Below are 67283 nucleotides of genomic sequence, written 5' to 3'. Positions count from 1 at the left end.
TATGGGTCGAATTTGGTTAAGAATTGATTGAGTTACGAAGCTTTGAAAATTGCCCAAAGAGTTTTTAACGGAATGACCAAAATCATGGATGGTGGACAATCTCAGGGACCATTTCTATTGATTTTCAATCTCAGGACCATTTTGTATAATAACCCTAAATGGGAAGAATGTATTGAAATTCCCTGTTCTTAACTTAACAGTTGGAGAATGTTTTGGTCCGGACACTCACACCACATCAGTAATCGACCTTCCTTCTTTACAAATGACATGCCCCCTTATATTTAATCTCACGCAACTCCATGCTTTTGCATGCATCTAGTTAAAGTTGTTGCTTAATGCAAACGTTTACACACAAGAATAACTATGAATATTTGACACCATAATAAGGGCAAATAGGAAATGCCTGAGTTTGTTAATACTTAGCAAGGAGCAACTTGTTGTGCCCTATCGGGAGAACTGATATGGGAGGCAGGCCTTGGAGAAAACAATTTGAAACTATTAATATGCTTTGGAATAACAAAGGTTTAGTATTTTAATTACTTGGGAATTTGTTAAGTTATTTTGGGAGTCGTAAAGGTGTTATAGAAACTTGAGGTTTATTAATTTGTAAACCCTTATAAATATTGTACTAGAAAACCTTGAATGGCAGACTTGATTAGTTAAAAAATATATTTACTTTGTGCAATCAAAGTGAGTTGTTTCTCCTTCTAAAATCAAGCGTTTGGCTTGGTCATGTGAGTAAATCCATGATTAGCAATGTCGAGCGAGTTCTGTTGCCCTGGTTGAGTGATTCCCAGATTATCTCTCTCTATCCTTTGGTTCATCCTGCGTCAAGTGGCATCAGAGCAAGTTTTCCGCTGCATATGAAGATCATGGGTGAGAATCATTATCCGTTTGAATATCAAAAGGTTGAAGGGTTTAGCTTGGTCGATTGGAATTCCCCGTCGGTTTATGACACGTATGTTGATGACGATGAAGTCAATGATAACTTTGTCGATTGAAGTTCTTCATCCATTTTTTACAAGCAAAATGATCAATACAAGTATATGATTAAGGTGGCTAATCAAGAGTGTGGTATGTAGCTTAGGGCCAGTTCTTTTCCCAACTGGGATTTTACCCTAATTGTTGTTGAATACCATAGGGATGCATGTATGAGTTCATTGATTAAACAACATTGTGGGAAGCTTTACAAAGAGGTAAAGTCTATCCTTGACATTCATACTATTTGTGATTACATTTGGGAAACATTTTGTTCTTACAACATTAGCAGAAAACAATTGGATCAAAGACCTTTCTTTCATGATACCAATTATTTCTACTCTTTTCAAAGCAACCAATACCAAGAAGTGATTTGGAAGCTTTATGTGCATTATTCAAAGGTGATTATCGCTAGCAAGAAAGGGTTAATCCGTGCATGTTATATGATATTGTGGAAAATGAAAAATTCTTTAGAGTGTTTTGCTTCTTGGAACTTTTCAAGGGCTTTGGATTCATGGATGTTAAATTGGATGAAGGGGGAAAAGTTGGTTTGTCTTCCAAAAGATAGAGGAAAAATAAAATTCAATTTAAACTTGACGAGTTTTTTCTGAGAAGAAGAGAATGATGCGGGAGACAGGCTTCGAAGAAAACAATTTAAAATTATTAGTATGCTTAACAAATGTTTTGTATTACTTGGGAATTTGTTAAGTTATTTTGGGAGTTGTAAGGGTGTTATAGAAACTTGAGGTTTATTAATTTGTAAATCCTTATAGATATTGTATTAGAAAACCTTAAATGGCAAACTTGAATAGTTAAAAAGTATATTTGCTTTGTACAATCAAAGTGAGTTGTTTCTCCTTCTAAAATCAAGCATTTGACTTGGTCATGTGAGCAAATCCATGATTAGCAACGTCGAGCAAGTTCTGTTGCCCCTGATTGAGTGATTCCTAGGTTATCTCACCCGGTCCTTTGGTTCATCCTGCGTCAAGAATGGTTGGCATGTTTTGTAGAATTCAAAACTTGCACCTCTTCGGAGGTAGAGTTGTGTTTTTTTCGGTTTTAAACTTTGATACTCTGCATCTAAGTCTTAAGGAACTTCAAAAACATGTTATAGATGTTTGAATTCAACTCAGATTGAAGAGACATGTTTCATATGAAGTGGTCCCTCATAAACCAAGTGATACATGGTTTTGAATGTTTTCTATATCAGTTCAAAAAAGACACTTAATCCTCTATATGGGGACTTCTTTTGTAGGAAATAATCACTTGAATTTGTTTTGTACATTCTCCATTTATTTCCAAAAGCCAAAATAACTCTAGAAACCAAATTCTGCAATTTTAGTTTCTAGAAACCAAATTCTGCAATTTTAGTTTCTAGAAACCTCGAGTACCTTGTCTATCTCTTCTTGTGTTTGGTTCAACTTTAGTGCATAACATTGTTGAACAATGGAGTAAATTCGGGCTTTATTTTATCTACAAGGCATATTTGCGGTTCTCATTTTTAGAGAATTTAGATTTTGAAAAGAGTTTCCCTTTGGAGAGCAAAGTACGATAAAAGTTGTAAGCTGTGTTCGGGAAAGGGGAAGTTATTGTTGTGTTTAGTGAAGGAACTGCCTAAGCATACTTTTTCGGATCAGTGTACCACATCGTGGGTATAAGATTGAAAATACATTGCATAGATGTCGGGGCATTGAGAAGGAAGGATGCTTTCAGATAAGAATAAATATTATCTTTCACCTTTTTCATAGCCAATACCAACATAAGTGCTTTTAGGATTACCAATTTACCGAATTGTCATTAAAGACATTATTAGCTCCTTATCAATTAAAACGTTGTTAGCCCCAATCTAAAGAGAAAATAGAAAGAAAAAAAATCCTCAGCTGCGACCCCAGCCATTGATCGGGGGGCAATAATCTATCTAGATTTCTTCCCTTTTTCCCTTATGTGTTTTTATTTTTTTATTTTATTTTTTATTTTTTTATGTTGTTGTTGGCTCTCTTTCATTGTAGCGAGAATAATTTTCATAGTTGTGGTTGCTTTCTCGCTTTATCAATGAGAAATTTTATGGCATCTATTGTTTAGAGCTAATGTTTAAGTTTTGTTTTTCTTTTGGTTTGTGCCACGACAAAGGAGAGGAGGAAGCTCAACGTTTGTTGAAGGTGACTCATAGTAGTGTATTTTTTTTTGGCTGACAGTGGCAAAAATATCAGTATGGTGTGGTCTTTTCCTCATGAAGCCATTACGGTGGTTCTACGACTTGCAAGGTTGTTATTTTTTTGTTGGTTAGATGTGAGTCTTAGTGGTTGTTGAGGAATTGTACTGTACTCATTATGAAATTGTAAATGTGATGTTTTTTTTGGCATGTGTGACATCTTGATTACCTCCGGCATATATGTTCTATGTAGGTTTTTGATGATTGCTCAATAAATTCTTATTAGTTTAAACAAAACTTAAACATTGTTAAGTAACCCCACAAATATGAAAAATTTTATTTGGCGATTTCTCCCAGGAACTTGTAAGGAGCTGTCAATTTTCTCCTTGAACTTTAATTTTAACCAATTACCTCCTAAATTTTTATAACTAGCCAATTTTCCTTGGTGTTAGATTAGAAAATTTTCATCCAAATTTTCATTCATCTTGGTCATGTGCACGACACATGTAAAACTGTGAGAGAAAATAGGAAATTTTATCCCTAATAAAGACAACATATTGTTTTTTTTTTTCTTCTTCTCTTCCTCTATCTCACTCTCTAAACTTTTTGTTTAGATTTTATTCCTAATGTGGACAATTGTGAATCTTCTTCATGATCTTGCTGACCTTGTGACTTAATTTACATGACCGTCTTGATTCACCTATTTCAGGTCATGATCCAAATTCAATCGACCAATTATAAACATTCAAGGACGTAACTGGCTAAAATCAAAGTTCAGTAAGAAATTAACTAATTATAAAAGATTAGGGAATAATTGGTTAAAATTAAAATTTAAGAGAAAAATTACCTACTGATAAAAGTTCAAGAGTAATCAACTAAAATTAAAGTTCTAGTAGCTCCATACAAATTTAGAAGAAAATTACAAAAATTAGCAAATATCTCAATGTGTATAATATGCAATCATGGAGATCAAATTTCTGTTTTTTGTGTGGAAGAAGAAAAACGTGGTTGACTAGTGAGGCAGCAGTGGGCCCCCGCTACCAATACGTGTTTAAGAACTTAATACTTTTCAAGGACGGATGGTTGATGGCTCTCATGGCAACTTGGCAATACATATAGAGTAAATACATTTTAAAATTTGATCCTAAGGCTTCGATGAGCTTCTATATTTCTACCTTTGTTTTTTTATTGTTTAGTGACGAACTAACATTTTAAAAATTTGGACAATTAGTTACAGTAATATATTTCAACATTATTTAAAAAAAAAAAATAAGTGCTTATTATGGTGTCATTATACAATTATGTTGTTATCATATCATTCTTGTATCAGTGATACATTATCAATATATCATCGTTACAAAAAATCAAATGCCAAAATATGTAAATCGTAGCTAACTTTCCTTAATTTTTTCACGTTACACTTTGAAATTTTAATTGTATAAATTTATATTTTCTGTCTGCTTGAAGTTTGAAAGTGTAATGCTCAATGTAAATGCGACTCACATTAACCATACAAGAGCACAACACTCACAATTTTATCAAGGGATGTGCTATCCATATCACCTAATTTTATCAAGGGATGTGCTATCAACCGTTGGATAGAACGAATTGAAGAAAATCAAAACCTAGAAGTAATAATGAGTGTGTGGATAACATTAACCTTTTATCAATTCATTTGAAAAAAAAAGGGGGCTAAAATTAAAAATAAAAAAATCTAATAATGGTAAAAATTAAATTAAAATACTCGCAACACTAAGTGTTATGTAATAATAAAGAGGCGTACTATCCATACACCTCATTTTACTTCTTACATACCCCTTCATAATTGATGTCTGTTAATCTTCTTCAATTCATCCGATTCAACGATCAAAAATTAAAAAGATATGTAAAAAGTGAAATGGAATGTGTGAATATCACATCACATCAATAAAATCACACCCATGTTAACCCTTGTTTAACTTTAAATTCGATAATATATAATATTTGTTGTTTCTTTGCATCCAGAGTTTTGATGCTTTTGAGTCAACGGAGCTGCAGCTGCCTTGCTGAGTTGAAAGCTCCACAAGGATTAAAGCAAAGACCCGGAAAGGAAAGAAGGTTCTCTTCCTCCCATTTTCTGTTTCACTCCTGTAAAAATTGACCTTTTGCAGAAATTAAGTCTTCAAAGAAGAGGTCTTTTTGTTGTCAGGCCCTTCAAAGAAAGGGTCAAGACTTGGGACTTGGGAGAGGAGTCTTCATTCTCCCTACAAACTCAAAGACAAAATTTTTCAGGTTACAACTTTCCAAATTGATTACCCAGGAGAAAAAAAGAAGAGAAAAAGTAGAAAGGAAATTCCTTTTAGTCCTACTTTTGAAATTTATTTTTTCTATTTCTGAAAGGGTTCTGTGGTGGACTGATTGCTAATTTTCCCGGGAAAATTGGGTGCATTTTCCTAGAAAATTGTGGTGAGATGAGAAGAGTGATGGTGCTGTGAGTTTTGGTGGGCTGGGCATGAACTCTTTGTTAGGTATGTCTCCTGAACTTTCTCTTATTCATTTAGCGAAGACTTTTGTGTTGGCCATGAACTGGGTTTTTGGATTCTGGGTTATTTACCTGTTTGATGTTTAATGGGGTCCTAATGAATTGCAATTTGAGCCCAAAATTGTGGAAAGGAGCTGGAAAATGAAGCATTATTGATGATTTCAGATCTTTGGAAAATGAAGCAAAATTGATGATTTCAGATCCTTGTTTTAGGACTAGAATCTTCTTTGTTTCAACTTTCAAGTGCATGATATTGGTTGCTTTGGGTTTTCATGAAGCAGGTTTTTTTATTACAAGCAATATTATTACTCTAAAATACACTAAGGGAAGGCGAAGGGGGAGGGTTTGAAGCCGGAGTGCAGCGGGTTGAAGAGGAAGGCCCTATTATTGTCAGTGTATTCCCCTTCACCTGTAAGTAATAGGTTGTAGGTTTAATTCTCGTCAAAGGTGATTTGAATCACATTATTGCTAACCCATTATGAGACTTAGTCCGCTCCCCACCCCATGCTGTAGATAATATTGTTTGTTAAAAAAAAAAAGCTCTCTGACCGGAAAATGGAAGTATATTTTTTTCTCTGCGTAGAGGAGAAAGCAGGAAAGAATAATTAGTTTTAGTGAACTTACAAAAGTTTCATTTTTTGTTAATGAAAGAAGGGAACTTTTGACACAGTTATGGGATTACAAATTTATGGATGAGCTTTCGGTCATTTAATTTGTGATAAACAAACCAAAACCACCTTCCTTTCCGTTGCGGAGGAAAATGAAGGGTTTACTTACTGCATGTTGTTTTGATTTCTGGAAAATGGGTAATGGAAGACTAGTGAGTAGATTCATGACATTCGAATTAAAGAATAAAAGACTTAATTCTCAGCAACCAAATGGAGAATTTATAACCAGTTTATAATTGTGTGATTTTCATTTCTGCCCGGTGCTCTGAATGAGAAGTTGGTCCATGTATATAGGGTAAATACATTCCAAATATAATCAATTTACTAGCATGACCAAAACAGAAAATACTGTGATATTTCAGATTGAAGCTGAAAGCAGGCATATAGAGATCAGAAGCTTGAGGTTGTTGTCCTGCAACAGGGCAACTGCTGTTTTTATCAGTTGAGCAGTCAAATGGTAAATGAGGATCTCACTTCCTAGTGTTGGTGAGAATCAAAATGTTGGCAGCAGACTTAGTTTCCAGTGTTGCGTCTGCTCCGGCTTCAGAAATAATTTCTCAAACAGTAGAGGCCATTTTCGAAATTGCAGCTGCTGCTGGGGATGTCCTTGTTAAGAAGGATACATTTAAAGAGGTTTCAACTTATGTGGAAAGGATAGTCCCCATCTTAAGGGAGTTGAACAAGAAATCTATTCTTCATTCTGAGAGCTTAAACAATGTTATGGTGATTCTTAACCGAGAAATCAGAGCCGCAAAGCAACTGACCCTTGAGTGCGGGAAGAGAAACAAAGTGTATCTCTTAATCCATTGCCGAACAATAGTTAAGCGCCTAGAAGATACTATGAAAGAGATCAGTCGGGCTTTAGGTCTTCTTCCCCTGACTTCTCTAGATCTTTCATCTGGCATAGTTGAAGAAATTGAAAAGCTTTGTGATAATATGCAGCGAGCTGAGTTCAGGGCAGCAATAGCAGAAGAAGAGATTTTGAACAAGATCGAGTCTGGAATCCAGGAGAGAAACGTTGATCGTTCTTATGCAAATAATTTGCTGGTTCTTATAGCAGAGGCAATCGGAATCTCAACTGAGAGGTCAGTGTTAAAGAAGGAATTAGAAGACTTCAGGAGTGAGATAGAAAATGCTCGGCTGAGGAAAGACCAGGCTGAAGCTATACAAATGGAGCAAATAATTGCTTTATTAGAAAGAGCTGATGCAACTTCATCTTCTAAGGAGAAAGAAATGAAATATATGATGAAGCGGAAATCTTTGGGGTTTCAACTATTGGAACCGCTTCAGTCATTTTATTGTCCAATCACCAGGGACGTTATGGTGGACCCTGTGGAAACTTCTTCTGGACAGACATTTGAGAGAAGTGCTATAGAAAAGTGGTTTGCTGATGGGAACAAATTGTGCCCCCTGACCATGACTTCTTTGGACACGTCAATTTTGCGGCCCAATAAAACTCTTCGGCAATCCATAGAAGAATGGAAGGACAGAAATTCGATTATTACGATTGGTTCCTTGAAATCAAAACTCCAATCTGAAGAAGAAGAAGAAGTGCTTCATTGCCTGGGTGATTTACTAGATCTCTGTAAACAAAGAGAATTGCATAAGGAATGGGTCATACTAGAGAACTACATACCGATTCTCATTCAACTTCTTGGTGTTAAAAATCCCGAGATAAGGAACAATGCTCTTGTCATCCTTTGCATTTTGGTGAAGGATAGTGATGATGCGAAGGTAATACTTTGTTTACTGTTGTGATATCCTTTGCTTTTTGGTGAAGGATAGTGATGATTCTCATTCAACTTCTCTGCTGTGATATTCTTTGGATGAACAATAATGCACTTCATTTTCTTATTCATTTGATTTTCTTGTGTTATATTTTCTTAAATCCTTCCTGTATGGCTAAAACCTTATAATTAATATTGCAGGAAAGAATCGCCAAAGTTGATAATGGTATTGAATCTATTGTTCGTTCACTTGGGCGCCGTGTTGAGGAAAGGAAGTTAGCAGTTGCATTACTTTTGGAGTTATCAAAAAATAATTTGATAAGAGAATGTATTGGGAAGGTTCAAGGTTGCATACTCTTATTAGTTACCATGTCCAACAGTGACGATAATTGGGCTGCCAGAGATGCACGAGAGCTACTGGAGAATCTGTCATTCTCTAATGAGAATGTTGTACAGATGGCGAAGGCAAACTATTTTAAACATTTGCTGCAGCGTCTCACTACAGGTTCTCTTATATTCTTTCGTCTTGATTTCTCATAAATGCCTCATACAGGATCTTTTGTTTTGTTTTCTGGTTGTATGCTCATACAGATTGTAAAACAGTAAAATACCAAAATAGATAATTTTTAAGCTAAAGTTGCAACCTTTTGTAAAATAAACCTACAAGTGTGGGGTTCAATTTTCAATTTTTTATTTTTTGCAACCTTTAGTAATATATGTAACGGTTCCTTCTGATTTTTTATATTGTTTGTAGTCAAAAGTTTATCAATCTTAAATTTTAAGGAAAACTAACGAAAAGTCCAAAAAAACTTTAGTTTTAATGAAAAAGGACAAATAAAGGTGTAATGAATTGTACCAGGAAAAGGTAAAAATGTGGTTTTTCGTTAAAAGTGAACAGTACCGGGAGTGTTTCGTTAAAACTCCCTAAATTTTATCGGTACAATTTATTCTTCAGCGATTTAAATTTTCAGCGTATCGAATTGAATTCCATTAGTTTATATTTGTGCATACTTGGATATGATTACGATAAGATATAGTTTATGAAAGCTTAAACTATTGTATAGGTATGCAATGATTTTCAATTTATGTGTTTGCTACATTTATGTGTCTTAAGGGTTCATCGTATGAGTAAATAACGTTATTTTTGCTATAAAGTTTGTCGTTTCTTCATTCAGGACCGGAAGATGTAAAAATGATTATGGCATCAAATTTGGCGGAGATGGAATTGACCGACCACAATAAAGAATCTTTGGTTCAAGGAGGAGTAATGGGTCCGCTTCTTTACATGGTCGCACATGGTGACATTCCAATTAAAATGGTGGCTGTTAGAGCTCTTAGAAACCTCTCAAGCTTGCCTAAAAATGGTCTACAGATGATTCGAGAAGGTGCTGAACGCCCATTACTTGACCTTCTTTTCAATCTTAGTTCGTCATTGTCAAGTTTGCGTGAATACATAGCAGCCACAATTATGCAACTCTCCATTTCAATGGCGTCTCAAGAATCCAACCAGACACCCATTTCATTTTTGGAATCAGATGAAGATATTATCAAGCTTTTCTCTTTGATTAGCGTGATGGGGCCCAATGTACAGCAAAGCATCATTCGGACCTTCCACGCCTTATGTCAATCCCCCTCCACTACAAGTATCAAGACCAAGTTGATAAAGGTGTGCATCTTATTTTACAAGAGGTTTTAATAAAATTGGTTTCCTGCATACACAGATCTACCGGTAGAATATTAACGGGATTTAGAAGTTCAAATAGAAATGTGGCTAGTCTCATAAGAACTTGGGAGGTAGGCGAAGGTTCAAAGGGATATCAACTGAAATTATGAAGTCTAAGCTTCAACTGACAGGCCCTTTTCTTTTCTTCTAAGAAACTGCAATGGGATTTATCATGTTTTGCAATTAGTAGTCATCATCATTTGACTTTCCTCCATCACCCTCCTGAAAACGTTAACAACTGGGGTAGCGTATGCGCAATTTGGACTAATGATGCACATCCAAATTCCCATACAATAATATAGATATAAAGAAACAGAAGTTAATTGAAGCTTTGTTAAGAGAAGGTTTTGTTTTTAGAATTTATCGATATATTTTTAGTCATCGCCTCCTTTATGGCTATACCATGTTTTTCTGGTTATTGAAATGTGAAGTTAGGAAATGTTTAGTCAGATGTATCCTTTCTTGAATTTCAGAGTTTTAATTCCAAGTTTCGTTTCCACAATTTATCTCATAACCAGACATAATAATCTTTACCAGATGCTAACTTGATTTACACAGCTTCTGCTTGACAAGCGTTATATAAGCTTTTCACTGATGTGGTTACTTTTACAGTCCTCAGCTGTACAGGTATTGGTTCAGTTGTGCGAGCATGATGACCTAAACCTACGAGCAAGTGCTGTAAAGCTGTTCTCTTGCTTAGTAGAAGGCAGCAGTGAAGTCACCACCATCCTGGAGCATGTGAATCAGAAGTGCATTGAGACTATAATCAAGATCATCAAAACTTCTGATGATGAAGAGGAGGTCGCTTATTCAATGGGCATTATCTCTAACCTTCCCGAAAACACCGAGATCACACAGTGGCTTATGGATGCTGGGGCACTACCTGTCATACTCAGTTTTCTCAAGAATAGCAAGGAGAATGGTCCCCATAGAAATCAGTTGACAGAGAATGCTGTTGGAGCCATTTGTCGGTTCACTGCTCCAACAAACTTGGAATGGCAAAAGAGTGCAGCTGAAGCTGGTATTATACCGTTGTTCGTACATTTGCTGGAGTCTGGAACTTCATTGACAAAGGAACGTGCAGCCATATCTCTTTCTCGATTTTCAAAGAGTTCACCACGTTTGAGCCGGTCTTTACCTAACCGCAAAGGATTCTGCTGCTTCTCGGCCCCACCAGAAACGGGATGCCCTGTTCATGGAGGAATCTGTGGCATTGTTTCATCATTTTGCCTTGTGGAGGCTGGTGCAGTGGGGCCACTGGTTAGGATTCTTGGGGAACCTGATCCCGGAGCTTGTGAGGCTTCTTTAGATGCACTATTAACTTTAATCGAAGGTGAGAGACTGCAGATGGGTAGTAAGGTGCTTACAGATGCAAATGCCATCCCACCTATAATAAAATTTCTTGTTCACCCAAACCCTAGTTTGCAAGAGAAGGCCTTATATGCTCTAGAAAGAATGTTCCGGTTGCTGGAGTTTAAACAGAAGTTTGGAGGCTCAGCTCAGATGCCTTTAGTCGACTTAACTCAGCGTGGAAGTGGTAGTGTGAAATCTATGGCAGCCAGAATACTTGCTCACCTGAACGTGCTTCACGATCAGTCTTCTTATTTCTGAAGGAGCTTCGTGGTTTCAGCTACGTGTCATTGATTTGAAGATCAAGCATAAACTCACCCTTACGCTTCAACTTCACAATGACTACTAAAAACACGGGGCTGGCCATGCATAGCTAGACATGGGGGTCCCTTCATATTAGAGTGCAGAGCATGGCTCTCTGGTCAGTATGTCATTATCTAACTTTCAGTGACGTGTGATCAGAGGGATGCAATTTAATTTGTCTTGACGTGGGGTTGCGGTCTCAAGATGCGAAATGACAATTAAAATTCAGCTGCTCTTGCATAGAAACTAAGCTGTTGGAGCAGTAGGAAGTTCGTTTCTGTCATACGTAAGGTGCTGCCGGAAGTTGGTTTCCGCTTATGTATTTGAAGCTTGATTTGTATGTTGGCGTAAGGAGAAGAGAGATCATTGCAAGGCACCACCGGTAGCCTGGTAAGGGAAGCTGAGGTCATTTTTTTGGACAAAAAATTGAATTCTTTTTTCTACCATAGGATGTGGATTCTTTCTTGTGTATACATAGAAAATGTTAAAAAAATTCGCAGTAAAATTTTCGAGTAAATTGTGCCCTTTGAATCCATTTAAATTCTTGTTTCATTTCTGTTTTCGTTTTTTTCGAATTTGATCTCTAATTTCTAATTTGATTAATGAATAAATGGTGATTAATGCCTTTAGTTTGACATAAAACAAACTTTAGGTACACAAATATAATCATCAGAGAATTCTAATCAACAGTGAATTGACTCGTTCTATCATGCTGTCTTCTCCTTCTTTGCTCTCCATCTCCTCCTCCTTCCTGCTAATTTAAGAACCTCGTCGATAAGTATCACTGGCGCGGAGATCAAAATTACGAGAAGCCACTCATTCAGGCTCAACGGAACAACACCGAAGACGTCTGCCAGAAACGGGATGTAGAGAATGAGGCAGTGAAGCCCAAATGAGACCGACATGGCAACCAGAAGCCAAGGGTTCCTCCAAGGTGGCATTTTCACCAAGCTGATGTCTTCAGAGAGAGCATTGAGGGAATTGAACATCTCTATGGCCACCAGTACAGAGAGGGACAGAGTCATTGCCTTCACTTTCCCAACAGAGAAATAGTCACAGGGGTCGGAAAAAGTGATTGTCCGACCCCCACTAACCGTGAATGGAGCCGCTGTGAAGTTTGACCATGAGGGGCAGTCGCCCCAGTTGCGAAGTTGAGACACTTCAACGAGTGTGTGTCCGTCACTCACAAGAGTGATGCCCATGAAGGAAGCCTGAGTATACCACAAGACAAAGATGCCAACGGTTGCGATGCCTACGTAGGAACCAATTACCTGCATTTTTTGAACAGGTTAGCACTTAAGCATATGAGTGGCATGTTGAAGTTCGAATTTGAAGTAAGACAGATTACCATTCCGTTCATACTTACCAAGTAACGGAAGAGAACCCAAGAACTCATAAGAGGATCATTGCTTTTCCGAGGTGGTTTCTTCATAATATGAATGTCAGCTGGGTTAAAACCGAGAGCTGTTGCTGGCGGTCCATCGGTAACCAGATTTACCCACAGAAGCTGCACAGGTATCATACATTCTGGTATTCCCAACGCAGCGGTCAAGAATATGGATATAACTTCTCCGACGTTTGAAGATATCATGTACCTGCAAATTGACATATTGATAAAGTGCTTACTCAAAGGAAGAAAACGGTAAACGTGGGAGGAAGGATTTTGAACAAGGAGATGTACCTGATGAAAGCTTTCATATTAGTGTAAATGGCCCGGCCTTCTGCAACAGCGGAAACAATAGTACTGAAATTATCATCTGCCAAAACCATATCCGAAGCTTCTTTCGCCACCTGAGTCATAAAACATGAAAGCTTAGGCCTTTAAGTTAGCAAGAGGTATAAGCGGCAGTTGGTTAAGAGAGAGTGTCTCTGTTACCTCAGTCCCCGTAATTCCCATGGCGATTCCAATGTCAGCGAGTTTGAGTGCTGGTGCATCGTTCACTCCATCTCCGGTCATTGCAACAATCTCCCCCATCTCTTTCAGCATCCTTACTATTTCTTGCTTATGCCTAGGCTCGGCACGAGAGAAAACCTTCCCTCCTGGTTTCGATAAAACTTCCATTTGTTGTGATTTCGGAAGAACCATGAAATCTTTTCCTGTAAAGCTTCTCCCTTTCAGATCCTCGTCTTTAGAGAACAATCTGATTTCTTGACAGATTGCCTCAGCCGTGGACTTATTATCTCCAGTTATCACCATAACTTTAATTCCAGCTTCTCTACAATCTTCGATCGCTTTGCCAACTTCATCGCGAGGAGGGTCCTGTACAAACACAGTTACAAATGGAAATCTTCGAAAATTTCAACTTTAGAAATCAATCAGCGAAAGGTTTGTGCGGTATACGTACTCTTAACCCAACAATGCCTACAAAAATTAAGTCACTTTCGATGGAGGAGTAGCAGGCCGGATCAAACAACTTCTTGTGAGCAGGATGACTTGCGGAAGAATAATCTGAGAACTCTCCCAACTCCTCCTTGTATGCAAATCCCAAGCACCGCAATCCCTTCGAGCTCATCTCTTGGAGTCTCGAAAGCAATAGCTGTTTACAGGTTTCGTCGATTGGAACGAGGGATCCATCAGCAAGTTGCACATGGAAAGTGCGCTCCAGTAAGCTCTCAACGGCACCCTGCCAATCGCACCAGATACATCAAGCATGAAAACATACTGCAACAGCAAATTCAAACCAAGTTGCAGACAGCAATGACATGTACCTTGACAAGAAGTCGATTACGCCCAGTTGGCTCCCGGACAATAACACTCATAGACTTTCGGACACGATCAAATTCTAGCGTGGCAACCCTTTTTGATCTTTTTGTCCACCACTCGCAACACCCTGTAGAAAAATTGATAGTTAAAAACCTAATCCATTGACAGCAGCTAAGATCATAGGAAGAACATAAGAATATACGGCTTTTTGCTAACCTAATTTCGCTGCCGTGCTGTCGATTAAGTAGCTTGCAGCGAGCTGCATGTCACGAATTTTGCTCCTCGCTTTGGCGTCTGGAACTCCCATCTTTTCGACCAAAACCTTGAGAGCTGCCTCAGTAGGCAAACCTGTAGACCTGAAGAGCTGGCCATCAAAATAAATGCCAGCATCATTGCAAACAGCACATATTTCTGCCATGGCCTGCATGTTAACATCCATGTTAAAGCAACTCCAATCAACAATTCCGCCATCCTTGGGATCATAAGTTGTGCCTTCAACACGAATTGTTCGAGAAGCAGTGGTTTTTCCACCCAAAGTGAAGAACTCTGTCACAGACATCTGGTTTGTTGTCAAAGTCCCCGTTTTGTCCGAACAAATCACAGTTGTGCATCCTAAGGTTTCTACGCTCGGAAGCTTCCTCACAATCGCATTCTTTTGTGCCATTTTCCTTGTCCCAAGAGCTAAGCAAGTTGTGATAACAGCAGGAAGACCTTCTGGGATTGCAGCCACAGCAAGTGCAACAGCTATCTTGAAATAGTACGTGCATCTCTCGAACGAAAACCTAACATTCGTTGGCCATCCATCGACGAGATCCCAAGATAGGAAGTTTTTGTAGTTCATAACCCAAACAATGAGGCAAACAAACCCAATTGCAGTCGTGAACCGGCTTCCAAATTCATCCAGCTTCTTCTTCAAAGGGGTGTCATCTTCTTCCAAAGAAGCCTCATGTATTTGCTTCTGGATTTTCCCAATCTCAGTGTTCATGCCAGTGCTAATCACAACACAAAGACAGCTTCCATTGACGACTGTTGTGCCCGAAAAAACCATATTCTCTTTAGCCTGCAAGTCACAGTCATCCATGGATATCGGATCAGTATTTTTCAACACCGGCATGGCCTCTCCAGTCAATGAACTCTGCTCAACTCTCAAAGTCGAAGTCTTTAAAACCACCACTCTCATATCAGCAGGGACTTTGTCTCCAACGCGCAACTCAACAATGTCACCCGGAACAAGTTCCCTTGCAGGTAAATCCGGCACCAAATACCCGTCTCTCAAAACCTTAGCGGACTCACTCTGCATCTGCTTAAGCGCTTCGAGCGCTTTTTCAGCATTACTCTCTTGCCAAACTCCAACAATGGCATTGAGGACTAGAATCAAAACTATCACAAACGGTTCCACATAGGCTTCAAACCCGGAGTCCCCTGACTCACCTCCACCCATGAAAGCCAAAACAAAAGATATGAAGGCTGCAACCAGAAGTATTTTCACTAATGTGTCGTCGAACTGCTCGAGTACAAGCCGCCATAACGGCTTCCCCTTCTCTTTGGCAAGCTCATTCCAGCCATGCCTTTCGCGCCGCTTCTCAACCTCGTAAGTGCTCAGACCCTTATCTAGCTTCACATGTAACTCCTTCAAGCACTGCTCAATTGACCATGACCATGCCGGGAACGGCTTTTCTTCCATTGATGCTTCAATTTCGGAGCTCGAATTTCACCTCCAGACGAAAAATCTTGGTTAAAAGTCTCCTAAACCCATGTCAGACACCTGCAGAGCAATTCTAAAACATGTAAGAAATTTTTACCAGAAAAAGAAAAACGGTAAATTTCAACAGGCCATCAATTCAAAATTCAAACATATATGATGTCATGAATCAGATTTTGAAAAATGAGAAGAAAAAGTTACCAAGAAAATTGAACTTTGAGTAGAAATTGAGAACTTGGACACTCTTTTTCTCTGCTACAAGCCCAATTATGTCTTTCTATTTTACTAATTCTTCAAATGAAGGGTAGAAATGACTCAAAGTAGCAGTTTAGAGAGAGAGAAGCTTAGAGAGAGAGAGAGAGAGAGAGAGAGATAAAAACAAAAAGATAACCAAAAAACACAAGAAAAAAGCAGTTACAAACTTATAAACCACAAAACATCTGCCAATTATCTCCAAAACCCACAACACAAAACAACAAAAAGATGAATTATTTGAACTCTGGAGCGTACTCGAATTTAGAAAAACTGCAACAGAGTTAAAAGCTATAGCTACGTTAGTTAAGAGCATTCACCCTGCGCCCGAGGTCCCGAGTTCAATTTTGCTTGTATAGAATGAAAAAAAAAACCAACAAAAAGAAGTAAAATTTGAACTGAATGGAGCATAATTGAAGTAAAAAAGAACTGACCCTTTAAAGAAGAACATGTAGAAGACATGGAAACACCAAAAGCTGTCGGCTGCTTCTGCCTTCTGCCTTCTGCCTTCTGGCTTCTGACTTGGGCACAAAGCAATGCAAGGCCCCAAGTGCACAACAGAAAACTAAATTAAACTTGTCAAACAAACCAAGGGAGATTAATGGTCTTTTGAATTTTGGGATAAGTGGACTGGTCTGGTCTCTCTCTGCCTTTTTGGAAAGAATTTTGGAATCTTTTGCTTTCGCTCAAGTTGGCCTTTGGTCAGTTTAACTGTTAAGTTTTCTGAAATTTCGGAACAGGAGAGGTAGTGCTCCCGAATATGAACAGTTTTTTACGATTATACCCTTGTGGGTTGGGACTATTTACGCCTGGGACCCACTTAGTTTGACTTTTTTGCCCTCATATTTTATTGGTGACTTGTGACTTGTGGCTAACTTTGTTTGCCGTACGCGTACAGCCGTAGAAGAATATGTCCTTACATTTGTTTTTGCTTTTGTGTTTTCTAAAGGAAGAAAAAAAAAAAAAAAAAAAAAGAAAACAAGAAACAAACAAAGTTCAACTGTTAATTCAGAGCAGGATAGTTTTGTTTTTAGTTAATCTCTTAACTAATCTTGATGAACGGTGTCCCTTTTTATGGGATTATGTTTTATTTCGTGTTTGCAATTTTTGTGATCCAATCGTTTACGAGGCAATTGAAACTCTTAACAACTGAAACTATTTATTGTCAAGATAGTTCATAAAGTTAAGTTGAAGGTAGAATGTTAAAAAAACTATCTCCAATTGAATCTGTCATCATCTTTGTTAGGCTAGTCATATGCAATACCGTTTCTCCAACTGGATCTGTCTATCGATTTTCAGTATCAATAACCAATGTGAAAAATTATGCTAATCTCAGTGACCATTTTGACCAAAAACACTAACTTCTAATACGTACAAAACATGTACGGTTTTATAGTTAGAGGTGGTAGAAACATATGATATTCAAATGTTGTTCAAGTTTCATTGGTGCCCACAAATTAAAAAGAAAAAAAGGGACAAGTTGTAAAAAAAGAAGAGAATTTCGAAGGTGTCTGGTGTGTTATGGGGACAGGGGTGCTAGGCTGGTAAAGAGTTAAAGAAGACCATGCGATGTACAAATCAATGATCGCATTTGCTTTGCTTGTTCTGCAACTGCCTTTTATATTTAATCATATCGTTTCCAATTGTTTAATGTTTGTGTTGTGGAAAGCAAAGGAAAGTAAACCCGTTGATTCAAACAAAAGTTCTTCCTGGAAACTTCTTCCTTTCACCTGCTTCATCCACTACCTCTGCTAGTCAATTTATCATCATAATTATTTTTATTTTATTTTAATTTGGTTTTAAGCAAGATTAAGACATTTTGCCTTGAGTTTACTGAGTAGTAAACATAAGGAAGTGTGTTGCCCAAGCAAGCTAATATACATGAACTTGTTTTGTTAGTCCTTTGTTGGTAGGTGCATGCATGCATTGGTGTGGCCGCTTCCACAATCACAATTAATATTGTTTTGTTTCTCTTTTGGGGTGCTTAGGGTTAGCACATCTGTCTTTTATGGTGAGGTTTTGTTAATTGTTGGAATCGCCAAAGTATCCTTCGAAGTTTCAGTACCTATCTATCAGTCATTCTGGTAACCATTTCAATTATTTTTTTAGAGCTGAGTTGATTTGAAGGTTTAAAATAATTAAGGAAATTGTGCTCAATTGTTTCTTGTTAAAAAGAACAACTAAGTACAAGAGTTGTCAGATGGGTATATATTCTCTCGTGATCATTAATTTCTTGATCTGGAGATGATTCGCACCGAACGCAAAAGATTTTAAACTCCAATACGGCCACCACAAGATGAGACTAGAACCAAGAGTCTTGAAGTAAATATGTCACAAATACAACTTAGACCATCGTCAACCCTTGGCTTGAAACCAAACATCTTTAGCCCGGAAAATTTAGGTTTTAACTTATAAACAATTTTTTTGTTTCAACCCTTTTGGCATAACATTTTAGCCTCATATTATTAAAGAATGAATTTAGGCTTTTTTTTTAAATTAACATTTAAAAGAAAATTATGTAGATTATCCTAAATTAATTTTATGAACATTTTAACCTAAAAATATTTAAATTCAGATAAATATTGAAAAATTACTAAATCGATACATAAAACTCATGAAACACTAATATGAAAATCATGATAGAGATATATAAACACAAAATACATGATACACACAAGACACACAGAATACATATGGAGCATATACAAAACACATGATCGAGTTTCGTGTGGATGTTTGAACAAATACATAGGTATTTATAAAGTTTTAAGGTGAATTTTGAGTTAAATAATTTTTTTTAATTATTTTAGCCATTGGATTTAAATTTGGGCCGTTAGACCTTTTTTTTTTTTTACCCTTAGATTTGATTATATTCGATCTCAGCCGTTGGATTCAATAAATATATAAATATAAAACAAAAAATAAAAAATAAATGGAGGCCGTTGGATCAACCAACAACCAATTGATATCAGTAGTTGGTTGAAAAACTAGCCGTTGGAATCTAATGCAAGTGACCGACATGCCCATGTGGGTGGGGCCATGCCGGTCTATCTGTTTGCGCGTCACTCGCGTGCGCGTGTCGCAACCCCTCGTCTGACGTTCAAGCGCTAAGTTTCACTCTCGTTAGTGGGGCCCACACCATTTTCTGGTCTAAATACTGGCCAGAATCTGGCATTTTTTTAAGTTTTAGGTTCTAACTTCAAATTAGAACTAGGGTTGGAATGGATTAGGGGAAATAAAAGGGAAATTATAGATTTTAGGCCATGGGTTGGAGTTAGTCTTACGAGTTAATTAGTTTTCATATATATGTATTCATGCATGGGATATCTTGAACTACATCCCAAACAGCGAGTAGGACTAGAGTTGCATGATTTGTTGATTTGGTGGCTAAATTTTGGCAATATATATCGAAGCGACGAAGACAAAGTTCATCGGTACATTTTTATTGTGAAACCTTTTTTTTAAGTTCAAACTACTCTTACAATTATATTTATATTGTATTCTCAACTTGTATCCATCAATTGAATAATAACAATTTGAACAAAAAAAAAGAACATATTTATTAAACTCACACCACAACAACTATGGTATTACAAATCAAAATCAAATAGCCTAAATCTTGTATACGAACTTTTTGTGTATATAAAAATCAAATTCACCTAAGCCACTATTAAAAGATTAATAACATCTTAAATATTCTATTGATCATCAGGGTGACCAGGAAATGTAATATTATCCATCCTTATATTTGATATCAAAGGGGACGATAAATTAATGTATTTTTAATGTTATAATCCCAACTACCTTTGTTGTCAACTCACGTCATTGCCACATAAAAATTGGTATTTCGATTAGAAAACACTAATGTTGTTTTTTTTTTTTTTTTACTGTTAGTATTGATGAGGACCTTTTAACATTTAATTTGGAGATGCTCCTATTCCCCTTAAATTTCATATCAAAAGTGGACAATAAATTAATGTGTTTTGATGTTATAATTCCAACCACTATATAATCTAACGGTGGGTATCATAAATTCTTCATCACAAAGTGACCGAGAGAATAACTCCTAATAACATTATTTATTTGATGGTAGTAGGCTAGTAGCCCAAATGAAGCCTCAGCAGGCCACCAAAATAAAAGTTGAGTAGCCCAGTGATTAGTCAGCAACGCAATTCTCTTAGCACGAAAAGTCGGACAATCGGACGGTATATGCGATTAAACGGTCCTCGGTTAGATGGGATTCGTTTGAAAATGGAAGCCCAACCTTACCCTCTCTATCTTCTGACTATTCCTGTATCATTTGGGGATTTTTTGGACTGTTTGTTTCGGTGCAATTTGCACGAAAATGGCAACAATGAGGCCAGTTTTCGTCGGCAAACTCGGCAATCGGAGCTGGACCGGTTGTTCTCTAAATACGGGAGGGTCGAGCGTGTCGATATGAAGTCTGGTACGCCACCATTGACTTGTTTTGACTTGTTTATAGGGTAGAATTTGATGATTTATGTTAAAGATTCAATCTTTTTGTTGGGTTTGCTTTATCGAGTTAGTGATTTTGTCCTATGGGATTGTGTGTCTGCTGGCTGTGGATCATTCAAGATTTCATGTAATGAATTGCTCCTGTCGTGGTTTTACGGGCGTGTTTGATTTTTATTTTATCTGCATTTACCCTTTTTGTTTCTTCCTATGATTCATCGATTCAATGTCGAGAATGTTCAGGTGTGTCTGTTTGATTCGGGACCGACCCCTCCGTCTGCCTGGCATGGTTGTATCTAATCATTTGTTCTGACAAACAGAAGAGTAGAGTTTGGATATACAGTGCTTCTTTTCCTGGAGGAAAGGAAGTGGCAGCCGCGAGTTTGCAATTTCTTGGACCAGGTTTTGAAGTGTTGCTTTTGGCGCAGGAACTTGTCTACTAAAGGAAAATGAACTGAGCTTCTTGCCAACATCACTTCCAGATTTCAATTGAGGAAACCGTCCTGGTTGCCTGCTTCTCTACACTCCATTCACAGATAGCAACATTCTGCGTTTTCTTCACTCGATCATCCGTCACTCACCCACTTCGTCGCATAACGTTGCCATTTCACAAGAATTGTCCCAGTGGGATCATTTCTTTTGCCATGCCTACCACAAGTCCACCACCATTCATAGGGGATTAATGAAATCTTTGATTCTGTCGTGCCATGCCTTCCATTACGGAATTTGTGCTCTCTGAATGGCGAAGCATTCTTAGCAATGATTCAGACCTGAAACTTTGGATTAAAACCTTTAGTATGCTACCATCATGATTTAGTTCTTCAAGCAACGCCTCTACCACCTTATATACGTCAAGTCCCTCGCGTAAATGCAGGTGTTGTATTTACTTTAGTTTGTGCCAGGGTATAGATATATGAGGTTGATGTACTCGCTTATGAGTGAGTTATATGCTGATGCTTAGTACTTAGTTCAAGTTCATGTTATTATGAAGTTCAAGTTGATCTCTAGGGTTGAAATAATAAGAATTTGGTTAGATTTCTGCTGGAACACATTGTCTTGACTCATCTCGCATCTGTAATTTATCCCCTCGTATGGAGAAATGTTTGGATTTGGTCAATATCTAGTTCAGTTTTGGAAAGTTGAACTAGGTTGTCTGTACCAAATCAGATATCTGATGGACGTGACTCAGTAACTGGTAGGAAGCTTCGTTGCATTCTGAGCACTTCTTCCACCATGTGCAAATGGAGAGATTCTCTTTTGCAGCTAATGCGTAGCCCCGATGGCGTCTCTAGTTCCAGCAAATGCTTGTCATGTGTTGTACCAACGGTTCAATAGATATTTGCCACGTGATGTCTCTGCATACACAAAAGAATCGCGCGCAAATGCCACACAAGTCATAACTTCGGCTTTTCCCTCTGGACCCCTATGCCAACCCTGCGCCTTTTGCACTCAAGAGATTCGTACGCTGGACAAACGAAAGCGATAATAAACTGTATATAAATTGTAACAGACAAATGAATATCAGAGTATGTGAAAATCGAATACATAACTTAATGTGCATGAACAAGTGCTCGTAACCACTCGGATCTATTAATTTTACATAAGAACAAATACATCGATTCATAAACTTCAAGACAAGTATAAGAAATTATTTTGTCACTGTTTGCTCCTTGTGATCCGGCCAAGCATCCCAAGTTGCAATGACCGGTCCATTTGGTCTCATTAGATTATAAATTATGAGATGGCAAATGGGAAAACAATCCCTTAATCATGATCTTGTCCTCTTAATTACACTATGTAATCCAACCTAACAATTTTAATAAAACATTATTAACAGTGCCCTGCAGCCAAGTTTCATAAAAAAATAAAAAATAAATAAATAACAGAAATTAGCTAAAATGATGAGACATTAATTTCCAAACGTTTAACGGATCGAAATTAAATTTCAACAATACACCAATCGACATAAGTGATCAAATATCCAGGACATATATTGGAAAAACATGTCATTCTGCAATTGAGATATAAAAAGCACTGGAATTCTACAACATCAAAGTTGATCAGAAGACTTGTTGGGTTCTTGATCAAGTGCTTTCTCAAGCCATGTCTCAGCATCTTCCATAATCCCAGGACTAAGCCTCACCATCAGTATACAAAACTCAGTCTCACCCAGTGCACCATCTCCATCAAGATCTCCTTCCCTAACCATTCCTTCAGCATCCTCCTTGCTCATCCCCTCCATCCCGAGAAGCGCTGAATTCTTCTTCAGGCTCTCCGACGTGATCAGCCCGCGTTCGGGGTCCGCCAGAAGCCGGAAACCTCCACATAACTCGGACACAAACGTCTCCACGTCCAGCTTCTCCGCCATGACTGGCAGCAAGTCTTGGTATTCAGTTGGTGCTGTGGACTTCCTTGAGGTGGTGCCCTTGTTTTCCATGGTTTGTATTTTAATGTGTAGTGGAAAATGCGATACAACAACACATAACAAGAGGACTTTTGCAGAGCTATGGGGATTGGAAGAATATATATAATGTTTTGGCGTAAGGCCTCTTTTGTTTTGTAGGAGTTTACATCAATACAAAATGCATCATTCGTGTGTGGAGTTTATTGATATTAATTTGCAAGATGCCTAGGCTACGACTCTATCTCAATCTTAGCCACCCATTTGGTTAGTTATTGCCTTGATGATGCCCTATCCCCACAAATTGGAAAACAAATGTCTTCGTCTAATTGTAACACTGTCACATGATGTTACTAATTTATACGGTTATAATATGAATGAAAATATGTTATATTTAAAAATATGAGTTTTGTTTTTTTAGAAAACCTTGACGGCATGAGAGAATTTTATTGATATCGAAAAAAATGTATATTTAGTTAGGAAAACATAAACCTAATATCTCGTAATACAACATAAACAAATTAAAAAATACATGAAAAAGAATGAGGGCATAAACCTTACCCGTCTAGAAACAAAAACGACAAAGATACAAAGAAACTAGAGGGAACATGAAACCTAACTCTTATAAAACCGGACCTAAAGGTGTAAATTTGCAAAACAGAATGAAAAACATCACAAGGTTAAGAAAAAATATTTAAAAATATGAATAAACAATAACACCACATGACAATGTACCGACACACAAAAATGTTTGCAACCTTGATGTTGAAAGTAGATCAAATGGACGGTTGATTTATCAAGGAACAAGACATGCGAACGGCCTAAAAGTGTTTGAAATTCCAAAGTCAGATGTGGTGCAACAATTTGATCTACAACGTGATCACTGATCTTGATTTCTATTTGTAAATTTTAATTGGGTATATTATCAATTTCCCCCCTGAACTTGTGACCATTAGCCAATTTCCCCCCTCAACTTTAATTTTGGCCAATTTCCCCCCTGAACTCTCATGATTAGTCAATTTCCCCCCTCAACTTTAATTTAGCCAATTTCCCCCCTCAACTCTTATAATTAGTCAATTTGCACCCTACTGTTAAATTTTTAATTTGATCATAATTAAACAAGTGTGTGTAAGAAACTAAATAAGATGTATGTTAATCATGTTCCTATATCTTTATCCTATTACAAATAGATTAAAATTTAGAATTTTACAATTTATCATAGATAGTATTATTAGTCATAATAAATCAGTATGGAGTAATTTTATTTGATTTTTGACTATACAAAATTGATAACAAAAAGGATTGATGTGTAAATTTTTGTATGTGAATACAATTTTCTTTATAAAAGTGAAAGCTAAGTTCAAGTAAATTGCGGAGAATCGAGCTTTAGTAAAAAAATGGCTAGTCTATTCATAATTTTCGACTCCTTATTAAGAATAACCCATTTTATTGAAATAGGTTTGATCCATGAGTTTAGGATTATTATTTCTTTTTGTTATTATTTCTTCTTCTACATGCTTTAAACCCGATTCATAACTTTTTCTTATAATCAACCCATGTCACATACTAACTGTATTATGTTTTTGTACATTTTACCCTATATTATGCAGGTGAGTTTATGTTAATTTTAGTACTTTGTTGGAAGCTATTAGAAAGATTGAAAATTAAGAAAAGAATAGATGAAAAATTAAAAAAAAAAAAATTAACAGTAGGGTGCAAATTGACTAATTTTGAGAGTTGAGGGGGGAAATTGGCCAAATTAAAGTTCAGGGGGGGAATTGACTAATTATGAGAGTTGAGGGGGGAAATTGGCCAAAATTAAAGTTCAGGAGGGAAATTGGCCAATGGTCACAAGTTCAGGGGGGAAATTGATAATATACCCATTTTAATTTTATGATGTTTAAATATATTTTTTTATTCGAACTTTCTAGGAAGGCTCTTTGCGGTGGGGGAAGAGGGGACCTATGTGGCTAAAACGTAATCTTGAAAAATGAGAGAATAGCTTAAATTGTCCGTGAGCTTGGCTTCTACGAAGCTTCCTTTTCTCTCTTATCAATTTGATTTGTTTGGATTCTTCGACTTTGTTTGATCTGTCAATAAAAAATATCTGCCGTCCGATTTATTTATTTGTTTTTTCCCACTAGTAAGCCAATTGAGAGAATAAGCATTAAGCACAACCCACAGCTGTAGGCCGGTAAGAATGATAAACGTGGGAAGGTGGGTCGTGAGCAGGGTTTTTTTTTTTCTTCTTTTTTTTTGTCGAAGAAGAGTGCGAAAGTCGAACTCTAATTTTGAAAGAGATAAGCATGTCGTTTTAGAAAATGAAATGGCAAGAGTTGATCTCTAATTGTGAACGTAAGATAAAACATTGTGGAGGCGTTTGTTATCCTTCGCTAACTCTCATTAGATTGGACCGAACTAAGAGTTAGTCCAGTCTCGTGTTTGGTACCCACTGGAACTAACTTTAATGACACTAACCTTCACTCGCCTCGACTAACCATGGGATTAGCCGGTCTTAGCGAAACCCCTCAAAAACTATGGGATTGCTAGTTGCGTTTTCAAAATTGTCTGCATGTTGTATGAAAGCTGCAAGTCTGCAAGCATGCTTCTAGGCAACTCCATTTGCCCTCCTATGCCCAGATTTGAAATCCAAACCCACTCACAACCTAAATCTCAAAATCCAACCACCAAAATCCGAAAAAAAAAAAAATCAACAATCTCAATAGAAAAATTCTACCTTATTTTCGAAAATTCCCATAAAGGTTACCTTTTCTCCAGAAAATTCCGAAGAGAAATGGATAGAGAAGGGGAGAGAGTTGGGGACGAAGAGAGATTAAGAGACAGAGAGGGAGGAGAAGGTAGCTTTGGGGACGATTTTTGCAGGAAACTTGGTTTTGAAGCTTTTTTGTAGGAAAAAGATGGGAGGAAAGGAAGTATTGGGGACGGAACCAAAGAGGAACAAAAGTAAAGAACTCTCTAGAGAGAGGTAGAAGTGTGTGTTCAAATTTTTAGGGAAAAAAAAAGAAGAGGAAAACTAATGAAAATGGCTTGAAAACTTTGAGTTTTAATGATAAGGACAAAATAAAGGGTAAAGTGAATAGTATCAGGATTGACTTTTTAGTGTAAAAATATGGTTTTTCGTTAAAATGAACAGTACCGTAGACTTTTGGTTAAAACTCCCAAAAAAGTTGAATTAATAATAAAATATTATTAGATATATATATATATATATATATATATATTAAATAATATAATATTATAATTTGTTATTTTATCCAGTTTTTTAGTTCGACACTGCATTAAACGTTTCACTAAGTTAGTCAAGTTTAGTCTAGTCTAAGCCAGTCCAGCTTAGTCCCTGCAACTAATCCAGTCTGAGATAATCATGTGTAACAAACGCACCCTGTACCTGCTAACGTTATGGACTTCTAATGCTAATAGACGAACAATAGAGTATGAAATGATCCACAAGAACATCATTTGGAGCCACATAAAATATGCTTATAGTTGACATATTTTTTGCATGTTTACCATTCTAAGGATTTCATTCTCTATTTTATTTGTGCATGTTTATCATTCTATTTCTAAGGAAAACTAATAAAAAATGTTTTAAAACTTTGAATTTTAACCAAAAATTATGTAATAACTTTATTTAATAGTTAAGACAAAACATATTATCAAACCAACCCAATAAAACAAGCCCAAACAAAGTCATTTATCCAAGACTAAAAAAAAAACCTATGAAGGGCTTAAAATACGTTGTCCATTGGCTAAAATGCGTCAGTGGTCGGACTCCATCTTCCTCTTGTAAAACCAGGCCCACTTATCTCGAAAGTGGTCCATCCACTCTCCTAGAAATTTTTCTAGGTGACAGGTACATTAACTGAGCTGGAGTTCCTCTCTAGTTAAATAATGCCATGTATCCACCTATTTTTGTTTAATAAAAACCATTGAAAAAAAAAAAAAATTTCAATATTTCTAGAATACAAATACATGCGTCATCCTTGAAAAAAAAAAAAAAAATTCTTCACTTTTATAATAACACATGACGTACGACTTTGTGTTCTGTACATTAAAAAATATCTCGTAAAACAGTAATACAAAGGCCACTTATATCTTCGAAATAAACAACTCAATCAAAATCAAGTAATAAAAAGTAGAAAGTAGAAATTTACAATTTCCTATTCCCCAGCCAATTTGTTTGTTTCGAAGTTGTATTTTGCTGCTATCTCACCATCCGCAAGTGTGGTTCTTGGAAGCTTAGTTTCAGTCGCGTGCCATGTGGAAGTTGATGATCAAGCACCACATTTGGCACCACAGCCTACATCGGCGCAAGTAAAACCGTAAGTGTTGTGACCGATGCTTAAGCCAGTCCCTTCAACACTTTCCATTTCCTCATATGAGTTGATAAATTGCAAACTCCTACCTTCTCTCTTTGAAATGGCTGATAAGACCTTCTGATAAGCTGACGAACAGAGATGCAAGGACGTGTTTTATTTCCTTCCAGTTGCTCACATATACCGTTAGGGTAACTATGGCTAAAAGTATCTTATTGCGGGTTGGGCTTAGTTAGGCCCGTGTTTTTAATGTTTATAAGGTTGGTATATGAGTAGTTTTGTCCTGTGGTTTTTTGTTAAAAAAAAAAGTTGGCTCAAACCCTTTTTATAAAAGCTTCATTCTTTCTAAGGGTTTTTATCACAAATAAAATCTTATATATTGCAAAGTCATCAATTTGGTCATTTAAGTTTTAAACTCATCAAATTGATCTTTTATCTATTGACTTACTCATTAATGTTGTCCCTACCATCCAATTCTGTTAAGAATTTCATTAGTTAGTTGACTTGTCATTCATATGGGCCACAAAGTCAATAATATAGTGCCACATTGGTTGACAAAAAATAAATAATAATTGAAAAATAAGATAAAATAACTTAGAAAGGTGTATTCAATTAGGATTTTAAATGATTTTAAGGTGTATTCATTAGTTAGTTGACTTGTCATTCATATGGGCCACAAAGTCAATAATATAGTGCCACATTGGTTGACAAAAAATAAATAATAATTGAAAAATAAGATAAAATAACTTAGAAAGGTGTATTCAATTAGGATTTTAAATGATTTTAAAAGAGTTTACGAATGCATATGCATTCAATCAAGATTTTATATGAATCCATAAAAGTCCAAGATTATTCACTATTCAATCAAGATTTTAAAGTAGATTATAAAATTCTATAGTAAGCCAAGCCTTGCGAATATACATGCACTTTTTTTTTTTTGAAACGGACTGTGCCTCATCCCGATTCTTCCAAAGAGAACTATTTGCATGGAAAGCTTTTAGATAGCACAACCCACCCTACTCCAAAGGGCCGACTACAACCTAATTAAAAGGTCATTCAACGAAGTCATGACCGACCTAGCCTCCCTAGAAATGATGAAGGCCATCCACCCCCACCATGAACAGAAGTTGAGAGCGCTTACTACAGACAGAGGTAGAGCACGCGCAACTAAAGGCCATAAATCCTATGTCCAAACGCTTAAGATATGTTGTTGAAACAAATCCATTTAGAAACAAATAAGTTTTGGCACCAAATGACATTTTCCTTCGGATGGGGGGTGGTAGTGGGGACCTGAGCTAAGTCTTAGCTAAACCTTCGCAATCTTAATGCCATAATGCCTTTTAAATCCTCCTAGTCATTATCCTACGACACGTCCTTGAACAATACTAAAGGCCCTAGGCTAAGTAGCAGAAGCAACTTTTAATTTATTATGAGCCCAAACGATGGACACAATAAATTATTTCCAATAACCACTCCCGTTGACTAGAAACATTGTTATCAGAGCATGAAAGTTAGCGAAATTATCCTGCCTAGTTTAGATAAAGTACCCCTTATTGCCCCATGACATCTAGTTAGGACAGACAACATATTTTGAAAAAGCGAATTATATAACAATATTCTGCGTTTTCAAAGACAAAGCATTGGTGGCACACACGCTATATCAGTGAGAATTCCAACTATCTTGCCAAAAGGTTTGAAGAAGAACGCAAATAAGAGATATAACCAAACCGCCCCCCTTTATAACCTAAACTATTCACATTAGTGAAGTGACTAGATGCATAAGGGAAGGCAACCTACGAGCATGGAAGTGTGTAGTAGTATTGTTGTCATTCCCTAAGTAAAGGTAAAGTCTATCCTTCAGCCATAATGTAAGAAAATTGAAAAAAATGGCGGAAAGAATTAAATGCGATTGCTAGCGTCGAATAGAGTCGTCATCAATGATAAAATGGGAGTTCAAACTTGGGTAACAAGTTTTTGTCGTGGGAGAGGAAAGTGGGGTCGGCTCAATGTTGAATCAAGAAATCCATTCAAGGGTCAAAACATTCTAATGCCCAAAATAGGGAAGACAAGAAAGTTGCAAGATTTACTTGGTTAAGATTTGGCTCGGATACTACTAGTAGCTAAGCATCCAATTGTATTCATTCCGGATTTTAAAGTAGTTTATAAAACTCCATATGTATTCAATTAAAATTTGATTTTAAAGTATTTTAAAAGATATTAATTGATTTGGAGGGATTTTATAGTTTATTTTAGGCTCTATGAAATCAGGTCTCTTCCCATAAGCTTTTGAATGATTTCACTAAAAATTCACATGGAGTCTATGAAACTCTATTAAACTCAAAGAATTTATAACCCTTAAATTCTTAATTGAATACAACCCTTTAATGTAAAAACCAAATGCATCATCTTCAACAAAATAAACCATCTTAGCCACAAACATCACCGTCAGTGTAAACCTCAAGTCCCACCATTACTAGTCTACCACCTACCACGTCCCACTCCCACACCGTTGTAACACTTCTCTTCTGGTAATTGACTGCCAAATCAACCTAATTACCAACCTCAACTTAGCCAACCTCGAGAAAGTCGTTGTCGTAGAGCGATGGGTCTTCCCCTATCTAAATCCCCATTGCCCTACCAGGCCAGTACCCATGCCCTTTCGCAATCTAAAACCTTAGGCTTTTGATCGAGAGAGATAAAGGAGTGGAATTTTGTCATGGTGGGTGGTGGTGATGGGACTCGAGGTCGATGCAGGTGGGGCAGGAGGCAAGGTGATGATATTGTCATAAGATAAGAGAACACCCCTTTCACCCGAAGTTACAGGGTCACTGATAATAGCGCACCAAGGTGAGTGTCATGAGGAGGTTTGCTGAGAAAAAAAGGGATTTCACAAAAATTCAAATCAGAAAACTTTCTACTTCTTGTTGATAATACAGTGTTTAATTTTTATGTAATTAATCTTATATTTCTTCCATTTTATGAGAAATTATACATAGAACCAACTTGCAAGACTATATTTTGGAGAGATAAAGTTTTTGATTTACTTCATAGAGGGACAAAACATATCCATGTGGCAGGTAATGTTATGGTTGTTTTTCTAATGTCTTTGTATTTACAATTTTATCTTACTATGTTTGAAAGATTAGTGTTTACCTATCTCTCTCCTCTTTTTTCTTCGGCACTTCTCTCTCTCTCTCTCTCTCTCTTTTCTTCCTCTTCCTCCCTCCTATCTCTCACTTTCTATCTCTCTCCTCTTCCTTCTTTTCATACTTCTCTCTCATCTTCTTCTTTATTATGTTCCCTAGATTTATGAGTGTTTTTTTCCTTTTGATTTTAGTATTTGTGCACGTATTTGATTTTGAGGTTTTGATGATTTGGACGCATGAATTTTGAATTGATCTTGCAGAAGGGTTGAAAATTTGAAACTAATCTTACAAAAATGCATGAATTTTGAAAATTAATCTTACAAAATTACTGAATTTTGAAACTGATATTGCAGAATGGCTAAAATTTTGAAACTTGCCTTGAATAAGTACAAGAATTTTGAAATTGATTTCGTAGAATTGCTTGAATTTGAAACTAAATTTGCAAAATTGCTAAAATTGTAAAACTGATTTTGCAGAAGTGCAAGAAATTTTAAACTAATCTTGCATAATTGTTAGAGTTTTGGAATTGATCTTGCAAAAGTGCATAAATTTTGAAACTTATCTTGTTGAAGTACAATAAATTTTAAAAATGATCTTGTAGAAGTGCATGAACTATGAAACTGATCTTGTAGAAGTACATGAACTATGAAAATGATCTTGTAGAAGTGCAAGAAAATTTTAAAACTGATCTTACAGAAGTGCAAAAAAAATTTAAAACTGATATTGCAGAAGTGCATAAACTGTGAAACTGATATTACAAAATAAAAAATTAGTCTTTACTGATCTTAAATCAGTTTATAGTTGATGGCAGTATTGTTTTTAACTTGGTTAAGTAACAAGTTTATTAGGATCATGGCTGAATTTTTAAATGAAGTTATATGAAATGTATTTTGTGTTTTTGCCTAAGCTCTCTATATGATTATAGAGCAAGATTTGATAAGTAGTAGTAAACAAATGGAAATTCATTTATCAACCGATTTTTTTTCTTTTATTTGAATTTGTTTTGATAATTCTTTTAACCACTGTGATTTTAGGTCTTTATTGAAAGCTCCGGTAAGGTTTTTATTGAGGCCTACTGTAAGCATCATATCCTTGATTTGTACGTATTTCAATGTTCAATGAATATCGTACTTTCTTTAAAAAAAATTATTGAAGGAATGGATATTTAATATACACCCACATGACACAACACTATTGGCTTGTTGGCCCATATGCATGACAAGTCAGCCAATTAATGAAATTCTTAACAAAATTGGATGGTAGAGGCAGCATGGATGAGTCAGTCACTAGATAAAGGACCGATTTGATGAATCTGAAACTGAAAGAAAAAAAAAATATCATTGGGCTAAATTCTGAAAATGAAGTTTATTATTTTAGGTGTTAATAAAAATTAAGTCGAACTGTTCAAGCTTGTTCAGAGAACTGAGTTGACCAAAGCCATATAAAAGTTCATATTTAGTTTACAAGCCAAGCCGAGTTTGAACTTGAAAGTTAGAGTCGAGCCCAACTAGAACTTGAAACAATTATTTGATTCGAGCTTGAGCTTGCGGTTATGAGCTTTTTCTGAGCTTGAGCACTATTAATATTACCTGACCCGAGCTTGATCACCTCGATAGTCGGTTTGGCATGTGGAAACCCACAAGCAACACTGCCAGCAAAGGCAATTAGAGAGAAGGTGGTGGTGTTCAGAACATCAAGTCTGTGCAAGCACCGAAGCTCTACGGTTTATATCAGTAAAGCATGATTGTAGATTAGAGTATGTATGAACAAGGAAGAGGGACGCTAGTGGAATAAGAAGAAAAGGACAAATCGATATGGAGAGCATGGGAAAACACAACCGAAAGAAGGAAGAGGAGACAGAGAGGAAGCGGAGATAGAGAGGAAAAGGAGAATGTATAACCAACCATGGTCGAAGCTAGGGTTGGCGACACCAGATTGGAATAAAAATTCAACATGATTACAAATTGACTTATATGTCAAATCGTCTGACAAATAAAATTTTCGTTCATGAATAAAGGTCAACATTATTATTATTCACAAAAGGATACCACCATATCCGAATTGGAAATTAAGAGTTTCTTTGTACAAGATGAATAGAAACTTATGAACAATCAATCACAACAAATTCCACAACCCGAACTGATGAGTACATATGCTACCAATTGATCTTAACAATCTTAAATTTTTCAAGAACGAATTTTCCTTCTTTGTACTTCTGCAATTCCTCATAAGCCTTGACATATTTCCAGCCTAACACCTCCCCACAATCACAGCAGTGTACATCAGCAACTGTGTGGAGACCTGTGATCAGATGCCGATCCTCTTTAGGCCCTACGACCACGTTTGTTGCATGGGAGAACAGAAAGGCCCTGCCACGGCTTGCCTAACAAAGCAAAGCATATCATATATATATGTATACATATATGGCACAAAGATCTTCAAATATTTGCAAAGTACTCCATATATAGTGTTTAAATTATATGAGATGATGCTTGTCTTGTCACACTATTGTTTTTATCTTTTTCTTTTTTTTTTCACAACATGAAGAATTAAACTCCAGACCTAACCTAATCGTGACTCATTTCTCCACCCACTCTCATCATTTGTGTTGCCTTATCCAGCTATTAGGACTTGCCTACAATATGGAAATCATTGTGGTATATACATCATTTTGGTACTGTCATGCATTTTGACTTTACCACACTCTAGTACATACGTGATTGATTTGAGATACCGTCACAATGACTTCCCCGTTGTAGATAAGTTTCTCTCTTTGAATTGTATATTTAAACAAGAATTCACGAATCAACGAAAGGCATTTTAACTAATAATGCATCTGCTCATTGGTAGCATGAAGACATGACATATCAATTATGTACTATTGAATCCGTCTAATCAATTAATAGTCGGATAACATAACATAGTATACTATTTATGGCAAATAAAAACATTTCCATAACTGAAACTTCATGTTCTGTATAATCAAATATAACACTCCAGACCAGATTTTCAATGCAATGACACACTATTAAATCTGATGCAATGACCCAATTGCCAGAACAATTGCTGTAAACTGCATAATAGTAAATAGAGATATGGAGGAGAAATCACATGTGCTTGGATCACCTGAAAAGCTTTAGAGACAATATCATCATGACAGCAAACATGATTCTGGCACTTGTAGCAACCATACAGCCTTGGCCCAGCTAAATCAGCCATTGATTGGAGGATTTGCTTAACAGCAATATATATCACTTTAATTTAATTGCTGCAAGAAAATTACAAAAACAGGAAGAAATTAAAGTCACATACCAATTAACTGCTAATTAAGCTTGATATTAACCACCGGCACCAAGCCAAAGCTGTTCATCTTCTCCAAGCAATCACCTAATTGAACAACTACAAAACCATTGAAGCAGACATCAATTATTGAGATGAAATATATAATATAGAATTATCAAATGAGGAGGGAATCCAAACAAGATATATTGGATAAACAAATGCGATGATTAAGACAGGATTGTTAATTAAGTAGGGTTTTAATATCTGTTGCGTCCCAGTCCATCCTTGATTAAAATGAAGAATCTGGAAGAAATAATGATACCGGTCAAGCATTGTTGTTTCTTACCTGAATGCCCATCCACCATAAGAAAAACAGCAAAAAGCAAGACTATTTCAATTTTCTCCTCCAGACAATATATATATATATATATATATAAGAAATAATGATACCGGTCAAGCATTGTTATTTCTTACCTGAATGCCCATCCACCAAAAGAAAAACAGCAAAAAGCAAGACTATTTCAATTTTCTCCTCCGGACAATATATATAGGTAGGGTTTTGGGGTTTTTAATTTTTTAGTGATGCAGTCACGATTCTCATGAGACACGCCACATTTTGGTAGCTAAAGAAATCTGATGGGGCCATAAGTTAAAAAAGGGTGGCAAGGCTGAAATATGTGTAATTCTTTTACTTGTACTCCAGGCCTTTGTTCCTTTATGCCCAAGGTAACATTGTATATACAAGGGTGTTAACCCTGTATATGCAATGTTAGGTTTTGGGCAACAAAATAATGTTATTGGTTGTTAAAGTGTCTTCAATTGATGAAAAATTAGATATTAGAGCTTTGATTCTTATAGTACGAAGGGATTGACAATTTTTTTAGGAACTTAATTTGTATTCAAATATAATTTAGAGACTAAATAGGCCGTTTATTATTTAATTATTCAGTATCTAAACTACATATTAATAAAACTCTCTTTATCAACTAAAAGAGGGTGAAAAGACCATTTAGTCGTATATCACAACAAAAAGTTAAGGGCAATAATGTAATTTCATAAAACAAAATTTTGTTATTTTTTATTCAAGTCTTTACCTACAGTTCTCTCTCACTTCTTCCTTTCTCTTTCAATTTTAAAAATAATAAATAAAATAAAAAAATTCATACCCTCTTTGTGTGTGGACATATACTAGTATTGTATAAGAAAAGTGATATTGTATAAGAGCAACTCCACCTCTAAAAAACCCCTAGTCAAGAGTCAATTCAATTCACCCAAATGAATACTAATTGAGTGCAGTGAATAGTTACTGCCCAAGTGCATCTCCACCTCTAAACTGAATAACCTTGTCAATATGTATTTAAATACTATTAATTTTTTTAATAAAATAATAAAAAATAATTTAATTTTAAAATTTGGATAGGATTTTTAGCCAATCTTATCACGTCACGTGTCATTATCTGAAAGTACAATTTTTGTTAAAGATGGATAGGTATTTATATAAAAAAAATATTTTGTTTTATTTTTTCTGTATTTTTATAATTTGTATAAATTTTTATTAAATTAATTAATCTGGACCGCTGGATTTCAAAAAAATTGAAATCCAATAGCTCAAAAATGGGCACACGGCCAACGGTAAGATTTCTAACATTATTTTTTATTTTAGTCGGAACGCACGCCCACGCACTAGCACTAGCAGCTAAAAAATTTAATTCAGATGAGGTCGGGTATTGGGTCAGTCAATTTTTAAAAAAATGGGGAGGCGCCTTCGTACCAAATTGCTCTCATGCGCTTCCATATTTACCCTACTCTGCCACTCGTTCTGTCTTACAGAACAACACCTTTAAACCCTAACCCTAGCGTCTCGCTTGCAAAGTGGTTTCTTTAAGCTTCTCCCTTAACTGTTCGTCTCCAAACCCTAATCTCATTGTTTCTCCTATGTTAATTTTGTAATATTTAGTTTAATTTTTTTTTCTTAGGGTTTTGAGCCCTAAAATTGGGGTTCTCTCTCTATCTGATTCAGTGGGTCTTCGGTCTTCCTAGTTATGTAAATGAGCTTCTTTCCTTCTCTCAATTTTTATTTTGTTTGGATTTATGATGAAAAGTGGGTACCTTTTGATTTTGTTTCATTGTAAGTATTCAAATATTCATAGATTTTGATGAATTTCATTCAATGAGAGATTTTGTAAGATTTGAGAATGAATGGTAAGCATAACAAAATCCTATCTCCACCCGTAGGATTTCTTTTCAACCCCCTCACTTTCTTTCTCTCTCTTTACTCTGCAACTCGAGCTTTCTTTCTCACTCTCAATTTTCTCTGAGAAACCCATCCTTTCTTCCTTCTGGCGTCTCAGCCACCCACCCACCCCACCCCACCAAGGTGACTTGAATGAGATCTCTCACCTGGCCTACTTTCTATTCTCTTTTAATCAAATTATTCTTTTGGTTTATAGAATTCGATTCAATTTGACCATTATAAAATTTCTTAACTACTCAATTGTCCTCTTCTCTTCTTTTTACTTGGTATTATTATATGATATATCATGGTCTCAATTTCGAACATGTTAGTTCATTATGTTGACTTGAATATACACAGGAAGCCCTCAACCCAACCATTTTATCTACCCTTAGAATCATTTTGAATCTTTTTCTTCACTTGGAAGTGAGAGGTTTTAGGTTCGAATCTCGTGGATGGTGAATTTGATACCAAATTAGGCTACCCATTGTGTGATTTAGCCAAACTCTCTCTCCTCTTAGTATAAAAATATTGATGTACTAAAAAAAAAGAAAAATTAATCTTATTTTTTATTTAAAGAATAATTTTTAAATGAGAAGAGAGTCTCAAAATCTATTCAAATATTTAATCAAAGTCCATAAGAATCCTTTCAAATCTTTAAACAAAATCCATAAGAATCGTTAAAAAGTTGCAAGGATCATACAATCCCTTGAAATCTGTCACTTAAAAAAGTTTCTTAAAAACCTCTGAAATCCACATTGAATAACCGGTGTGATTTGTTGGTGGTTGTTTATAAGCACACACAATGTGATGACACCTCGAAATCGAAAATAATTGCAGAGAGCGGGGGAGATTTGTGGTTAGAGGCTTTAGGAAATGGAGTTTTGCCGAGGTTTTGAAGGGTATGCGTAATGTGAGAGCTGATTTTCGTTCTGCGCTCGCAGGTTAAGGTTAAAAAAGAGATGATACAGCCCATCTTTTACCCTGGACGACTACAAGAATGCGCCCAAAACTGAAGGTTGGTTTCATGTTTTTCTCGTTCTAGCCTTTTACTTTGTTCTTCTGTGGTCTGTAAATCCTGCCATTTGTTTACGTTTCTTGGTGCTTCTCTTGAATTCAATATGCGTGATCTCAAGCTATGTCAACCCTGTGAAATATGCTATTGATCGAATGCGGTTTGGTATTTTTCAGCTATACTTGTTAGAATAGCTGACAAACCCGAAGCATTATGTTATCAGTTGTGATCATCCATCTGCAAAAAGAAGCTGAGGATGCATTAGCAAATCCGGTAATCTATTCATACTCAACAAACAAAAGTAACAGGATATCAGCATAAAATTTAGTCCCGAGAATGATCGCGACTGCCGAAAAAAGTGAGCCGCATCCGATCCAAGGGTTAAACATCACGTCGATGCTTAAATAGAGTTACCAGTCAACAATATACAAGGGAAACGAGTTATGGAAAAAAATTGGGTTCAGTAGGGCTCTAAATTAGCCAACAGCCACTTTCTTCTTTTCTAACCATCTCTTTCTGGTCATTTCCAATGCTTTCTCCCTCATCCTTGAAAGTTCCTGGAACCACCGCTGGTACTGTGACTCAATCATTTCGAGTTCCAACTTTGAATCGGCATCCAGATCATTATCTACCAAAGATGGAGAATAACAGCTGCTTGCCAAGCTCGTATCTTTTGATAAATCGTGTCCATGCAACTGAAACTGCAACTTCTTTATGATTCCATTCACTGGGAAGCCTCCTCCTTCATTGCTAGCATAATCGCTCTGTAACTTGCTGTCATCGAAATATGAATACCTCGGCTCTTGTTCAGAAGTATTGCAATTAACAGATTCATCGGCAAAATCAGCAAAGCTTGGATAAGAGGTAATTCCACCGTTAAAATTGATGGTATCAGGCTTATCACAGGAGTGGCCACCTTGCTCTACCATCAAACCATCAGGAGCACCAGATGGCACTGAACCCCACAGGCTTGACAATGATGGTTTTCCATTTTTACGGACTAAGGATCCGCCACAAAGACTCGCTGGTCCAGTTGAGGAATAATCGGATGAGGGCTTCCAACCAGGTAGAAGTTTCATTATCAAGTAATCGATAAACTCAGCAATGAAAGCCACATCATGATCTGCTAATTCCAGTTGTTCAACCATCTCGCTCGCCACAGACACTGCAGTATCACTAGCAATGTAAAAGAGAAAATGTATATTCCTCACCTTACCTGTAAGATACAGAAAAGTCATGCTATTACATTCCTGACGGGAATAACAATACTAGACATAATTGTATATCCAATTTCCCAGTTTGCATACTTACCACATGCATCAGCTATACGCAAGGTCAATGATACTGAATCGTCGTCATTTTTTATCCCGCATAACCTGAACTCATTGTTCTTATGTGTCCTTTGAAATTCCAGAACCAGTGGACTCCCATTGTTGCTTCCTGTACATGTGGTTATAGATAGCTGCTTGTAGTCAATATCTATGTCCATGGATAAAGGCCCAGACTTTGGTAAATTTGTTGCTTTTAGACTCTGGTTAGGCAACCGTAAGGGATCACGGATTGGTTCCTTTGGATTGTCAACTTGAAGGAATGCATCTCTGAGCAACTCTTTCGCCGATACCCTCTCAGATGCAGGAACCAGACATTTTTCAATGAACTCCTTGATTTGGGGGTCATTCACCTTCCCAAGGGCTGCAGGTTTAATGCCCTGCAAAACAACATACCAGAAATAAGATTCCTGTGGAACCAAGTGATTCTACTTTAAACAGCCAACAGAAGGAATGATGATATTCCGATGATTCCTCAACTTACAGAGGTAACCTTCTTAAATATTTGAGCAGGACTTTTGCATTCACTATACGGATACTCAAAAGTAATCATCTCTAACATGCACATTCCGAAGGAGTATATGTCAACGAGTTCATTATATTCCTCTTCATAGAGCTCTGGAGCCATAAACTCGGGAGTCCCTTACGTAGAGAAAAGAAAAAGTTTCAGTACTTGTTTAGACGGTTTAACCAAGAGATAACATCTGATGTTATAGATTCCTTACCAATCACACTGCGAGCGGTAGGCTGCTGCATAACAGTTGCCAATCCAAGGTCTCCGATTTTAACTTCTCCATGATTTCCATTAATGAAAATATTCTCACATTTTAAGTCTCTATGAATGATAGGGGGGCTATGACTGTGGAGAAAGGCTAAACCTCGGAGAATCTGCCTTGCCCAGTTCCTTATGGCCTTTGTATCCACATTTTTATGCTTCTTACGATATCTAATAACCAAAACGTGCGCAGTTAGTTTGATTTCATATAATGCAGTTAAACGATACAAAGACAGAATGAGAAGGAATCAATAGAACTTACTGCCTTAGGCTTCCAGATGTGAAGAGCTCCGTAATCATGTTGATCGTATTTTTCTGATCATCCACCCATGAATTATACAACTTAATAATGTTTTCATGTTTCAGTGATTTCAGAAGATGAACTTCAGAATACAATTTTTCCAAATCTTCTGGTGACCGCAAGACAGCATCGATCTTCACCCGGCTCCAAGCCACTTCTATTCCATCAACTTCATCGAATGCCTTGTAGCTGCAAATAATGAATGAGATACCCAAAATTTAAAAAATTAATGATAATTCTTCAATTTAACGAAACTTTTGTTCCTAAAAATAACGAAATCCAGAAAACAAAAGTGAAGGAAAAAAAAAAAAAACAAACTACAAAGAGAAAGGTCTCAGAACCGTACACAGTCTTGAAGGCACCCTTGCCCAAGATTTCATTGTACTGTTACCAGAAAATAAGAAAAAAAAAATGAATTAAAGGAGAAATAAAAGACTGAACGGAAGGGGAAACACAATCTTCTCAGTTCTAACAAAAAATAACAATTCATTTGTTTCTATCTAAATCGGCTCAAAAGCTAGCTGCTTAATCTGATGAACAATCTTGCACTCACATATACAATCTGATACCAATTCATTTGAAACAACAAAATTAATCAGTCACTAAAACAAAAGCAACAAAGTTACAAAATGTACAATCCATTCAACAAAATTGAACCTTTCCATCAAAATGTGACGCATCACTACACGAAATTCAACATATCGAAACCATATAAAAATTGCAGCTTGAACACAATCCTTATTCCACAATCCAAAATGTGCAAGTTGTGATATTTACCCGAACATATCGATTGCTTGGGTCCTTCTCTACAAAATCGACCTCTTCATCGAGGAGCTTCGCCACTGGAAACATCCCATTACTTACTGGCGATACCAATCCGACCCCTGAATTCATTTCCTGCCAAGAACCAAACAGCTACCGCACCAGAAAGACAAGGACCTTTTCTTTTTTATATATTTTTTTCTTCTAGCAAATAATTTAGTGGGTCAAATTTTCTAATTTGGAAAATGTATTCTTCTCTCATTCAGCTATAGAAAGTAAACGCCGTTGATTGGGTCAAAAAAAAAAAAAAAACGACGACGCAGCAACAGCTCATAGAAGGCTTCAGAAGCGATGCAGAAGAAATCGAATGCCGACTGGAAGCAGAATCGGCATTCGACGGCGGCGGAAGGAACCAATGAACCGGCTGAGTTCAAAACCCCAAGTTCCATGCAACGCGGTTTTGTCATTCTCTACGCGAATATCATCGCGACCCACTAGGCGAAAGCCATCCCTGAAGTGAACCCAAGTGGCGGAGAGGGGGTCAGAAGCGGCGGTGGAGATCGGATATTAGGATTGACCAGAAGGAGAAGACGAAGGCGGTGGCAGAGCAAAATTCGACTGTTGGGCGAGGGGTTGAGAGATGGAGGGACCGCAAAATCTGAACCGAGGAAAAATGGGAGAAAAAAGCGAGAAGAAAATGGGGTTGGAATTTGAGAGAGAAAAAGAGAGAGAGAGAGAGAGAGAGGGGAGAGCGGGTACGGGGGATTTTCATTTTTGGGGACGCGCGAAATTCAAGCTCGAAACACACACGTGTGTGGATGGTTCATTTTTTGCTGTTTTATATCTTTTCTTTTTTAAAGAAAAATTAAATAAATAGATTTGTGTAGAAAAATAGTTTGTGCTATTCACATTATCTTTTTAACTTTTGTCTATTAATACTAGTATTTGCCGACACATTTTATGTGTATGAATATATTTTTTTTTTTTAAATGAGAAGGAGAGAGTGAAAGAAAGAGAGAACGTGGGGGGAGTGGGAGGGTATTTTTTTTTTTTTAATATTGGAGGTATTTTAACATCATCTGTAGGTGGGGTTTCAATAAAAAACGGTAAAATTTGGACTTGTGAAATTACATTATTGTCCATCAATTTTTTTTTGTGTGATAGAAGACTAAGTAGTCTTTTCACCCTATTTAGGTTGACAAACATGATTTCATTAATTAATAGAGAGATTTTTGAATTTATTTGATCTCATACTCGAAAATTAATAAGGATGTGTAAGAAGTAAAAATTGTGTATGAATAGTACCACACAAAAAAAATTGATAGCAGTGACCAATGACATCATCTAGAGGGTACATCTCATAATGAAAACCATCTACAATTTATCTTCTAAACAACACATGATATAGAAGATAATGAGAAATTAACAGAAACTAAAGATAAATTTAAATCATATTATTATGACTGGTTTATTATGAGGTTTGACCTAATCCTCCATCTCTTAGTGTAATTAATATTGTTTGGTAAAAAAAATAAAAAAAAACTAACTATGTGACTAAATTTTTTTTCGATGCTGATACTATGTTTTATTCAAACTTACATAAAAATTAATTGGTCAAAAGTTTTTTTTCTTATTTTTTTGGGACAAATTGATATTTCACATTAATAAATTTGTTTAAGTTACAAATAAAGAATTCAAACTCGAGAATAGAGAGAGGAGTAGATTAAACATTTTAGGTTATGACTAGAAAATTAAAAAATGGAAATATAATTAAATGAAGATCTAAAACAACGGTAGCATTATTGGAAAAACAAGCATGCAATTCAAACTCCTTAAATAAATATATGGTTATAGAACTTTGGTGCTTTCCCATAAACTAAATGTTACTGATAATTTTATGTCAGTATATAAATAATAAATTGACCAAAATGAACAAAAGGGTTTCGTGGTGTAGTTGGTTATCACGTCAGTCTAACACACTGAAGGTCTCCGGTTCGAACCCGGGCGAAGCCATTTCCTTTTTACAGCTGATCCAACATTTTTTTCCCTTTTTAATATTCGTTATACGACGTGTCGTACACTGACAAACAAAACGACGTTCTATCAGCTGTTTTACCGACAAAAATCGACGACGACCCACCGCCGGATGACCCGACATTATCACACCACCTGTTCGGCTTTTCTGTTAAATGATTGGTCCATCAGTATCGGCGTACTGAGAGATTCAACATCTGAAAGTCTCACCACTCAAGCTTTCTCTCAGATTCTCAGATTCCCGGAAAATGGATACCAAATTCTCGCGATCCAAACAGAAGGCTGACGCGGCAGCTGTGCTCCGGAAATCATGGTTCCACCTTAGGCTGTCGGTAAGGCACCCGACCCGGGTTCCCACTTGGGACGCCATCGTATTGACGGCGGCTAGCCCCGAGCAGGCCGAGCTCTACGAGTGGCAGCTCACTCGCGCCAAGCGGGTGGGCCGCATAGCCGCCTCCACGATCACACTCGCTGTGCCTGACCCCCACGGCCAGCGCATCGGCTCCGGCGCCGCCACTCTCCACGCCATTCACGCCCTCGCCAAGCATTACCGTACGTTGGGCCTACACTCAAAGGTAACACTGTTCTGAGTTTGGTAATTGGCTTGCATTGTAGATATGTGTGATTAAATTTACGAAAATTTTGTGAAATTGCCATGTGGGTTAGCTTAAATTTTCACTAATTATGATTTGGGTAGCTTAATTTTCACTAAACAGGCAAAAGGGTATGTAATTTGTTAAATTTACAGCAAATTGAAGAAGAAAGGTGGCCACTTTACTCTTAAATGTCATCAGCAAGTGGCTAAATTTTCACTAATTGTAATGTGGGCTGGTTTTTTTGTTTGTATCTGTAAGCTGTTTCATTTCAAAAGCAGGTGGCAGCTACAAGCAATGGCAGTTTTGGGTTCTCGGAGTCAAGTCGAAATGCAAGTGGCAATGAAATGGATGATGATCTCTCGGAAATGGTTAGCTTCATTGCCAAGAGGCATATATTATTGCTTCATGCTGGTGGTGATTCGAAAAGGGTCCCCTGGGCAAATCCCATGGGGAAAGTTTTCCTGCCACTTCCGTATCTGGCAGCTGACGACCCTGACGGGCCAGTCCCGCTGCTTTTTGATCATATACTTGCAATTGCTTCTTGTGCAAGACAAGCTTTTAAAAATGAAGGTTGGTTGTTCTGTCTATTGCAATATAAGTGAGACTTGGCCATCTCTTTGTTATGAGAATCTGTAGTCGGTGTCCAATGAACTTTTCACATTCTATCTTTTAACACTAGTTAACTATATCATATGGGGCCAATTCTTTTAGGAGTGCTTTAGCAGGAAGGGTTGAGAAATGTGTCTAAGGTCATTTGATTCCATGAAAGAAATATAGATAATATTGCCATCTGAGAGTTTGAAAGTTGAATTTGTAATTAATTTGATTATTTTGGTTTGCATTTTGTTCTGTCATGTTAGAATGACCTTAACCGTATCTTGTGGTTAATGTCACTGAGTTCATCTCTCCAAGCATCATGCGTAAATGATGTTTCATTCTTTGCAGGTGGAATATTTACTATGACTGGAGACGTACTTCCATGTTTTGATGCCTCCAACATGGTGCTTCCAGAGAACACATCCTGTATCATAACTGTTCCCATCACCCTTGATATTGCGTCTAACCATGGTGTTGTTGTGGCATCTAAGAGTAGAAATGTAGAAAAAAGTTATCCTGTCAGCTTTGTTGATAATCTCTTACAGAAACCTAGCATAGACGAACTTGTTAAGAACAATGCAATTCTTGATGATGGTAGAACACTTCTTGATACTGGAATAATAGCGGTTAGAGGTAAGGGGTGGGAGGAGCTTGTTACACTTGCATGTTCCTGCCAACCAATGATTTCAGAACTTCTGAAGACCAGAAAGGAGGTAAGTTACTATTTCGATGAGCTTTCATTGCATGTTGTCCTGCAAGTGTATAGTTTATGATATAAATTCAACTGGATTCTTATTGTAGGCTTTGCAGTAAAATCCTATGTATAGGACCGGGTTTCTCCAAGTGTGAAATTCTCAGTGATTTTGGGAAGGTTTTAAATTTTTAATAGAGTAATGCTAGGTAAACCAACTTTTAAGACCAAATTTACAAACTGTGTGATGTGTCACCAATAGGAAATAAGCACGTTAATCAATAGTTAAGTAATAATCCAATCATCAACAACCACATCATATGGTCTACAAAATATGGTTTAAATAGATGGTCCATTACCCTTTTTAATAATGTCCTTGTATTTTTCACAGATGAGCTTATATGAAGATCTTGTAGCAGCTTGGGTACCTGCAAAGCATGATTGGTTGCGACTGCGCCCTTCAGGCGAAGAACTGGTCAGCAGATTAGGAAAACAGAAGATGTTTAGCTACTGTGCTTGTATGTGTTACCTTGATGCGATTATCCATATATTTAACATTTTCAACTTTTTTTTCTTTTATATGATTATTAGTTCCTATATGATTTCTGCTTCTTGATTTTAACTGCAGATGATTTGTCGTTCTTACATTTTGGAACTTCAAGTGAGGTTTTGGATCATCTGAGTGGAGCTGCCTCGGGACTGGTCGGTCGAAGACACCAGTGTTCTATCCCAGCAAGCACTCTATCTGACATTGCAGCATCTGCTGTTCTTCTTTCTAGCAAAATTGCACCTGCTGTCTCGATTGGGGAAGATTCTCTTATATATGATTCAACCATTCCGAGTAGAATGCAAGTTGGTTCTCTGTCCATAGTTGTTGGTGTTAATGTTCCAGAAGTAAATAGTATTGTTGCAGAAAATTCATTTAGATTCATACTTCCGGATCGCCATTGTCTTTGGGAGGTTCCTCTAGTCGGACACACTGGAAGAGTCATAGTATATTGTGGCCTCCATGATAACCCCAAGGTTTCACTCTCTAAGGATGGCACTTTTTGTGGGAAACCCTGGAGGAAGGTCGTGCAAGATTTAGGAATCCAAGAAAATGATCTATGGAGCTCAATGGGTACTCATGAAAAGTGTTTGTGGAATTCAAAAATATTCCCCATTCTTTCTTACTTTGAGATGCTAACTTTGGCATCGTGGTTGATGGGCTTGAGTGATGAAAATTCTGAGCATTTGCTTTCTCTGTGGAGAAGTTCACCTCGTGTCAGTTTAGAGGAGTTGCATAGATCAATTGATTTTTCAAAGATGTGTCATGGTTCAATTGATCATCAAGCAGACCTTGCAGCTGGAATCGCTAAAGCATGCATTAATTATGGGGTGCTGGGCCGCAATTTATATCAATTGTGTGAAGAAGTTCTGCAAAAGGAAGATTTAGGAGTCAAAGTATGTGAGGAATTTCTAAGTCTTTGTCCCGGACTCCTGGAGCAGAACTCTAAGATTATTCCCAAAAGCCGAGCATTCCAGGTTCAAGTTGATCTTCTCCGAGCATGTAGCAATGAAACAACGGCACGTAAGTTGGAGCACAAAGTTTGGAATGCTGTTGCTGATGAAACAGCTTCAGCTGTAAAATATGGTTTTAAAGGTAGAGTCAATTATTCGTATCTCAATAATGGCATAATTCTTAGTAATCTCATCCACATTTTAAAATCAAGATACTACTCATTTTGTAACTCATGTTTCTTGTCTGATCGTTCTGTGGTCTTTAAAGGACCAGAAACTTACAAAACACTTTTTTTTTGATTTTTTATAATCTATGGTCTGTAGAACATCTCTATGAGGCTCCCAGCGATATCTCTATTCTGTCCCATAAGAACAATGATTTCGACGGCTGTGTGGATCATTCATTCCACCCCAGAAAGGTGAAGGTTGAATTACCAGTTCGTGTGGATTTTGTTGGGGGTTGGAGTGACACTCCTCCATGGAGCTTGGAACGCGCTGGTTGTGTTCTGAATATGGCAATAAGTTTGGAAGGTTCTCTTCCAATTGGCACCATCATTGAGACAACGAAAAAAACTGGTGTCTGTATTAGTGATGATGCTGGAAATGAGTTACACATTAAGGACCTAACCTCAATTGCCACACCATTTGATGACAATGATCCATTTCGGCTTGTCAAATCCGCACTGCTTGTGACTGGCATTATTCACGAAAATGCTCTTGCATCCAGGGGTCTGCAGATCAGGACATGGGCTTGCGTACCTCGTGGAAGTGGCTTGGGGACTTCAAGCATCTTAGCAGCTGCAGTTGTGAAGGGACTTCTTCAGATTACGGATGGAGATGAAAGTAATGAAAATGTTGCGAGACTTGTTCTTGTATTAGAGCAGCTCATGGGGACAGGTGGTGGTTGGCAGGATCAGATTGGGGGTCTCTACCCGGGTGTTAAATGTACTTCAAGTTTTCCTGGTATCCCATTGCGACTACAAGTCGTCCCACTCTTGGCTTCCCCACCGTTAATTTCAGAGTTGCAGCAACGCTTGCTTGTGGTTTTTACCGGTCAAGTATGTGGCATCCTTTCAATTTCAACTTTAGATAATGCATAATTCTTCTTGCCTGCAATAAGTAAATAACAATTAAACATGGCATTACATAATTGTGTGTTCAATCGTGAAAACCGTAGAAGCGTGCTGGTCTAGTTAACGATTGCAGAGTCTTGTTCTACACACGCACTTTAGTTACTGGACCCTAATATGATGTTGCTTTATTCTTCATGTCCATGCTCATGCATCTCATGTTCTCAAAGAAAACACGTCTGTATTTGCATGTATATGAAATAATGTAATTGTGATATTTGTGTAGGTTCGACTTGCACACCAAGTCTTGCAAAAGGTGGTAACCCGCTACCTCCGAAGGGACAACCTTCTTGTATCCAGCATCAAGCGCCTCGCTGAACTGGCCAAGATTGGGAGAGAAGCGTTGATGAACTGTGACATAGACGACCTTGGGGAGATAATGCTAGAGGCTTGGAGGCTGCATCAAGAACTCGACCCTTACTGCAGTAACGAGTTTGTGGATCAACTCTTCAGATTTGCACACCCGTACTGCTCCGGCTACAAGCTCGTGGGTGCTGGAGGCGGAGGCTTTGCCTTGTTGCTTGCCAAGGATGCCAAGCTGGCAAAGGAACTAAGGCACTTGCTGGAACAAGATTCCAATTTTGACGTCAAAGTATACAACTGGAACATCTTCTTAGATAATTGATTAGGTTGATTCTTAGCTTCTTGTAACATTCTTTAATGTATATTAATATTACTTTAGAATTACGTACGATAATTACTGGATATAAGTTTCGGTTGTTGTATTAATTTGAAAATAATTCAAATTTTTATTTGTATGGAAATAAATATAGAATAAATTCATGATTCGGTTCATTTAAAAATCGTAATATTACAATGCATTTAATCATTGTAAATACTTTGTATTTTTTTATTTAAAATTTAAGCTTATTATCAAGCGGCAAAAGAGAAAAGGGGAAAATAAAAGGAGAAAATAAAAGAAAGCCAAGTGGCAAAAACAAATCATGAACATGAAACACGCATAGCGTGAAATCATGGCAAAGAATCCAAAGCATTCGGCCTTCCTTTCTTTTTTTTTCGTTCCCATTAATTGCGTTGCTAAAGGAACAAATTAAAAACAAGAAACTGTTGAGTGTAACGGTAATATTGTGATAAAGTAATGAGAGTTTTAACGTAAATAAATATAAATATATATAGAAAAATAATTTTCACTCGTAAGTCAAGTCACAACAGCAAGTGACTCTCTATCACAGAGGTAGAGATAAATGTTACTCTTGAACAACAACGTGAGTTTGAACTCCGTCGGTTTTCTAATCTAACAAATCTATCATTTCATAAAAAAATGGTAAAGTTACAACACCACGTGATTGTGTGACTGTAGCATAAAAAATTCGAAAAAGAAAAAAAAAAACCCCACAAAATTACAAGAAATTGATTAGTGAAAGGTGACAAAAGAAAAAGAGAACGACAGGAGCAAAATTATGAAGTGGAGCCTCCCTTAAGTCTCTTGCAAATTCCACTTGGAAGAAAAACAAGGGAAGGGAATAAAGGGGGTCATCATCCTCCATTTCAATTTCATCATCAAAGTTGGTCATGATTATTCATGACCCAGAAAATTAAAATCCGAAAATATTTCATGTTAATGTTGTATAAATTATATAAAAATTGGTAAAGGTCGTTGAACTGCTTCTTTGGTGAGCCAATCCTTTTGTGCCGCACCCATTAATTTTTGTATTAATTTTTAATTTAATGTAATCTTTTATATAGAGTCATAGACTCTCCAAGTTTCATCCTTTAGCGTTTGTGGGTCAGTCCAGTCAGTCAATCTATCTACATTTTTTTGTGGAGTCAATTTTTACGTTGCAAGCGGTTTGCTTTGCTTATGGTGTAATTGCAGAAAGCCGCAGAAAGCCAGAAGCAGAAGCAGAAGGCCAGAAGCAGAAGCAGAAGCAGTCTATAGAGAGATGGGTTTGCTGACGAACAGAGTTGAGAGAAATGAGGTCAAGCCAGGAGACCACATCTACACCTACAGAGCTGTATTCGCCTACTCTCACCATGGTTCTCTCTCCCTCCCTCCCTCTCTTTTCCTTGTTTTTATTTCATTTAGTTTTCTGGGTATTTAATTAATTCTTGGTTATATATTTTCTTCTTGAAGAATACACAATGTGGGTTCATGGAGTGATGGGATCTCTGGGTTTCTTGCATTTCTTCCATTTGTTTGTTTAATTCTAATTTCTGGGTTCGATTCTCAGCTGAATTATTGCATCTTGTTTCCTTGAATTTCAAGTTTCTTTGCCTGCAAGTTTATGGTTGTTGATTCCTTGATTAAAGCCTCTTCCCAGTCCAAAAAGCAAATACCTGTTGACTTCTTGCAGTCAAAATAAAAAAAAATTGTTACAGTTCAGATAGTAGTAATTTTCTTCTAATTGATTGCTTAGGTCACCATTAACTTTTTGTTTGAATTTGTTGAGTTGTTCTTCAAATCGTTCGATTACACGGATAATCGTTCTGTGATGTGATGTGACTGAATTTTTCTGCCCTTGATTTCTACTGATTATTTCGGCATGATGATTAAAGATGACTAGTTTCTCTTACCCGTACAAGACATGATTCCATAGCTACCAGGAGCTTCAAAGTTCACTTCTTTTAATTTTCCACTTTTTCTTAACCTTGTTGAGTCATCAAATTCGCTTATGAAATCGTTTTAAGCACTAACTTCTGTTTCGGATATTGTTCATTGGATGGTTTGTATGGCTCAACACAGGAAAACAGAAATCGACTGAAGTATTTGTTCCTTCTCTTGTTGAACTTGAGGGAGTAGAATGTGTTTCCCCTTCCTTTTTTCTGTTGCTCGTAACCTATTAACATTGCTGACTTGCAGTATTCAACCGTAACTTGGACTTGAAAACTGAATTCCTAAATCAATGTTGTCATATAAGTTCCCCGATTGCTAGAATAAACACAGTTTTTCTTCTGATTTAACTAAGATGTCTCATCACAAGTTGCAACATGCTATGGATTTGCAAAATGTACTCGGGAGTATTATATGAAGAATACTTTTGCATCTGTGCCGTGAACTTCACATTTGGGTGGTTTGATTTAACCTGCGTAACGGAATGTCGTAGAAAAATGGGTGCCTACTTCAACATAAAGTTTTCTCTCGTCATTATCTTTAGCACCCGCTAAACGATTTGTTTCCCCCGATTTTGTTCTTCCCATTGCAATTTTCAGTTTTGTTCGTTCTGTCAGATAAAGTCCAATTTTTGAATGTCAAATCTTGCTCAAATCATACAGTGCTTGGTTCATTTGAACTTATTTCTCTCTCGTGTTACTCTCATGTTTGGATCGAGTTTAACCACGAGCTGTGTTGAAAATGACATGATGCAGGTATTTATCTTGGGGGAAGCAAGGTGGTCCATTTTAGACCCAAAAGAAATTTGAACTCCAGCACTGAATCATCATCTGATGTTTATGATTCAATGTCCTGTCCCACCACTCCTGACTGTGGATTCCGGCAACCCAACAGTGGCGTTGTCCTCTCGTGCCTGGACTGCTTCCTGAAAAATGGATCTCTTTACTGCTTTGAATATCGGGTTAGCCCTTCAGTTTTCCTTGCAAAAGTACGGGGCGGCACATGCACCACTGCAGCTTCCGACCCATCAGAAACGGTTGTCCACCGTGCCATGTATCTTCTTCAAAATGGATTTGGCAACTACGATATTTTTCAAAACAACTGTGAGGATTTTGCTATGTATTGCAAAACCGGTCTCTTGATAATAGACAAGCAAGGTGTGGGAAGTAGTGGTCAAGCTTCTTCTATTATTGGTGCCCCATTGGCAGCCATTCTTTCTTCTCCTATGAAGTTGTTGATGCCAAGCCCGGTTGGTGTGGCAACTGTAACAGCTGGGATGTACTGTATGAGCAGGTATGCAACTGATATTGGCGTTCGAACTGACGTGATCAAGGTCGCCGTGGAGGATTTGGCCGTGAACTTGGGTTGGGGCAGTGACCATGAGGGGGAAGTCACTGAGGACGATGATTCTGATTCCTCTCTTACACAGATTACCAGATGATTGAACATGGTTCTTGTGCAAGTCCAGTGCCGTTGAATAAGCATTTGTCGATGTTAATGACTGAATTACTGATGTGGGTTTTACAACTCATTTGAAACTCACATAATTGTGTCTTATAATTCATGCATGGAATGAATGAAAGCAGTACTTATCTGGTGTCCGTAATTGATGCTACTATTTGATTTTTCATTCCAAAATGGTCATCTTGCACTCTTCCATTCGTTGTTTTTTAAAATTGAGAAAGAAAGTTGGAAAATAAATTTCAACCAAATCGAGAATGTTTCAAATTAGTTGCGCATTATTGGTAAATCGTAATCGCAAAATCAACTGTTCAAACAGACTTGTTTTCTGTACATATACAAAGTTAATAGAAGCAGCACTCTGTAACACAGATTTTTCGAAGGGCCTCCATTGGCTTCATAATCTTAGGTACCATACGGCAATGCGCAATTGGCATGGGGGACTGTCACAGTGACATTCCCGTTGAATGGAAGTTTCTCTCCTGCGGAGGGCTTGTCGCCGGGCTGGTGTTGCGTTTTATTTCCTTGGGGTGCAGGCTTCATATCTGCCTGGACTGCAAGCTCATTGACTGCATCAACAATTCCACTGATTCTTGCTGCATTTTCAATAAGCAAAGACACCAATGTGGTCACCGGAAGAACCTCCACCAGTGGTGCTACGATGGGCTCTCCTTTGCCATCATCGTCGGTAGCTTCTGATGTCGGTAAAACAAGCCATATAGGCACAGATTTCAAAGATTTTTGAAGCTCCTGCACTGCTTTGTTCATTTCCCAAACCAATGAGTCAATCTCAGATGATTTTTTCATGGTTTTAATTGTTTTCGCCAGTTCTCTCAAGATGTTTGAAGAATGTTTGTTTGTCGTCTTACAGGCATTGCTGAAATGCTTCTTTAGGTTTCCGATTCCAGCCGGCATCTGCCCATAAACAATATGCAACTTAAAACTACATAATCTTAACAGAGATAATTTGTTAGGTGTAAAACGCCAACCTTAATTTCCGACTCCATACAAGCGCTGAGAGCCTCGACGCAGTAAGCACAACTGCGCATCGATGCGCCAATCTTGAGGTACTGTTTCCATGGATGTTTGAAGTTGAAACTTCCATGTGCAGGCTCCCATCTTGCAAATTTAGCCTGCAAAATCGAATGCCCCCAGGGGAAAGAAAAATCAGCAAATCAATCTCGTTGCCTATCGATCCCATGTAACACGATCGCATACCATATTGTCTTCTGTTGCCTTCGAATCGAGCACACATTTATACCCATTGATTTGCTTAGTAGAACAGTTGTCTTCAGTCACAGCTTCATTGTCTTTAAAGTACTCCAACACATATCCTGCAAAATATTGTCATTACTAATACTTCAAATTCTGCAGGGGGTAAAGAAAACGATAATTAGAGCTCGTTTAGGACTGCTTCTGTAAATCCAAATATTGCTTGTAAAAGCACTTGGGAGTGCTTCTTTAAGAAGCATCTAGCAGGTGCTTGTCCACAAAATGCTTCTATGACCAAGAAGCGGTGTTAAGTTTTTCTACCAAATGCTGTCAAAAGAACTTTATAGTTGGTAGAAGATGTTTTTAGCCTTTTCAGAAGCAGACCGAAACAGGCCATTTAAGTACTGTAATTTGAGATATATACCATCCAAGGAATCAGCCAGTTTCTCCAGGTTATTATAGATCAAACAGTGGAGCTGCTGACCAGCCCAATTGGGATAAAAGAGAATGCTAATTAGAATGCAAAAGAAGGTCCCAATGCCAACAGTGAGCAGTCTATCGTAAGCCAACTCGAACAACTCTTCCACGCGATATCCGGAAATCGAAACTAAGCTGAAGGTGAGGATGAAGATGAGAGCACCATAATCGAATCGCGATTTGACAGGTGGGATGAACCGAGAGAAGGTGGCTGCCGAAGCTGCAAAAGTGAGCACCACATAAGTATTGTTTCACTAGAGCCTGCTTAAAATGTAAATTTAACTCGAGCGAAACACCAGCGAAATGATTATGAACCTGAAATTTAGAACAACAGATGCACATACCTAGGAGGAAAACTGAGGTTCCAGTAATTATGGCCTCAAAATTTTGTCCTGCCTTGCAAGAAATCCAATGGACACCCAAGCCAAGTGATCCTGCAAGAAAAGTTCCTGCTGCTCTATTTATGCTTTTGTATAGTGTAGCACCTGCAATGAAATGGCCAATTGGTTACGTTTTTTTCACTTTAACTTGATGCTGTGCCAAATTTTGTACGGGAAGAGATTTCCACACATCTGTTTTATCCCGCTGCACAGCTCTCTTTTTCCAGCTTTTTTATTTTTTATTTTTTATTAAGGGTGAATCAAGGGACATAAGTAAAGAGAGTTGATTGCAAATTACTCCCCATTTGGTAATAACAAAAAGGAAAACTATTGAAAAAGATTTGAAAACTTTGAGTTCTAACGATAAGGACAAAATAAAAGGTAAAGTGAATAGTACCATGATTGGCTTTTTAATGTAAAGATGTGGTTTTTCATTAAAGTAAATAGTACCGAAAACTTTTAGTTAAAGTTCTCAAAAAAAAAAAATGGTTTTTTTTTTTCCAGTGTTTTACTCACCAACAGTTGATTCAAAAACTACCACGACAGTCATAACCGCCCACATTGCGTTCCCACCTACACCTTCATACAAAGACCTCATGTAGTAAAAAAGCAACACAACTGAAATAGCCAACCCTACTTTGAGAGCATGGATCGCCTTTCTGGGCTCAGCAACTCCTAACTTCCATGCCTTCACTAAAAACCTCCAAACTTTCAGCACCAATCCTCCAACCACACCCTTCAACCCTAGCAACGCCTTGTCAACTAGCCCGGATTCTGGAACAGATGCATTGTTTGTCCCATCAGTAACATTGATTCCCCATTCGACACTCCCTAACACATCCTTTTCACTCACCATGTTGGCTAGGGCTCACAAGAACGACGAAATTAGGGCGGTTCGGACTAAATTGAAGCGCTTAGTGGTTTGCCTTCATATACGATCATTAAGCTTCATGTGCCTTATATATTATTCACCAGAACTTTCAATTCCTTGAGCACACAGATTAATGGTCTTACAGAAAGCACTGAAAATACATGGCCTAAATTTGGTAAGCAGTTAGTATCGTCATCTCCATTAAGCTTAACTTAATGGTTTTGAATTAACAATGTCTTGGTGCTTTTATCTTGTTAGACAATTAAATGGATAATATGTTTAAGTACAGAAACCGCTAGTTGTTCAAAAGGTTTTAAATTGAGGACATGAACTTAAACATTAGGGTTTGGATCATAAACCTAAAATCCCTAAAAAGCATGACCTGATTCTACACGTACTATTGCAGGGCTAATATTTTAGTCGATCCACTACACCATAAAACGCATTAGGAACATATCAGAACTTTTATATCTTCAGCTTTTAGATTGTTTAATAAATAGAGGCCGAGAGCAATCCATGTCATCTTTGATCATTGGAAATATTATGTCGAAGTGCCTATATAGCAATTTTTTTTTCTTTATTTTTTATTTTTTTATTTTTTTATTTTTATGTCTGAATCGTCTTTGATCGACTAACTCTTAGCTTAATAGTGCTTTAGCCCTTAATACTGAAAGAGAAAGGTTTCACGTTCAATTCCACCATCTGATAAATAATTGTAAATATAGGATTTTCTGTGTGCTAGACTGCTAGTGCTACATCAACATGCCAAAATGTCGTGGCATTTAACTTTTGTGGCCACAATCTCTCCACGAGCTGTATCATTCAACATGCTAAGTACTTCGCTCTCTTCCGTTTCATCTGGTAAGAAACTATTTCATTCATGCAATAGAGAAAGTTAGGGAATGAAAGTTAAACCATTACTTGTTGGTTAAGAAACTAATCAATGGAATACAATCATTTCTAAAAGTCAACTCATAAAAATATATTTCCTCCCAAAAATGTTCGTACCTATTTATACAAGAGACATGATGAACTCAAACCAACATTAAAGTATAACAAACCAGCTGAAATATGCTTGAACTTGTCAAAGTCATTGAGGAGGTTGCTACTACTTCAAATAGTTTGTCCAATGACATGCTAACCAAACTTGGAGATTTGGTAGGTCTTGTTTCTTATGTTACGAGAAAAACTTCCTTACAACATCTCAATCAATCAATTGGTCATGACTCATGCTTGAACTGACCAATTGATAATGGTTGGAACTATGCGGTGTTGTGCATCGAGGGTTGTACTTACATCACACGGGCTAATGGGAGGCCTAAACTAATTCATGCTCAAGTTTTTCTCCTCATGTTAGAGAGCTTTATGGCTACCTTGGTTAAATAGCCTTAAACTTGATGCATTTTGGTTTGTAGCACTATGTACATGAGGATACCGGCAGGGATGGGAGCATTCCAGCATTCCAATTCCACCCAAATGGCCGGCCTCATGAAGACTGAAATGGCGTTTCTATTACTAGTAGGCGTCCATTCAAATGATATCTAGTGGCAAGCATAGACCTGATGAGATTCCCCTTTTCATCTTATTCATTCCTTAAACAGGCAAGTCCCTTATGTAAGTAAAGAAAAGGGTTTGGGATCAGCTGTAGGTTAAGAAGTCAAAGTAGTCGTGAGGCACTCAAGATGTCCATGTGGAGAAGTGAAGGCTCCACAAGAAATTACGAAGCCAGGATAGGAGAAATTGCCCCTTTGGTTGAAATGGGCCTTCATCTTGGGCTGCATTTTGCTTGGTAATACTATGCACTTCTTTCTTTTTTAGCCAAAATGATCTTTTAGATTGACATAATTCTACACTTTGATAATTGAGATTTGAAATCAATAAAAGTGGTCCCTAAGTTTGTCCACCATCAATCATTTTGATTATTCATTGAAAAATATCCATTAATTAAGATAGAATGACAAAAATACCCTCAATTTTTGTCAAATCATTTTGGCCCATTGTTTATTAAATTGTTGTATTTTTATCATTTTGGTCCTTACTTAGTAGAATTTTCATGATCAGAATGATTGATGATGTTCAAACTTAAGGACCACTTCTACCGATTCCAAATCTCAAAAACTAAAGTAAAAAGTTATGCTAATCTTATAATCATGTTAGCTAAAAAGCCATTTTTAATACACATTATCATTGCCAAGCAAAAGAAAGTAAATAAAAGGCAAATTATAAACTTTATTGACAAAGTTGAGCCAACCACAACCTACCCATGCCTAATATCCACTTTGAGTTAATTGGCTCGAGCCCTGGCCCTTGTCTTTATCAAACTATTGATAATGGGACTGTCAACTATTTATTTGGACACCACCTTTCATGATTTGATTGTGACACAGAACCCAAGTATTTAATCTTGCAACTAATTTCTTGTTTTCTTAGATTTCCAGAAAAGAAGGGCTTTTTCTTCCCATTTCTTTCATTAACTTAACTTCCAACAACTCTGCGGATTATGAAAGTTATCGGAGATCGTTTCAGTGTGTTGATTTGGTAATTGGCATGTTTTGAAAGTTATGGGGATCTTGGATGTGTATGATGAATGTGGTTGATTTATTACTCACTTAGTGTGTATTCTTATAAAGCCGTTTGATATTATCCAAGTGTGTTTCTTGAAAATTGGGTGCATTTTTTTGTTCATCACCACAAACTATGGTGTATGCTCACTGTACACCTCATCATCTAACATGTGTCATTTCACTTAACCATAGCTATTTTTTTTTCAAAATTGGAAAATAAACATTTAAAATTAACCATAGTTAGTTGAAAGGACACGTGTTAAGTGATAATATGTATGATAAACATACATAGTAGTTATGGATGTGAGCAAAAATACTCTCTTGAAAATTGTTGTATTTTGCTTTGATTCAACAAATTTGACATCATTTTCAGAAAATTGAAGTCGTTGTGTTAAACTCTAAGATACTTTGTCATAATAAGTGTCATCTTGAATGTTCATTGTTTTATCAAAATTATTGTTTATTGTTTTTATTACAAGCAATATTATTACTTGATAACAACTCACCACTTGCTATCAAGAGGAAGAAAAGAAAAAAAAGAGTTTGAACTTGAGACACATGAAGTTGAAGAGAATGACGCTATCATGAGAACAATCCACTTGTTAGATACCTTAACTTGAGTGATTTTTAATGATGATTGTATGTGAGGACTTCAAATGAAACAGTTTAGATCATGAAAAAATATTGAGTAGTTGTAGCGTCTTATTAGTATATTAATTGATTAGCTATTGAGCGCTATTGTACACTTGTATGTTTTGAAATTCACGTGAATTACATTAGCAATAAAGTTTATTTTATAGGGTTAAGAAAAAAAGTTTGGAAATTTCCTAAAGGGCTAATTTTCATCCAAATAAAATTGAACACCAAACCAAAAGAGTTACCATGGCAGCTATTAGCAACTAAAGAATCAAATCTACAAAAAAAAAAAATCAGTGATCTTCTCATCTTTAACATACTAAATAAATTCAGTCAAGAAATTTGTAAATTCAAAATAAATTATTTAACAAGTAAACAAATCCACAAGAAGATCCCATGTGGTTCAACACGGCGTCGTATAACCCTGTGAAATATCGATACTCCCCTCCGTCGTTAACACAACGGAGAGAAATAATAGACTTTATATATAAAAAGCAAAGCAAAACAGAGTGCTCTGCTTTTTGGGTTTTGGATTTTCGAAACCATCAAACACCCAAAAACGACCAAATTTTGAATCCAACACGCAGATTCAATCCCAGCTTATCCTCAAATCAAAACCCACCAAAATTCTTCAAGTTTTCGACCAAACGGGTCGCCGAATCAAAACCCAGGATCCGAAATTTGGATGGCTGGTCTGTATGTAAAAGCTGTGCCACCTGCGGATCTGAATAGGAACACAGAGTGGTTCATGTACCCAGGTGTTTGGACCACCTATATCCTCATCCTCTTCTTCTCTTGGCTTCTCGTGCTCTCAATCTTTGGCTGCTCTCCTGGCATGGCTTGGACCATAGTCAATCTCTCTCATTTTGCGGTGTCTTTCTCTCTCCTTTATCTTTCTCTCTCTATGTGGTTGGTGGTGTGCATATGTTGTCTACTGGGTTTGATTTATTGGTGTTGTTTTCAATTGGGTTTGTGGAATTTTTTATGTTTGTTGATTAGAGGCTGTTGGATTTGATGCTTAATCATTCAAGTAATTGCATTTAGTTAAATTTTGTATAAAACCCATGTTGTAATTATTCAGCTCAATGATGATACGTTTTGTTTCCACGCATATGATTAGGTGTAGCTTTCGTAACTCTACATGGGTTATTTCGATTCTTAATTAGGGCGTTTCATGTAGTTATTGGTTTCATATGAGGTATTGTGTGGAGGGTGAAGACCTAGTTTGTGAATTTCTTGATTTAAGTTAGGATTTAATCCATTTTGTTAGCCTGTAATAGAGGCTATGAGTTGGTTGTTGGAGTCGTCGGTAGTTTAGCTTAGAAAACGAGGTTAATCATGTGAAGCCTATTGGTGCGGATATGCTAATTTCACTATTTAGTTTGGTTGCTACTAAAATTTTAAGGAGAGTAGATGGATGACATTTGAATATTACAATTTCAATTTTTATTAGAGATGCAAATGTTACCTTAACTGAGCTGAGCAGTGTTTTTGAGGTCAGTTAGTTGTTAAGTTTTGGAAGACAATGGCATGAAAGGATTCCATACACTTAGTCCACGACTTGGGGGGATTGTCATTGTAACTCGTATCGAAAGCTATTCTTTGTTCTATTTTCAACGGTACTCTTATGTCCTATTTTCTGGGAATTGGGAGTTCAGGAATAAGTATTAGATATGTCCCCATTGATTGCATGCAAATAGATAATTCTCCAATTATGTGGTGCTATGGCTATAACTCATAACGGTTCTTCATATCCAATTAATGCACAGAACTGGTAGTTGTATTTTTAGAGTTGTATACTTTGTTGGAGACGACCTTGAGGTCGCCTTTTGTTCCCTAGTTTGGTATGATGTTTCTGTGTTTAATCATTCAACAGTCTATCCTGAATTATCTATTGATCAAAGGCTTGGGGCCAAATAACATTTTGATTTATAATCCTTTAGCATTCTGTTCAGTCTTCCGCTTTGTTAGTTTGACCTCTTAACTCTAGGTTAGTCTCATTCAATTTCCATCTACCGTATTTGAAGAGTCTGGTTCTTCTTCAGATTACATATCACTTCTTCCACTGGAAGAAAGGAACTCCCTTTGCTGATGACCAGGGGATCTACAATAGACTGACGTGGTGGGAGCAGATGGATAGTGGAAAGCAGCTCACTCGCAACAGGAAGTTCTTAACCGTTGTTCCTGTGGTGCTGTAAGTTGATTTTTATGCTGTAAAATTAGCATTTTCAACTCTTTACACTAAGATTAAATATTATTGAACCTCTTGGCTGTTAAAGATTTTATTTAAATTAACCTGCCCAGCTCCAGAAGGCTGTTGTCAAACCTTTCCAACCATGTGTTTGTTGCATATACACTTTTGTTAAACTGTCCCAAACATACTACACCAAATATTTCAGGTCCAGTTTAAAGCTAAGCCTGTACGTGGGTTGGGACTCTGTACCCGACTCATTTGGGTGGCCAACTACAATAAAGAGGACACCAGTTGCTTCATTTCCTATTTAGAACTTAGAAGTTAAAAAAAATGAAAACTTGTGATAGTACATTTAGAATATTAAGAATTTCTGGTTCTGGTCTATTGGCTTTTTGGGATTACGCTGACCACTCCACGCGCAGTTGAGGCCAGATTTTACGCTCTATACATACTACAATTTGTTTGTTTGTGGTTGCCTTATGGACCACATATCAGTGTTCCATATTAATGCCTGCAAGGAATCCAGATTTTAGTAAAATCTACATAATTTTTGGATAAGAATATGACACCTCCATTTTTGATGTATGCATGTCCATGGAGCAGTTTGTGAACACATAACATAATCCTAGGTATGAGTTCAGTCATATCCTCTTGCTATTTTCAACCTTTTTTACCATCAAATAATTCACGTGATCTTGATCACGTCAATATTTGGTATGGCTTGGATTCATCTACCACTAATATGTGCTTGATTGGCTTCCCAACTTAGAAGGATGGCGTTTGTAGATCCCCAAACCCATATACCAGGAGTGAGATTTAACCTGCTGCGGTTGGAGAAGTTAGCTTCCTAGATCTTGGTAATTTTGGGAGTCAGTTTCTCTTGGTCAGAATCATTGCCCGTGTTTTTGTTTGACACATTATTACTAAGGCATTGGAAATAAATAGAAATTTCTGAAGCTCTGATTATGATAAGATTTGTATGAACCTGCTGACAAATACCAGTCCTAAAGATAACAGTTTTTACTAGGATTATGTTTTGGAAGCTTTGTTAGAACAAAAACCATGTCGGTTCTCATTTTTGTCTTCCTGATATCCTGCCAGGTACTTGATAGCCTCGCACACAACTGACTACCAGCATCCGATGCTGTTTTTCAACAGTCTTGCAGTCATTGTGCTGGTCATAGCAAAATTCCCCAACATGCACAAAGTCCGGATCTTTGGAATCAATGGAGATAAGTGAGTTGCGCTTACATTTGGGTTGACATGTTCAAAAGCCAGAACATTGTTATCTTATTCGGATGGAGAGCTATATCGTTGTATAGAAGTTGGAACTGGAGGGATATTAGAAAATATAATGTTTTTTCTTTGTGCTTTCGGTGTTTCAAGGTGCCTCCCAGATGATGAAGGAATAATTGTATTATCTTTGTACAGTAGAGAAATTTTTATGTATGTGGGAGAGTCACTGTGCTATATGAGCGTATCAATTATTTTGTCTGTTTTTTCTCTTCGTAACTTCCATCTATTTGATAATTTTCCATCCTGAAAACAGTTTTATGCCTGAAACGGTTTCATCGATCAGGGACCACCTTAGATGTTCGACACACGTGTCAATGTTGAAATGCGGCACCCATGAGAGATAATTTGGTTGGTCAGTATTAGCGTCTAAACTCAATGTCTGCATATATTATAGCATGTGGATTAGTAATACCATATGACAATACGACGTCATGGGTTTTTCTTCACAAGCTAAGCTACTAGTGTTGCTAATGGGAGGTTGTTTTCATTTTCTTTGTTTTGGTTAAAACTAAAAGGGGTCAAAATCTTAATCTATCTTAACGTTTAACTTATTTATTTTTTTAAAATTCTCCTCACAATCACCACTTGCACTGAGCGTGGCCTTGTAGGAGTTGTGCCCTAAAAACTAATTTTGTAATATTGGATATATTATGTAGTAAATTCATTCTAATTGACTAATAATAAGGTCAAGTTTTGTTCATTTTTGAGTTTGGCTTTATATCATGGTGATAATATACTATGAATGAGTCTATAAGATTTAAGGTATGGAAGCAATATCCTAAACGAGGTTAGGACAAGAAGTGTATTCCATAGTGATTTAGTCCTTTAAGAAAGTTTCAAGCCGTTTGGAGAGTCAACTAGACATTGACTATCTGGTAAAGCTTGTGTATATTGCATTAAGGTTAGCATGATATCACGCTATGTGTGTTGGATGCTTATAGAAGTGTTTGTTTGTTGAACAAGTTCACTGAACATTGACCCCTAAGAAGCTTAAATGTATGAATGCTTACCATGTGTCTAACATTACAAAGTTTTGGGTTGTATATTCAAATAATACTTAGAATGGATGATTCATTGGATGCTTATAGATATGAACTTTGACTTTACATCAATGCCCTCACTACTTCATAGGGCACGATAAAGTGTTGCTTGAGTTCATGTATACGAGGATGGAGATATATGAATGTGCATTAAGAAATCTATCACCTTCTAGTAATTGTTTAATAGAAGGTGATATATCTCAATGACACTTGAAGATCTATCTCAAAAATCTCTTATCAAAGTAATCATTGATCAACATATGTTTGTAAGAACTATTTCAACATGAGATGGATCGTGGCGATCATAGATGACAACATGTGATTGGACAAAATCCATATCACATAAATCTTGATTGGGATACAGATGATAGAAGAACCAGATTCCATTATAACTACAATTAAGGTCTGAAAGAGTTATGATTATATTACGAATACTTCAATCTAATCCAGGTAGCCATGAAATGCTGCTAGATGTCACTCATGGCTTGTGGAGTTGAATTAAGTTATTAATTAATTTCATAGTCAACTTTAGTTAGAACCCGAGGTCACACACTTATGATAGTACTAATGACGCCACGTGGATGATGATAGGATATAATTAATTGTTAATTATATTGGATTAATTATTTGTGCCTGATACACTCATATTTATACAAGTTTTTATCACCTTAGTACTTGGATATGTATAGTTTTCATCCCTTAGTAGTAGTTTACTTGTGGTTTTCTTATTTTGGAGGATTAATTGCAAAGAAGGGGATTTTGAGGCTAAAAAGAGGAGTTTTGATAGCCTAAAAACGGTCCGGAAACATTCAAGGGAAGATCATAGGACATCAAAGTGGTGCCTAAGATAGGGAGGTGACACAATTTGGAAAATCTGGGATATGGGAGTTTCTGTCCAGCGACTTTGATGAACCAGAGGAACCTCATTGCATACCATGGATGGATGGAAAGATACGGAAGTCTTCTTTCAAATGGAGTTGGAATCATGTCAATCTGATATTCTTGCAATGAATTATGATCATCTTAGTGACTGTTGTTTGGATTTTCAGGTTCGGTTAAATTTGCATTTCAAGTGATTTGGACCAAATATGTGCAGTTTATTTGAGTTGGAGATTTAAAGCCCAACAAGTAAATTAGTCTGACCATTTGATAGAGAAATATGAGCTGCCCTTTTAGGTCTATTAGTGCACCTAATCCTCATCAAAATACAAGTGGAGGGTGGAGATGAAAAGCCAAAAAAAAAAAAAAAAAAAAAACAAAAAAAAGTTGGAGGGATTGAACGGTTTGGGGGTTCGAAGTGGCTGTTGTGGAGAGAACAGCGAAAAAGGGGAGAACAGCTGCAGACTTGAAGGGGCAAAAAAGAAAAATAAAAAAAGAACGCAGAAGACGGGGAGGAAGGCACACAAGAGTTCGGCAGCTTGAGGAGCGCAAAATTCTCCTTCGGTTCAAGGGTTTCTCATGCTTTTCTTATCTTTAATTTTGTTTTCCATGACTATGTGTTTCTAAATTCTTTTGCTAAGGCTACAATGTAGCCATAACAAAAATATTTTGTGTTTTTAGCTATTTGATTATCCAAGACAATTTTCGTTATGTTGAATCTCAAATTTTGGGCTTAATTCGCTAGTTCTTTCGTTCTTGACGATTGGCCATCACTTGTATGAATTAATGAGTGTTTGTTGCAGGTTCATAGGCATCCACCCATGTTATGTTCTTGTTCAAATCATGAATTTGAGATCACAATTTACTAGAAGCATACACCATGTTCTAGATTTTGTGTGGTTGTATAAAAGTTTTCATTGTACTTAAAGAACTTCAAGTTGTGAAATCTAGGCATACACCATGCTAGGTTGCTTCTTAGAAGAATATAATTTGATGCATACATCATGATCGGATTATAGAGTTGGGAAACTAAATCATCAACATAGGAGTTGTTAAATGGATAGTTGATAGCTAAGAATTGGAATATGATTGTTATTGGTGAAATTTGGATGCCTTAGTCATTAACGTCTTGTTGGTTCTTAAGTTTTACTGTTAGTGGCTTATTTATTTTCTTAAACTTTTAGCAATTTTATCTATTAGTATTAATCATCACAACCAATATTTCCTTTAATTTTCTTGCTCAATAATGTTTTCAATTTCACTTGTGCGTTAAGTGGTTATCGAATTAAATCACCGTTCCTTGTGGGATTCGACTCCGTACTTGCACTTTTATACTATCTACGAACTGTGGGCTTTATTTAATTAAAAAGGATCCAAGTCACAAGCCTAAAGTGGGCAATTGAATGGCCTTGATGCAAGGCACAAGGCCTAGGCATCAATCCCTACAAAGAGGTGCGGCAGTGGTATTATGAATACCCACGTGTTTTCTCATATGTCCCTAATGCAATTGTGAATGCAATCAATTGCCCCTTAGAGAAAAGAAAGAAAACCTTAATTGAAAATTCACCTAGTGTGCCACCCAAAATTATTGTTTGAATTGAGTGATCCTGCTAGGATAATTGAATCCCTTACTCCATCATCTATCATTGGTGTATTAGTGTTTATACTTCTAAAAGCTCAACACTTGAAGAGCTTAACGTGATCAACCATGAAGAGGAATAAAACAAGCACAAGGATGATCCTAAATGGTGCACACATGGTTAAGGATTCTTGTAAGTAATCTATTTGTCATCTTTCTTTATTGCTTTATCATTTACAACCAACTGGGTATATAATTGGGATAAAATATTGTATATTATTTATTATTTTTTGCTAATTATTTAATTATTGAAAAAAAATTACACATAGATTACACTTTTAATACTTAATTTTATAATGAGACAACACTTTTTAAACATTTCAAAAAAAGATAAAAGTTAATACATGTGGAAGATGACATCATTCCCCTTTTTCCTCTGGAGTTTAAGTTACGGTAAAATCTTTTCACACTTCTATCTCATTCATCTTTTATTTTCCTTATCATCCATGAAAATTGGCCCGCTTTTTCCTTCTCTTTCCTTCTCTTTCTACTCATTTGATAGCCTACTACTACGTTTTAGCACCACAAAATATTTTCAACAAATTTATATTAGACTACCAAGAAAAAAAGAAAGCTTCGTTAGCATTAAGAAGAAGAACGCACAAGAAGAGTTATTAAAGAAAGTTGATAACTGGGTTATTAAACTACAAGGAAGGAAGGAACTTCCCTTCTCTTTCTTTACTATTAGGGGTGGGTAGTATGCTGTTCGGTGCAGTTCCACCACTAAATCGGAATCGGAATCGAAAAATATCAATCGCTTAAATTTATTACTAGAAAAACATGGTTCGGTCTACATCAAGGTTCTAAATGACGTTTGACACTAGTTGGGTGGCAGGTTGGGGCCTAACGCCTAGGTGGACTAGGTGGTTTTATTATAAATCTATAGTATTGGTCGATTAATAGTACGAGATGAAAGTACAAATGGTTATAAGTCCATAGCACTTACTAAATATTTTTCAAGGATTTTGAATTTACAAGGAACTTAAAAAAGAAGTAAAAGTAGTAAATATGTGTTATAATCTTATAGTCGTTGTAGGCTTGTAGGGGTGAAGGAAACTGGGCAACATAAAAGGGGAATGGGGCGCCACCACACTAATATTTAATATATTAGGTTGTTAGCTGTCAAATTTTAATAGAAGCAATTTAATAAAAATTTAAACAAAAAAAGTGGGGTGGTCACTGGTCACATCTATCACGTGGGTGGGAAATGAAGAGAGAGACTCATTTCTCTTTTCTTATTCGATGAACATAAAAGTCTGAAACACAGAACGCACAACTAGAACCAGAACGAAGCCCAGAACAAGAACGAAGCTGCTCTCCAAAAAATATCTGAAAGGTCCAGACGCTTGCCTAGGCCACCTACTCACCTGCCTAAGCCGTCCAAGCACGCCTAGGCTGCCCAAGCACCGCCTAGGCCGCCTTAGAGCCCACCTAATCCCTTTGTTGCTTTTCCTCCCAACTATGGGTTACTTGCAGCTGTTGGCCACCATAGTGCCTAGGCGGCCGCCTAGGCTGATTTTTAAAACACTGGTCTGCATCAGTTACGATTCAGTTCTTGTCAGTTTACGGTTTCGAATACTAATTATTTGAACACCAAATCATCATGCATTTAAATACGTCTTCTAAAATGATTATATAAAGTTGCATACAACACAAATCCTTTTTAATGCAAATGTCTTTGGCAGTGGTACCAAATCAACAAAAAGAGGCAATTAAAAGAAATATGCATTGGTCGGTCAGCAAACAAAAAAAATCAGGAACTCAAGCAGCATTGGTCTCCTAATATTGGTGGCAACAAGTAAACACAAAAATGCAAATATCCTTGGCAGTGGCAGATTCTTTTTCAAATAGCAGCTCCTAATGTTGGCAGCTCCTGTACATAATCAAACAACATATACTCAAATCAAACAATAGCTTCTTTTTTTCAAACAGCAAGCAAACAACATACATCAAATAACAAGGAAACCACATATATGAAATAGCAAGCTTACAATTCAAATTAGTAAGTGCTAAAAAACTAAAGTTGTATACATACCATAAGTAGTAAAAGGTGATAAGTTATGACTAAATAGTTTCAGAAGCCCTAATACTAGATGCGCCACCATTCCTTTTTTTTTTTTTTTTCCTAGACATATTAAAATCAAGAACTCATTAGAAAATAAGAAAGCAAGCATGCAACAAAACAAGAAAAAAAAAAGGTAGATTTTGAAGCTACTATTGAGATCGGAATTGCAATGACTTCCTTTACAATTAATGTCAACACTAGGTATTTAACACCATTCAATTTCCACCAATTTAAAATATCAAAATCTTGACCCACTTCTACTTTTTCACTATGATCTAACAAGTACCTATCAAACTCATGCTCCGAGACCACGACATTACTTGCTTTAACTTCTTTTACCAACTTTCGTCAATTTCCGCTCGTTTTTCCCCTTCCACATTGTTTTGGATTGGCCCCACCAATAGTAGCTATAGTACTAGTAGTATTAGAACAACTATTAGCACTAAAACCACTTGGTTAGTTGGAAGAAGGAAACACATTCATCATATAGTTTCAAGATTAGGCTTTTTACCTCATCCTTCTTAACTACAGCTTCATCAATACTACACCCACGACGCTTCAAAATATGTGCCACCTAGCCTAGTTTATATCTTGGATTAAGTACAAGTCCCACAAACAATAAAGGATTCACTTTGATCACCCCAATACTTATCAATTTTTACCTTCATGCTTAGTGCCATTTCATGCAATATCAAGCTTGCATGGGTTTGAGTTAACAACATATCTTCTTTGACGAACAAATCATCTATTTCTTCACCAATTACAAACAAATCATAAAAAGTACTATGGCAAGCCGGATGTACAATAACACTCATCTTCAATGTGATTTGATATAACATTTCTAAAAAAATTGACAAAGATAGTGGCATTACTCCAATCTTCCATATTTGGTGGCTCATACCTCGTTTTACCACTGGAAGATCCACCCACCGCTCTTCTCCCGGCAAATCTTCACCAAACTATGACAAGTATGCAATCTCATCATCTTCTCCCATTCTCACAAAAAACTTTTTCAAATTTCAAAGCGTTCGTTAACATCAAATAGGTGGAATTCCACCTAGTTGGCATATCTAAAAAATAAAAACAAGACCTTTGCATTCAATTTTCTCCTTTTAAAACAACTCCTAAAAGTTTCCATCCTTTATGGAGAAGATGTTACATAAAGCAACGCATTCCTAATAACTACGATGGATTTATCTAACGTCATCAAACCATCTTAAACTATCAAGGTAACAATATGAGACAACACCTGACATATATGTGCTTTCCCTCAAGTATCAACCGTGAATTTTGCTAGTGATACATCTTTGTCTTCG

General features: G+C 36.8%; 9 protein-coding genes, 1 long non-coding RNA gene and 1 other non-coding gene across 24 annotated transcripts; 6 read left to right on the top strand and 5 right to left on the bottom strand.

Annotated features, from left to right (window-relative positions):
- The first annotated feature begins 4964 nt into the window (after window positions 1–4964).
- Window positions 4965–11974, top strand: LOC137733554 (U-box domain-containing protein 44). 3 transcript variants are annotated; one of them, XM_088696502.1, is made up of 7 exons: window positions 4965–5227; window positions 5510–5637; window positions 5933–6062; window positions 6682–8053; window positions 8248–8551; window positions 9222–9712; window positions 10382–11974. In XM_088696502.1, the coding sequence occupies exons 4-7, from the start codon at window positions 6818–6820 to the stop codon at window positions 11378–11380; spliced, it is 3030 nt and encodes a 1009-aa protein (XP_088552628.1). In that variant the 5' UTR covers window positions 4965–5227; window positions 5510–5637; window positions 5933–6062; window positions 6682–6817; the 3' UTR covers window positions 11381–11974. The 3 variants fall into 3 exon arrangements, with proteins under 3 accessions (XP_088552628.1, XP_088552625.1, XP_088552627.1); XM_088696501.1 differs by having other exon boundaries at window positions 5134–5401; XM_088696499.1 differs by lacking the exon at window positions 5933–6062 and having other exon boundaries at window positions 5129–5637.
- Window positions 11905–16806, bottom strand: ECA2 (ER-type Ca2+-ATPase 2). 2 transcript variants are annotated; one of them, XM_068472691.2, is made up of 8 exons: window positions 16515–16806; window positions 14343–15891; window positions 14132–14253; window positions 13768–14046; window positions 13299–13682; window positions 13104–13213; window positions 12789–13017; window positions 11905–12693 (listed from the first exon to the last, which is right to left on the bottom strand). In XM_068472691.2, exons 2-8 carry the CDS (start codon window positions 15808–15810, stop codon window positions 12130–12132), a joined length of 3156 nt encoding a protein of 1051 aa, XP_068328792.2. In that variant the 5' UTR covers window positions 15811–15891; window positions 16515–16806; the 3' UTR covers window positions 11905–12129. The 2 variants fall into 2 exon arrangements, with proteins under 2 accessions (XP_068328792.2, XP_068328793.2); XM_068472692.2 differs by lacking the exon at window positions 16515–16806 and adding an exon at window positions 16030–16433.
- A 3397-nt stretch (window positions 16807–20203) lies between these two features.
- Window positions 20204–21600, top strand: LOC148695874 (uncharacterized). Its single transcript, XR_015964017.1, has 2 exons — window positions 20204–20527; window positions 20797–21600. It is a non-coding gene; the product is annotated as an uncharacterized LOC148695874 (long non-coding RNA).
- Window positions 21601–22442: 842 nt separating this feature from the next.
- LOC137735636 (calcium-binding protein KIC) lies at window positions 22443–23126 on the bottom strand. The gene has a single exon (XM_068475082.2). It carries the CDS (start codon window positions 22988–22990, stop codon window positions 22604–22606), a length of 387 nt encoding a protein of 128 aa, XP_068331183.2. The 5' UTR covers window positions 22991–23126; the 3' UTR covers window positions 22443–22603.
- A 9372-nt stretch (window positions 23127–32498) lies between these two features.
- On the bottom strand, window positions 32499–34280 carry LOC137733298 (protein yippee-like At4g27745). Of its 7 annotated transcripts, none has more exons than XM_088696580.1 (4): window positions 34194–34280; window positions 33750–33836; window positions 33549–33671; window positions 32499–32820 (listed from the first exon to the last, which is right to left on the bottom strand). In XM_088696580.1, the coding sequence occupies exons 3-4, from the start codon at window positions 33654–33656 to the stop codon at window positions 32593–32595; spliced, it is 336 nt and encodes a 111-aa protein (XP_088552706.1). In that variant the 5' UTR covers window positions 33657–33671; window positions 33750–33836; window positions 34194–34280; the 3' UTR covers window positions 32499–32592. The 7 variants fall into 7 exon arrangements, with proteins under 7 accessions (XP_088552706.1, XP_088552707.1, XP_088552704.1 ...); XM_088696581.1 differs by lacking the exon at window positions 34194–34280 and adding an exon at window positions 34066–34084; XM_088696578.1 differs by having other exon boundaries at window positions 33549–33836; window positions 34194–34245.
- A 2304-nt stretch (window positions 34281–36584) lies between these two features.
- LOC137735444 (putative serine/threonine-protein kinase WNK10) lies at window positions 36585–40840 on the bottom strand. Of its 3 annotated transcripts, XM_088696496.1 has the most exons (8): window positions 40149–40840; window positions 39718–39755; window positions 39333–39560; window positions 39021–39241; window positions 38780–38937; window positions 38279–38675; window positions 37475–38183; window positions 36585–37204 (listed from the first exon to the last, which is right to left on the bottom strand). In XM_088696496.1, coding segments are annotated over exons 1-8 (1869 nt in total). In that variant the 5' UTR covers window positions 40266–40840; the 3' UTR covers window positions 36585–37203. The 3 variants fall into 3 exon arrangements, with proteins under 3 accessions (XP_088552622.1, XP_068330968.2, XP_088552623.1); XM_068474867.2 differs by having other exon boundaries at window positions 36585–38183; XM_088696497.1 differs by lacking the exon at window positions 39718–39755 and having other exon boundaries at window positions 36585–38183.
- A 1232-nt stretch (window positions 40841–42072) lies between these two features.
- Window positions 42073–42146, top strand: TRNAV-AAC (transfer RNA valine (anticodon AAC)). Its single transcript has one exon. It is a non-coding gene; the product is annotated as a tRNA-Val (tRNA).
- Window positions 42147–42250: 104 nt separating this feature from the next.
- FKGP (L-fucokinase/GDP-L-fucose pyrophosphorylase) lies at window positions 42251–47484 on the top strand. Of its 2 annotated transcripts, none has more exons than XM_068473426.2 (7): window positions 42251–42742; window positions 43042–43333; window positions 43709–44073; window positions 44443–44569; window positions 44680–45693; window positions 45876–46609; window positions 46908–47484. In XM_068473426.2, exons 1-7 carry the CDS (start codon window positions 42416–42418, stop codon window positions 47304–47306), a joined length of 3258 nt encoding a protein of 1085 aa, XP_068329527.2. In that variant the 5' UTR covers window positions 42251–42415; the 3' UTR covers window positions 47307–47484. The 2 variants fall into 2 exon arrangements, with proteins under 2 accessions (XP_068329527.2, XP_088552620.1); XM_088696494.1 differs by having other exon boundaries at window positions 42279–42742; window positions 43039–43333.
- A 635-nt stretch (window positions 47485–48119) lies between these two features.
- LOC137734635 (protein LEAD-SENSITIVE 1) lies at window positions 48120–50859 on the top strand. The gene is made up of 3 exons (XM_068473886.2): window positions 48120–48315; window positions 48519–48679; window positions 50009–50859. Exons 2-3 carry the CDS (start codon window positions 48586–48588, stop codon window positions 50692–50694), a joined length of 780 nt encoding a protein of 259 aa, XP_068329987.2. The 5' UTR covers window positions 48120–48315; window positions 48519–48585; the 3' UTR covers window positions 50695–50859.
- A 113-nt stretch (window positions 50860–50972) lies between these two features.
- On the bottom strand, window positions 50973–53741 carry LOC137734360 (aluminum-activated malate transporter 10-like). Its single transcript, XM_088696493.1, has 6 exons — window positions 53300–53741; window positions 52748–52888; window positions 52351–52623; window positions 51933–52048; window positions 51704–51847; window positions 50973–51629 (listed from the first exon to the last, which is right to left on the bottom strand). Exons 1-6 carry the CDS (start codon window positions 53637–53639, stop codon window positions 51120–51122), a joined length of 1524 nt encoding a protein of 507 aa, XP_088552619.1. The 5' UTR covers window positions 53640–53741; the 3' UTR covers window positions 50973–51119.
- A 3576-nt stretch (window positions 53742–57317) lies between these two features.
- Window positions 57318–60542, top strand: LOC137734061 (uncharacterized). Of its 2 annotated transcripts, none has more exons than XR_015964016.1 (3): window positions 57318–57725; window positions 58900–59905; window positions 60150–60542. XR_015964016.1 is itself a non-coding variant. In XM_068473319.2 (3 exons), the coding sequence occupies exons 1-3, from the start codon at window positions 57540–57542 to the stop codon at window positions 60286–60288; spliced, it is 474 nt and encodes a 157-aa protein (XP_068329420.2). In that variant the 5' UTR covers window positions 57318–57539; the 3' UTR covers window positions 60289–60542. The 2 variants fall into 2 exon arrangements, 1 of the variants encoding a protein (XP_068329420.2); XM_068473319.2 differs by having other exon boundaries at window positions 58900–59048.
- The last annotated feature ends 6741 nt before the right edge of the window (window positions 60543–67283 follow it).

The sequence above is a fragment of the Pyrus communis genome, chromosome 7 (genome assembly GCF_041283825.1).
Source record: "Pyrus communis isolate YQ-2024b chromosome 7, ASM4128382v1, whole genome shotgun sequence".
NCBI classification, from domain to species: domain Eukaryota; kingdom Viridiplantae; phylum Streptophyta; class Magnoliopsida; order Rosales; family Rosaceae; genus Pyrus; species Pyrus communis.
Note: the sequence above shows the minus strand (reverse complement) of the source record. Positions and strands in the feature narration are given on the sequence as shown.

Coding starts and splice junctions, on each gene's coding strand:
- LOC137733554 (XM_088696502.1), top strand. CDS start 6,818: ATGTTGGCAGCAGACTTAGTTTCCAGTGTTGCGTCTGCTCCGGCTTCA. Junction 8,054..8,247: donor AGGATAGTGATGATGCGAAG/GTAATACTTTGT, acceptor TTAATATTGCAG/GAAAGAATCGCCAAAGTTGA. Junction 8,552..9,221: donor GCTGCAGCGTCTCACTACAG/GTTCTCTTATAT, acceptor TTCTTCATTCAG/GACCGGAAGATGTAAAAATG.
- ECA2 (XM_068472691.2), bottom strand. CDS start 15,810: ATGGAAGAAAAGCCGTTCCCGGCATGGTCATGGTCAATTGAGCAGTGC. Junction 14,254..14,342: donor CAGCACGGCAGCGAAATTAG/GTTAGCAAAAAG, acceptor ATTTTTCTACAG/GGTGTTGCGAGTGGTGGACA. Junction 13,214..13,298: donor TGGGAATTACGGGGACTGAG/GTAACAGAGACA, acceptor TTTATGACTCAG/GTGGCGAAAGAAGCTTCGGA.
- LOC137735636 (XM_068475082.2), bottom strand. CDS start 22,990: ATGGAAAACAAGGGCACCACCTCAAGGAAGTCCACAGCACCAACTGAA.
- LOC137733298 (XM_088696580.1), bottom strand. CDS start 33,656: ATGGCTGATTTAGCTGGGCCAAGGCTGTATGGTTGCTACAAGTGCCAG. Junction 32,821..33,548: donor TTCAGGTGATCCAAGCACAT/GTGATTTCTCCT, acceptor TTGCTTTGTTAG/GCAAGCCGTGGCAGGGCCTT.
- LOC137735444 (XM_068474867.2), bottom strand. CDS start 40,265: ATGAATTCAGGGGTCGGATTGGTATCGCCAGTAAGTAATGGGATGTTT. Junction 39,561..39,717: donor AAGGGTGCCTTCAAGACTGT/GTACGGTTCTGA, acceptor CATTATTTGCAG/CTACAAGGCATTCGATGAAG. Junction 38,676..38,779: donor TATTTAAGAAGGTTACCTCT/GTAAGTTGAGGA, acceptor GTTGTTTTGCAG/GGCATTAAACCTGCAGCCCT.
- FKGP (XM_088696494.1), top strand. CDS start 42,416: ATGGATACCAAATTCTCGCGATCCAAACAGAAGGCTGACGCGGCAGCT. Junction 42,743..43,038: donor CGTTGGGCCTACACTCAAAG/GTAACACTGTTC, acceptor TCATTTCAAAAG/CAGGTGGCAGCTACAAGCAA. Junction 45,694..45,875: donor TGTAAAATATGGTTTTAAAG/GTAGAGTCAATT, acceptor TATGGTCTGTAG/AACATCTCTATGAGGCTCCC.
- LOC137734635 (XM_068473886.2), top strand. CDS start 48,586: ATGGGTTTGCTGACGAACAGAGTTGAGAGAAATGAGGTCAAGCCAGGA. Junction 48,680..50,008: donor ATTCGCCTACTCTCACCATG/GTTCTCTCTCCC, acceptor GACATGATGCAG/GTATTTATCTTGGGGGAAGC.
- LOC137734360 (XM_088696493.1), bottom strand. CDS start 53,639: ATGGTGAGTGAAAAGGATGTGTTAGGGAGTGTCGAATGGGGAATCAAT. Junction 52,624..52,747: donor AACCTCAGTTTTCCTCCTAG/GTATGTGCATCT, acceptor TCACTTTTGCAG/CTTCGGCAGCCACCTTCTCT. Junction 51,848..51,932: donor AGGCAACAGAAGACAATATG/GTATGCGATCGT, acceptor TCGATTTTGCAG/GCTAAATTTGCAAGATGGGA.
- LOC137734061 (XM_068473319.2), top strand. CDS start 57,540: ATGGCTGGTCTGTATGTAAAAGCTGTGCCACCTGCGGATCTGAATAGG. Junction 57,726..58,899: donor TCAATCTCTCTCATTTTGCG/GTGTCTTTCTCT, acceptor GTTCTTCTTCAG/ATTACATATCACTTCTTCCA. Junction 59,049..60,149: donor ACCGTTGTTCCTGTGGTGCT/GTAAGTTGATTT, acceptor ATATCCTGCCAG/GTACTTGATAGCCTCGCACA.